Here is a 72089-nt window from a genome sequence, read left to right as displayed (position 1 = left end):
TATATCATTTTGAAAAGTACATATTTGAAAAGAACATTAAAAGAAAAAATTGATAAAGCAGTAATTGAAGTAAAAGTTAAAGAAGTTGAATGAAAGGAGTTGTATATGAAACATAGAGAGATCAGTAATAGGTAGATAACAGACCTCATCTTCTGAAAAACGACCACCACAGTAAATTCTTTCGAAAAGTTCTCCCCCAGCAGCATATTCCATCACCATACCCAAGTGGGTCGTGGTTAAAATGACCTGCAAATATTAAACCTCCAACCCTTCATTTCTTATATTGATTCATTTTTCAATCTGATCTCACACCGATGAGAACAAAGTTTGGAAGTAATTAAAAAGAAAAAGAAAAAGAAACTAATTACTTGCCTCCTTGAAACGAATGACATTTGGATGTCGAAGGGATCGATGGTTTATAATCTCTCTTTCCACATTCTCATCGACCTGGCTCTGACACCCGGTTAGATCAAAGAAAGAAAAGGAAAAAAGGGTTGATTAATTTGAAAGGTGAAGGACACAAAGTGAGAAGAGAATCAACCTGCGGACCACGTTCTATGAACTTGATGGCTACAAGCTCTTTGGTCTCTTCATGCCGACAAAGTTTTGCAACACCAAAACTTCCAGCTCCCAAATCCTTAATAATTTGGTACTTCTCCATTTTTAATTCAACAACTAAAATCAATGCCTCTTAACCCAGAGGTTGAACCTCACAACTTGGGGATCTCATCTGAAGTCAACTAATAAACTGAGAAAGAGAGAACATGAAAGCATTTGTAATTAGTGGTATATAACTTGAAAGCCCCACTTCTCACTTCTTTCTTTTTTATAATTATATTGCGTTTTTAATAATAATAATAATAATAAAATATTAATATAATTTTTTTTTAAAAAAAAAAAAAACTCTCTTAAAAAATGTAATCTTTATGTTATTGTTATTGTTAGTCTTTATTCTATATTAATATTAATTTCCTCTCCGTCTCATCTATGTTTTCATTCTTTGAATTGAATTGATAAAAAGGGGAAAAAAGAAAAAACTCTCTTAAAAAATGTTATCCAAAATTTCAGCCATTTCACGACACAAATCCAAAAAGAGTTCGATTTTTCTTTTTCTTTTTTCTTTTTTCTTTTTTCTTTTTTATCAGCGATTTCTAAAATTTGTATTTTTCTATAACGAGTGGTTTACTACGCCTGCATTTGCACTTTCTGAATCAATACCACATTTAGTCTTCTAACAGATATTAAAATTGAAGACACCCATCAATCTATGCAACACAGTAATTGGTGTATGAGTATGATCTAATTTTTTCAAAGAAATAATAGTAGAACTTTTATCTTTTCTTATTTATTAATATTGAATGTCATTTTTTCTCTAAATCTCCGCTGATTCACCAAGTGTTTTGAACAGTAAATCTACCTAAGGTGTGTTATCATCTTTCAATGCAATATAGGTTGTCAAAAATTAAAAAAATAAAAAATACTAAAACATATATATAATGAAATAATTAAATTGAAATTTTTTATATAGTAATTAAAAACTACATTTAATTGTTTGAACGACGACTAAACTAAAAATATATTGATTAAAATAATGTTTGACATATTTTTTATTTTAAAGCTTACATGTTTTCAGAATATAAATGTGATGTCACTATAGATATTAGAATTTATTATATGAGAATTGAGAGGGTGACATATTGATTATCTCTAAAGAATTTCAAGAATTTTTGTCTAGATAGTTTTCAAATTTTAGACACATTAACTGGACTCGAAAAATAGTCTAGAAAACAAAATATTATTAGTCTCATATGATTATTGATTAAAATAAATACATTATTTAACTACAATCTATTTAATTGTTAAATTAATTCAATTATATGTGTTTCTTAGTTATTGGTTTAATTCGCTCAATGATTTATTTATTTATTCACAATTCTTTTATGTGTATGTTTTTCTATCCGTACACTTTTTAATTTCTAATAATCCAAGCAAATAAATTTATGATTTATTTTAAATATAACTTTCTTTTAAAAATAACGCATTGCTTTTATTAATTAGTAATGCAATAATACTTAGAGTAATTTGGAATATTTATTTAGGGGTTTTTTTTTTCAAAAAAAAAATATAACTAATCGATAAAATATTTATATTATATAGAATAATTTTAAAAAAGAAAAAATCCTATAGGGCCATAATATGAAATACCAAAACTACCCTAGTCAACACCCGATTAATTGGCCATACAAGTGCTACTAATTTTTTTCTGAATGATCGTGTACTACAGTCTAAACAATGGTTTAGATCATGATACATGATTGTGTAGTTCATTTCAAACGATGGGGAAATAGGCTTCAAATTTAAACAATCAGATGATAAACACTAAACGATGGTGAGAAAGCTTTAGACATAAACGATCTTAAAATATAATCTTCTTCTAAATGATCGAGTACTACATTTTAAACAATGGTTTAGATCATGATACGTGATCGTGTAGTTCATTCTAAATGATGGAGAAAAAGACTTCAAATTTAAGTGCTTGGATAATAAACTATTAATGGCGAGAAAGCTTCAGACATAAACAATCATATAATATAATCTTCTTCTAAACAATCATGTACTACATCCTAAACGATGGTTTAGATCATGATACACGATCGTGTAGTATATTTTAAACGTTCGAAAAAAATGCTTTAAATTTAAACAATTAGATAATAAACTCTAAACAATGGTGAGAAAACTTCAGACATAAATAATTGCAAAGAAGAAGAAGTGAAAAAGTACATAACTCGTCCCACAATATTCAAAACCAACAAGGACATATATGAAATTTATGAAAAATAATCGGGTTTCATGGAAGTTTCTTATTTTGTTATATGGACCATAAATATTTAGGGGTTTTGTTACATTTATTTAAATTAACCATTTATTTATGAATACCAAGCAACTCTTTTAATACACACATGCACATATATATAGATAGATCATTTATAAATAATAACTTTCATAATTAGGTACTTGAGAGTTAATCAAATTCTTCATTTTAACGTGGTTTTCCCCCTTTATTACAATACAAGAAAATGGAGCTATCTCGACACAGAAAATAGCGTCGGGATAAAAACGTTAGAAAACAAAGCTTTCCTCGATACAATAGAAAAATGGTCTTTTATATCGACGTAGACTTCAAGATGTCAGGACAACATAACACTTCCTCGACGCCATACATGAAGACGTTGGAGAGATGTTTCATTTAAATAATAATATACATTTTTCCCGACACCATGCAAGTAAACATCGGAGATGCCCCAAGTACGGCCAATGTGGAAGTGTATTGCATTGGGGAAAGTGTACATTATTATTTTAATGGAACGTTTTCCTGACGTCTTCGTGCATGGCATCAGTAATTGTTCCTCTTATGTCGACATTGGCGTTAACCATGTCAGTAAAGGTTGAACCTTTAAATAATTATTGCAATCTTTCCCCCGATGCAAAAAACTGACACGTCGAGATTAGTTAACCTTTGGCCGTTATAGGGGTTGACAAAGTTGGGAGAGAGTGTAACGTTTGAAAAATTTAGAAAACCCTTTCCCAACGCCATTAGTGAAACGTCGGTATTGAGTCCAAGTGATCCTGATGTGTTCACTTATGACGTCGAGACACACGTCGGGATTAAGGGGTTCCTCCGATGTTTTTGTGCTGCGTCGGGAGAACCCCTGTTTATAAAGTTCTATGTTCATAGAACACAAAATTCACACGAAAGAGAAAAGAGAAAGACGAAAGAGAAAATAGAGAGAGAAAGAGTCGTCCACGTCCACAGTCCACTGTCTCCCTCTGCCGTCTCCTTGCCTGGCACCCACCGTCCTCCTTTTCTTGTCCTATTACTTTGCCATCTTTACATTATGGTCAAGAGTTGTATTTATATTTTTTTCTAAATAAATGTATATTGATATCTTTGATATTATAGATTAGATTGTATGTATATTGTATATTGTGTGCATAGATTGTATGTAACGCCCCAAAATCCGAGGAACTTAGTTTTATTAGCTTAAGGGTAAATTTGTAATTTTGGGTGTTATTTAATGTGGAAGTACTTTACCTTTTAGAGATTTGATCCCATTGGATATTTTGAAAAATATCGAATTGTCTAAATGTTTGGAATTAATGATTGTTTTGGTTGGCCTTAGATTTTTATGTTTTGGATACTTAGTTAATGAGGTTTAAGGATAAAACAATTATTTGTGAAGGCAAATTAATTTTTTTTTAAAGGGTATTTGAATTTAAAGGGAGACTTAAGTGATCTAATTGGTTAAATTAGAGAAAAAGAAGAGGAGAATAATATCAAGTTTATTATTATTATTTTCCCTTAAAAAGGGGCCTTTGGGACCCGTGCAAGCCATCATCACACTTTTGAAGAAAGAAAAAAAAAAAGAAAAGCAAAAACTCCCTTCTTGAAAAACCCTAGGCTGCCGCCGCCGTCGACCGCCGCGCCTCCGTCGTCCGTCTCCGCGTCGCTAGTCGTTCGTTCCCCGCAGATCGAAAACCCGAGCCATGCAGTTGATCGTGCAGCCGACCGTCGCCGCTCCGTCGACCGCGCCTTAAGTCGCCCGACCATCGCCGCTCCGTCTCCGCGTCTCCTTCCCGTTCGGAAGCCGTCGCCGAGCGGTCGGGCTCCGTCTCTGCCGTCGCCTGCACCTGAAGACGCGACCCGCGCTTTCTCAAGTCTGTTACTGTCCGAAGTCGACCCGACCCACGCCTTTCCCTCACGACCCGAGCCGCCCTTTCGCGTCGAGCCACACACGGGCCGCGCCTGCCCTATAGCCTAGCCGCACGCCGAGTGAGCCACGCACGCCCTGTCGAGCCGTGCGCCTCCTGCTGCAAGCTGCGTCCGCACCTGCGCCAGTATCCATGAGCCGATTAAATCTTTCAGCCGAGCCGCCAATTGATTTTTGCCTCTCCAGCCGAGCCAATTGAGCCGTCCAACTCCCTTTTAGTCCTGTTTTGACTCACATTTTTCGGTAAGCCTCGATAGATTGATTTTGATTTTAACCTATCCAACTAAGATTATTTTGACCCTAACTAAATTGGTTGTTGGATTAAATTGACTTAGTTAATTGGAAGCCGAGCTGGGAACTTGTCCAACTAAGTCCAAACCGAGCCCGACCTTGATCTTGGGTAAGTCACCTCAAGTGAGTTTTGGACCAATTTCCCTTGAGGGTAAATTACTAAATTGTGGATTCTTGATCCTTTAGGACTTTCGCCGTTTGGGGGAGCGTGTTGTTACTACTAGGACTTGTTGAGTAATCTCCAGGTAAAAGATTCTCCTACTAGACCTTCGATTTACATGAAAGAAACTGCATGTTTGAATTTATGGTTACGTATTGATGGTGGCTAAGTACCTATCTTGGGATTGTAGAGAGAGAGAGAGGGATAGATTTTCCATTTTGACTGTTGATTAAGTTCATGGTTAGCATAAATAGTATGTCAATGCTACTGTCTTCGTTCTAGAGGCATAGTAATAGTTGAGGATGACGGATATGATGTGTTAGGGTTGGTACGTTATGGTTGATATGTTATGGCATGAATTGATGGAACTATGTTATGCATGACAAGTTATGATGTGATTGATGAGATGTCGTGTACATGCGATGTGCAGGGTGTATGTTAGCTTCTTATTAGAGTTGTACCCACATGGGTGTCCTTCGGGATCACCACCTTCATGACACAGACATGATGGAGAGACCCGACGGGTCGCTCCCACTTATGACTGCGTAGTCTGACGGGATTACCAGTCTGATATTGACATTGACATAGACATGACGTGAGTGATCCGACGGGACCGCTCACAGCCCGAGCGTCTTAGGTATTCCCTTGGGAATTACCAAGGACTAGTTTGTCCCTACAGGGGCACATGTTGCACGTGTTCAGGGACATGCCAGTTCAGGGGTACCACTTTCAGGACTCTAATAAGGAGTTGACAGGCACCTAGTGGGACTAGTAGGGGGTCCCTTACTGAGTATTTTTATGCTCACTCTTCCATTTCCATTTTTTCAGGCAGAGGCAGAGGTAGGAACAAGGGCAAGCTGGTGAGTGACTAGAAGTGATCGTGGTGGGCCATAGGGACACGCTTGCTTCTGCTTGTGTCAAAGTTGGATTTTAGTATTGCATTTCGATTTTCGTTTATTTTACGGGTTATTTTATTTTGTTAAAAGTAGATAGGGCCCGAGTTAGGACTTTGTTTTACACTTATTTCACATTTTCTTTGTTAAATATTTTTAGGTTATTTGAAAACTGGAGGTTTTGACTTATTCTATTTTCGAAACTTTGCAAACTTATATGTTCATTTAATTAGTAATGACTTCGACTTAGTATAAGGAGTTGGGTCGTTACATTGTAGATTGTAAATTGTATATTGTATATTATTGTATGTATAGATTGTATATTGTATATATGATTGAATTTAAATTTTATGATTGATATTCAATTTGTTGCATGAATAAATAAATGTATGATTGTATTAAATTATATGTATAAATTGTATATTAAAATTGTTGGTAGTTTTTTAATTAAAATTGTATATATAAATGGAATTTTGAAAATTGTAATAGGTTATGGTTTAAATTATTGAAATTGTGATTGTTATAAAAAGATTTACATTGTAACAACCCAACTCTTTATACTAAGCTGAGGTCATTACTATTAAAAATAAATAAAAAAATTTCTTAAGAAAATGGAAGATAACACTAAACTTGTATTGAAAATCTCAAATATTCATTTATAAATCACAAGTAAAAGTATGTAGAAATAAAATTTAATTTTAAAGAAAAATAATCAGAGAAATAACTCATGAGTTTTATAAATGCAATAAAAAAATACTAAAAATCACAACTATAAAAAAAAAAAAAAAAAAAAAAAAGTGGAAGCAACAAAAGTTTTCCTATGGTAAGTCACTGTCACTTTTTATAATTTGCTAGTTTTCCTCTACCTCTACCTCTATCTCTATCTGAAAAATTAAACATAGAAAGAGTGAGTAAAAACATATACTCAATAAGGGGTCCACTACTAGTCTCGCTAGGTGTCTGCTAACTTTCTATTAGAGTGATGTAAATAAGTATCCATAAATTGACGTGCTCTCGAACACACGCAATCTAATGATCCCGTAGAAACACATTTGATTTTCGGTGAACCCAAAGGAACACCTTGGATAAAACTGATCTTCGGTGAACCCGAAGGAACACCTAAGAGAAACTAGTCTTCAATCAACCCGAAGGAACACCTAAGATAATCGGGTTATAAGTAACCCTGTCGAACCACTCATAAACATAACATATCATACTAGAATGATGGTCCCATCGAATCACACAGTCATAAAAAGGTGGTGATCTTGAGGAACACCCATATGGGTACGACCCTAATAGACAAAATTAACAGAACACTCATCCATAGCATGTAGCATATCATAAACATTAATCATAACGCCCTTAATCATGTGATTAATATATCATGCATCATCATCAATGTAAATCAGTCATAATCATCAATATAATATCAGTCATTAAGTCATCAACATCAATACATTATGCATCGTAAATGCATAATGGAGAAATTCCATGTAAGCTGTTAACTACAGTTCAAAGGTCTAGTAGAAAAATCTCTTACCTAGAGATTAGCATAATCAAAATTATTCCTAATAGTCACGATAAGGCTTTCCATGAATAAGTCCTAAATAGCAAGGGAAACCCAATAATTAAAAATAATAAATTTAACGGTTGCTTAAAGACCAAAAAGTTTATTTAATTCAACTTACCCAAAGTTGAGGTTGAATCCAATTTATCCTTTATTTGGGAAAATTTCATAACTTAATTCTTTAAGTTTAGCTAATTGTACCTTTAAGGAAAAACTCCAACTTAAAACAAAAATCAACTTATTCAGAGTTCAAAATTAACATTTTATGGGTATTACCCAAAACCCATTAAAACTCACCACAAAAAGTTCAAAATAGGTGAAAAGAGGGCATGAAGCTGTTGGGCGACTCGGTTAAAGGAAGGAGAACCAAAAGTGGCTCCACTCACAATTGGAGGAGACTGACTTGGGTGGCTTAGTGACTTGCACTTGTGGCTCTAATCATAGAGGAATAAGGCTCACACATGAAAGAGAAATATTGGCTTGCGACGCTTGTGGAGAACGATCGAACGGAAGTGGAGACGTTGGAGCACATAGAAGGAGAGAACGGAATAGCTGGGAGACGATCGAAGGACCTTACGTGCGTCGGAGATAGCCTGAACAGACAAACTCTTGACAAAGGAAGGCAGAGCAACTTGGAACAGCTCGCACTTCGACGATGCTTGCGACGAAGAATGAGAATCGATGGGGAAGAGCTTCACGATGACTGACGAAAAGAAAGATGGTCGGTAGTGTGACAGAAGTGATCGGAGATGGGCGGTGGAAGGTGTGGCGATGATGGATCTAGGGTTTCACAATGAATAAGGTGAATAGTGACCTTCACGTAAATCGAGATGGACTTATTTTTAAAAATAATAATAATGTTTCTTTTTCCCTCTCTAAAATAAAAATCAATCTTCTCTCTTCATTGAATACCCAATCAAATCATCTTTTCTTTTTCTAAAAATAAAATAAAATAAACCTCATTCTCTCTCTTCATTAAATCTTCTCATTACATCATCTCTGTTATTTCCCAAAATCCATATAATAACCTTCATAATTGTGTTATTGTTTAATATAATTATTTTCTCTTTCTTTAAATAATCATATTATCATCAATATAATTATTTTCTCTTTCTATGCAAGAGATGTATGAACTCAAATTGGGACTTATTAGAGGGTGTGGAGAGACATTTATTAACGATTGGAATATCTACCTCTTACACAAATTGGGTGTATCATGGAGAGCCAGTAAACTTGCATAGAGGTATAGAAAGATTTGATGAATGAACTAGCAGTGACCCCTTCCATGAAGGAACTAGCAGTAACCCAAATGTTGGCTATGTTGCACGTGCTGGATAAGAAATTTTAGAACGAATCACAAATTGCCACATCATTTACTAAAATAGTTGTATTTGGGATTAACTAAAAATTGACATGTGTCCCAAATTAAATTTAAAGACAAATTGGAAAATTCTAATGATGTCACGTGTCTTTATTATGGTAATTGGATCAAATTAATTATTTTGGTTCAATTAAATATTATTTACTTGGCTAAAATTCAATTGAGCCAAAAAATAAGCTTAATTTAGCCCAAAATAAAATATGAGCCAAATCCATGTGATTGAGCCCATGGGTATGGTCCATGGACCAGACTAGACTCCCAGACCAGACTCAAGTCCATAAAAGGCCACCAGGGAACTCTATAAATAGAGGAGTTCTCTTTGTGAGGAGGAGAATTTTGAACTTTAGAAGCTCCAAAAGGCAAATTTTTGACTTCAGAAGGTCTAGAGAGAATTCTCCTAAGAGATAGAAGACTCCTCAACTCCTAAAGTCGAACACCATTGAAGATTGAAGCTCCTTTGAAGATACAAGCTTTCTTCCAAGTCTCCAACTTCAAGAACACCCTCGAAGATTGAAGCTTCTTTGAAGATACAAGCTTTCTTCAAAGAATCCAACTTCAAGAACATCACGTGCTTCGCTTCCTCAAATCAAGAGTAAGCATCCAGCCGAGAGAGAATCAGAGGATCAAATTCTAGAGATCGAACCACATCGCATCAAATCAACGTAAATACAACATCAACACAAGTTCAACTCCACGAACCAAATTTCTCCAGAAATCTCGTGTGAACAACATGATTTACAAACTCTGATTGAACACGAAGAAGAAACGGTATTTGAAGGTTTAGAGAATGAGATGTTGTTTTATAGTGGTGTAGAACAAGAGACAACGAACATATTTCAGGAATTATTAAACCAAGCACGTTGTCACACCCTGCCTGGCACAAGCCCTTGCTTAGTGTGCGAGACGTGGTGAACTTTAGCATTATTGACACATCAAGACGCCAAAGACACTCAGACTTGAGTTCCTTAACCTTTGCTTAACTGCCTCATGACCTTTCTTAATTTGAACTAATACTGAACAAGAATCTTTAGGCGATAAGAATTCATAACATAGATAAGGCAAACCAACTAAACTTCATTAAACTTTGACCAAGTACTGACAACAACTTTACATACAATAATATAAATATAACAAAATAAACTTAAGCTAAAATGCCTTGGTAACATTCTCGCCTAGCAAACCCCTCCACCTTCCTTACTTGGCCTTAACGCCTACTTCATGGAAGATGCATTTTAAAACATAAGTCTACAAGACTCAATAAGGTTTTATGAAAACCATTTCGTAAAATATCATTCGTAAACAACAATTCGTCAAACATATCAAATCACCTAAATTCATCATAATAATTTCTTATTTAAACATATCATTTCACATAATACTCATTAGTTGTCAACATTCCTTTCGACAAGGATCCCAAATCCTCTATGCTAGGTCACACAACTTCACATTTAGACTACTGTAACAACGACATCCGAGGATATACAGATTCGTCCTTGTTGTCCAGACCACTAAGTTTAATACACTCCTTTCAATGTATTAACTAGCATATCATCACCATGTAGCCCCGTACACCCTATTGTGGCCCTTACTCTTTATGTCCACATAAAAGTTAGCTCAATTAAAAGGAAGCAACCAATGGTTTGGAAAACCATTTACAATCATTTCTGTTTAAGACATTTGCAATGGAAATCATTAGTTCAAATTAAACATAAATAAGAACTTGAAATCATTTAAACACTTTAAAAGAAAACACTCATAAAACAACTTTACAAATAAACTCCAATGGCCTCACTCCTTCTTCTTCTTGCGTATCTATTTAGGTATCACTTCAACTCTTCAAATTCTTTCTTTAAATTTCAAGAATGACAATAACCAATATGTTGACCATAAACCTCTATTTATACTACTTCTTGACCGAGCTTAGTCACTCTTAAACTCTTGTCCTTTTGCTAGCTACTACACATAGTGGTGCACGTGTAAGCTTAAGAGTTATTCTAAACATGCTTAATCCTAATATCTACATGTGGCCTATAACTTAAGGAAATTTCTTCCTTACTTTTTCTCACCTAGTCCTCCTTCTCACATAGTTCCTTAATCACATAGAAATACTTAGACTTCAAAAATCTTCCTCGCGAACTACCTTGGTTCTCCCCATCTTCTCGCTTACTCTTACTTCAAAACACCTAGTTCAAAACACTTAGCCAAATTTTACTTATTTGCTCTTAATTTAAGTGTGGGTCTTACACACGTCGTGAGCTATACCCCGGTTGTTTAGAAATTTCATCCTTGACATGTTGTTAAAGATATTAAAACATGTATTTCCAATGTGTAGTACTAATATCCCTAGCTCATTCTGCGAAGCCAAACGAAAATTGTGTAAATTGGGCTTGGGATACGAGACTATTCATGCTTGTAAGTACGACTTTGTATTTTACTTGAAGAAGTTTGGGGATTTGTAACATTGTCCAACTTATGGTGAATCTTGGTACAAGGATAGTCCTAACTAAAGAAAAACATTTCGCACAAGGTATTGTGATACTTTCCATTGATATCAAGATTACAACGATTGTTTGTATCGCGAGCGCTCATTTGACATGAGATGACATAAGGATAAACAAGTCAAAATGGAGGATGTGTTGAGACATCTAGCTGATGCAGAGAGATAAAAGCATTTTGATTATAAATTTTCTAAGTTTACTTCAGATCCACGGATCGTTTGTTTGGGATTAGCTTTTGATGGATTCAATCCATTTGGGCATATAAGTACCTCGTATAGTATGTGGCATGTGGTTTTAATTCCTTACAATTTGTCACCTTGAAAATGCATGAAAGAGTCCAACTTCTTCATGTCATTACTAATACGCGATCCAAGATCTCCTAGTAAGAAAATTTTTGTTTACCTCTAACCATTGATTAAAGAACTGAAAGAGTTATGGAGTCTTAGTGTTCGAACGTATGATTCTCTTACTAATCAGTTTTTTTAGTTGTATGCAACTTTTTTGTGGACGATTAATGCCTTTCCGACTTATGGTGACTTATCTGGGTGGAGTACGAAAGGGTTTAGGTATGCCTCATATGCATAGGAGATAGATCCTCATTCGGGATAAGAGGAAAAATAGCTTTTATGGCACACTGGCGTTATCTTCTAGATAACCATGTCTGGTGTAGAAGTAAGCTACATGGTGAAAGTGTAGAGCGTAGGCCTCCTCCACTTGTACTTAATGGACATGATATTTTGGAACAACTAGATCCGTTTGAGTTTTTAGTGATGAGTAAACATCTATCACTTAAAGATAAGAAAAAAAGAGAGTTATCAATTAGACGAAAAAAGTATCTTTTTCGAACTTCTTTACTAGTCAAGTCCACTAATATGTCATAAATTGGATATATTGCATATTGAAAAGAATGTTTGTGACAACTTAGTCGGTACATTGTTAAATATTAAAGGAAAAACAAAGGATACCACGAATGCTAAGGGTACCACGAATGTTTGGTTGGACCTTCAAGATTTGAAAACAAGAAAAGATTTTTGAAAATAAGAAAAGATTTACACTTGATAGAAGTCAGTAACAGAATAGTGAAGCCCCATGCAAGCTACACGTTAACTAGCAGCGAGTGAGTTGCGTTTTACAAGTACTTGAAATCAATTAAGTTTCCTGATGGATTCGTTTCTAATATTTCACAATGTGTTAATGACAAAGATGAGAAAATATCAGGTCTTAAGACCCACGATTGTCACATTTTGCTTCATCAACTTCTACCTATTGCCGTTCGAACATACTTACCGAAGAATGTGTACATCGCAATTATTGAACTGTGTAGTTTTTTTGTGACTTTTGTACAAGAATGATAGAGTAAATGATTTGGATTGATTGCAAGCAAATAACATCATCATACTGTGTAGTTTTTTCTATGACTTTTGCGCAAGAACAATAAGAGTAAGTGATTTGGATTGATTATAAGCAGAACATCATCATTTTACTTTGCAAATTAGAAAGAATATTTGCACCTGCTTTCTTCTAGTAATGGTACAGTTTGCTGTTCACTTACCGTACAAAGAAAAAGTCACTGGTCTAGTTAATTATAGTTAGATGTATCCCATTGAGAGAAGTCTACGCATGCTCAAACAATTTGTTCGAAACAAAACACGTCCTGAGGGGTCTAATGTCGAAGCATATGTGATGAATGAATTAGGTACTTTTTGTTTGAGATATCTAAGTGGGATTGAAACTCGATTTTCTCAAGATGAATGAAATAATGATAGCATTCTAGATGACAAGGTACTTGGTGAGTTTGAAGTGTTCATGCAGAAGGTACGACCATTAGGCATGGCAAGTTCATGATCTATATCACATGAAGAGAAGCGCCTTGTACATTGGTACATCTTGAACAATGTAGATGAAATTGCGGAGTATTGCAAGTACATACTTTCAACTCTATACTTCACTAGCGCTTTAAGTTTTTGTTAAGTTATAGTCGTCGTAAATACTCACAACTATGTACTTTAGGAAACACTTGAGGTTGATATGTCGTCAAGCTCAAAGCGCTGTCGACTTATTCAAACGATATCAACGAGCATTTCCTGATTGGTTCAGAGATCAGGTATGTAGAGTACATGAATTCATTGAGAATTGATATAGGTGTATTTCAAAATTATATTCATTAACACAACAATTTCAGGTCATCGAAACACGTAAGAGAGAAAACCTTTCTATGTTTTCTTCTCACTTGCGATGGGACCTTCACTTGATGTTCAATCTTATAGTTGATGCATTGTCGGTGGGGTACGATTTCACATAATAAATCTTGATTTTCGACACACAACACAAAACAGTGGAGTCATGGTAGTCAGTAAAAACAGTGGCAGTGGAGCACCGAAAATAATTTTTACGGTGTATTAGATGAAGTTATTTTCATTCAATATCTGATGGAAAGACGTTTTTGGCTATTCAAGTGTAGATGGTTTAACATGGATAAGAATAAAAACTGTAGGTCATACGTGGAATTAGGGTACAAATCAATCAATACGTTCCATTTTTGGTTTCTTGAGGAACAAGTCATTCCCGCAATCTAGCACATCAAGTCTTTTTCATCGATGACCTAAAAAATGGTGCCAATTAGAAAGTTGGTCAACTTGTCCAAAATAAACGTATATGGGGCGTGCCCGAAATGGATGATGTTGAGGATCAGTAACTGAATGTACTCGAGATCGTTGTCGGACAGTGTGTGGATGAACATACTGAGGAAGATACCCTGTGCAAACTCAATGTTGTTCCCACAGTGATGGAAAGATCAATTGTGTATCATGTTGTTGAGGACTTCATAAACGATGATGATGAAGAATTATTCGTTCAAAGCGGATCAAGCGATGACGAATAATAATGACGAATCACGTATTCACATATAATTCGTTTTTTATACATTCAGTTTCAAGTGCTCTAAATTGTTTAATTAATTTTGGTTTATTTGTCAATATGTACTATGTCATTCCCTATCGGTTTCCAAGAGACTGATGCACTTTTTGATTTCAATGCCGACGAGTTCAATAATGCAAGAGGCACATCCTTGGTGGGCGACACGTCAGGTTAGTCCCTGTTACATAAACAAATAATTTCATAAACCTGGAGTTCAGTTTTTTATATTCTTTTGTTTTCGTAGATGCCTCTCAACGTAGTATTCGCACTTCTAGGAGACAACATTACTCCAGGAACTTGGAGTTAGATAGATAAGTTCAGCAACATGGAAAGATTCCCACATCTCTCGCTCTAGGATAGAATAAGTCGATCTCGCCACATGTCGTTCACCTCATCTGTACCATAAGCATGTTAACACGAGATACATTTCCAATTGGCTTTCTTGAGTGGGCTGACGTTACTCGGATACACATGTAAGTTTATGTGGTACTTTTATCTTATTTTGTACATTTAATTTACAAGTTTGACTTAATTAAATTTTTTTTACACATAATCAAATGCTGTAACTCCAATCCCAGTCCACCCGTGAAGGTTCTCAACCACTCTTTGTGGACGAGATATGCAAGAGTTATGGGTAGACGATCGGGATACTCAAGAGGTCTTAGTTGGGGTCTAGGCCAAAGTCTCGAATCACTGCTGGTAGTTCTTCGTATTCATCATATGAGCAAGGGATGCATACCAGAGAGATTACCGAGCTAAAAGCTCGTCTTGACAAAGTGATAGAGTTGCATGAGAGAGCAATGGAAGAAAGTACCCAAAAACACGAAGAAAATGCCCGATAAATGGAAGAAATGAAGAAGATGATTGAAGGACCTTAATTCCATTGAAGTCTATATTTTTCAACTTTTAAGTTCTTTAATTTCTTATTGGTGATATATATCTAAATTTAACTTCCTATCATTGTAGGTTGGGAGGAATGGGGAAACTGGCGTCCGCGACGCTTAGTAAATTTGATTTTTAGTTTTTAGTTTGTATTTTTCATGTAATTTTTGAACTTACTATACTTTTTTAATATATGAATAAATTTTAATTTAATTCGATTTTGGTATATTAATTATATTTTATTCATTTTATGTTAGTTGTTTTCAGAATTTAATTGAAATCGAATCATAATTCTATAACCAAAAAAATTAAATAATAGTCAATTAAAAAAATTAATTTAAAAGGTTTTCCCGACGCAACAGATGCGTCGACAAAAGACCCTTAAATCGAAGCCGCATCAGCCAAATGTCCTTCGTCGCCGCGTCAGGCATTCATTAATGCCAACATACATGTGGACGTTGGCAATAACATTATGCTAAAGCATTGACCGGACTTCAAGTATGGTTTTACACCGATGTTTCGAGACAATCGACAAAGCCTTCGTCTACATAAGTATATTATTGACGTCATCCAGTTTTGCATCGGCTTTGCCTATTCTGACACAATATCGCTGACACCCTTCTCGACGCATTTTCTTGTTTTAGTCGATGCATACATGCTTGGGATATCCCCTTCTCCTTGTAGTGTTAATTACAAATAATTAATTATGTTGAACAACCATTTAGATAGGTGCTTGGTTTTCTCTTTTTACATTTTTATTAATTAGGGGTTTTTTAAAAAATAGAACAAAACGCAAAAAATATTTACACTATATAGAATAATTTTGAAAAAGAAAAAACATGCGAAATAACAAAATACCCCGTGATTATTTCGCCACACACATGCGAAAACCGATCTTGTACTCAATATCTAAACAATCTTGGTATAATACTTGATAATGTAAAAAAAGAATAAAAAGAAAAAAGAAGGACAAAATATTTGATAATGAAAAAAGAATAATAAGAAAAAAGGACACAATACTTGATGATGAAAAAAGAATAAGGAAAAAAATATTGTCTTTACGAAAAAGATGTCAAAAGATGACGTCAAAGATGAAAGATGACGTCGAAGATGAAAGATGACGTCGAAGATGAAAGATGACAAAGAAGGAATAAATTCTGGAGGAGGAGGTAAAGAAAGTCTGGAAGGACAAATTTGAAATTTATGAAAAAATTAGCTCAAGTTATACGAGCTTCATGGACTTTTTTATTTTGTTATACGAGCTGTATCTATAAATGTAAATTAACCTTTTTATTAGGTCTTTTCTTAATATTTTCATGTCTATTAATTAACTTTTGGAATTCCTCATATTAAATAGACTTTGACCTTTTAAACATGTTAAATTGCTTTTGCATCCACACTTACCAAAAACTTCATTTTGATGTTATTGAAGTGTGGTAATTTAAATAATTAGTCACTTTTTCATTCCAATAATGATTGAAAAATCAAAGTGTGGCAAAAAAAACAAGAAAAATGGATAGAATTTCATAACATGTGTTATTTTTTTTAACTAAGTTATGTGCAAAACTTAGATTTATTGAAATTGAAAAATTAAAAAAAAAAATTGTTCTTCCCTTTCCAGATTTCATCCAACAATTTTCTTAAAATAGTGTTATTATAAAAAAAAATCTCTTAAAAGTTAAAAAAAATACTTGAATGCAAGTTCAAACACATTATATGTAACGACCCAACTCTTTATACTAAGCTAAGATCCTTAATACTAAAATAAATAAAGATTTTCTTATCAAAAATGAAAGAGAACACTAAACTTTCAATGAAAACTTCAAATACTCATTTATAAATCGTAAATAAAACATATAGAAATAAAAGCTATAATATAATATCCTAGTTCGGACCCTATCTAACTTAAAAAAATAACATAAAAGTAATTCATAAGTTCGATAGATATGAATAAAATACTAAAAAGATAGAAGAGGGAAGCAACATAAATTTTCCCCTATGGTAATTCATGGTCACTTCTTGTCATTTGACAGCTTTCCTCTACCTCTACATCTGCCTGTAAAATTAAACATAGAAATAGTGAATATAAACATATACTCAGTAAGAGACCCACTACTAGTCCCGCTAGGTATCAATTAACTTCCCATTAAGATCCTATAAGGAAGTACCCTAAAACTATCGTGCTCCCGAACACACACAATCTAGTGATCCCGTAGGAACACATTTGGTCTTCGATGAACCCAAAGGAGCACCTTAGAGAATTGAGCTGTAAGTGACCTCGTCGGATCATTCATAATACATATCATGATAGACTGGTGGTCCCATCGAACCACAAAGTCATAAAAAGGCGGTGATCCCTAGGGACGATACAACCATAATAGATAAAGTTAACAGAACACCCATCCATAGCATGTAGCACAACATCAGTATCATAACACGACATGAATATTAATCATAAAGTCCTTAATCATGTGATTAATATAGCATGCATCATCATATATCAGCTATACATATCAGTCATCCATATCAATCGTCAATGTCAACACATTATGCATTTTAGCTACATCAATACATAATGAAAAATTACATGCAAGCTCTTAAATTAAGTTTGAAGTTCTAGTAGTAGAATCACTTATCTTGAGATTAGCTAAATTAATAATTCCTTGGTTGACAGTCAATTCCTCTAGTTTACTCAGTCCTAAAAATAAAATTGAACAACAATTGAATAATTTAATAAAATTTAGCAGTGGCTACATCCAAATTCTTTTTCCAATATGACTTACCAACAATGAGGTTGAAACCAATTCAACCTTTAAGGCAAAATTTCTTAGATAACTACTTCAAAATTTAGTCAAAAGATCCTTCAAGAAAATAATCAAACTTTAAGGAAGTAATCCAACTTAATCCAAAGTTAATATTACTTTAACTCCAATTTAGACCTAATCAATAGTTTATTTAGAGTCCAAAGTTTAACCTTTCGTGGAAAATTAATTGTTCCGATAGTCACCAATAATCTCCAATTTATTCCCTTAAAGAAAAACCCAAAAGATCCAAGATTAATATTATTTAGATTAATATTATTTGAACTCAAAGGGTAAATAAGGAAAATTATAACAAAACCCAACAATCACGACACTACTACATATTTGGCCTTCTTCGATGTGCAAAGCACGTTAAAAAATATCTACCTTGATGGTCTTTGCCCATCATGTAGGCAGACATCAAGAAAGCCCGACCATCAAGAAAAACTAGTTTTCTTGATGGTTAAAACATGTCATCAAAAGTTCTTTCTTGATGGTATTGATATTTTCTCTATTTATGGGTATTTACATTGACGAGACAAACCAAATAACTCATAATTAACAAATTTCTTTAAACTATCATATCAATAACAACTTCTTTTATCTAATGTCCCCCTCAAAGTTGGACTATATAGATGAACAATATTGGATAATAGAAAAATAGGAAGGATATGCCAGTGGTCTTGTAAAAATGACTTCTCTTTTATTTACTTATATCTTGTTCCTTTCACTGTCTCATAGCAAACTTACTTGTACAAGTGTTTAATAAAGTCTTTGAAATTAAAAAACACTAGTTTATAGGGGAAGGAAATTTGGTTTGTAATTGCTTGAAGCTCGTCGGTAACAAAATAAAGATTGAAATCATCACTTTATAGTTTCCTAAAACTGATGGATCTTACACAACACAAAAACAACAAGGTTGAAGGCAGGGCACCTTAGTATTTACTCTACTGCCTTGCCATCTCAAGTCAAGAAGTTTTCTTGCGAACCAAAATCCTGTTGGAAGAACTAAGACAATGTCATTTTAGTTTTAAAAGGGGGCAAGTAGGTTGAAACAGTGAAGAAGAGTACCTTGGGGAGAATGGTGAAAACAAATGGAATATTCAATGTAATTTTCAATTAAGCGACAGAAGAATTGATATATAGGAAATTTTTCGATCGACAGCGAGCGGTTAAGCGACAGAAGAATAAAAATATCATGAACATTCTAGTTGATGGTAGCGGAGTTGAGCGGCAAAAGAATTAAAAAATAAAAACTTTTCGTTGACGGTGGGGGGTTGAACAGTAGAAGAATTGTAAAATCAACAAAGTTTTCGATTGACGATGGTGGATTGAACGACAATTGAATAGAAAAATTGAGAAAAGTTTTGAAAACTTCTGCTTACCAACGACAACTGTGAGAAAAATTTCAAAATTAGGTTTTTTATAAATTCAATTAAGCCCATCAAAATATAAATGATATAATTTAATTAATTAATATAGTAATTTAAATTATTCATGACTATTGATTTTAATTAATTATTTAAATATAAATATATTGTTTAGAACTAACACCATCATCACTAATATTTTATGTACATGCAACTTACTATCCTATCAACAAAGAAATCCCAATCTATCTTAAGTGTTCTAGTAGTAACATCTAACAAGCAAATTTACTCTTCGTCAAGCCTTAGAGTAGTCTCAAATCAAGAATCCAAACATAAAACATAAACGAACTTAAGTTCAAACTTTACGATCTCAAACCAAAAGACAAAATATAAAGATCCTTTTGCCTATAGTAAATATAGAGATTCAATAAAATAAAAGAAAAGAAAGAAAGTAATAACAAAATCTATGTATTCTTATGATTATGATTCTAATGTCTAAACTAAAATATGATTATGATTATAATGTCTAAACTATCAAATATAGGTATAAAGTTCTAACTCTTTTAAAGTAATACAAAATCTATGTATTTTAGTTTAACAACACACATAAACTGATCACTCTACTTTAACAACACACATAACAAAATCTATGTATTTTAAAGTAATTCACCTATATTAAATATTTGAAATTTAATAGCATACATAAAGTAATAACAAAATTTGTCACTTGCTTGAAGGAGAGGGAATGCACAACAACAATTCAAATTTCTTGAGTTAACATTTTTCAAATTTAAAAGAATCTCGTCTTCAAACCCACAAATAATTCTTTTCCCTTTTTTGAAGAATGCTCTTTTCTCTTTGTATTCAACCTAAAAATTTTGCATTCTTTGGCCTAATCCCTTTAATATTTATAATATTAAACTATAAAAATCAATCAACATTTCATTCACAAAAATCAATCCCTTAAATGTAGATCAAAACTATCTTTACTATAGAAGCCAAACAAACATCTCTACCATAGAAGCCAAACAAATTTAAACAGTAAATTACCCAATATTAGGTATTAAACAAACAGTAAATTAAACATCTCTAAGTTAAATACAAATACTAAACAACTCCATCGATGTAACAAACTCAAAGTTCATGGGTGAAGAGACTTACCGACGAATAGTGGTGGCGGCGGTGACGTTACAGCGGGTGAGGCGGTAGGGCGTTACAACAGGTCAGGTGCGGCATTACAGTCGATGCGGCGGCGACATTACAGTTGGTGAGGCGGCGGCGCGTTACAGCGGGTGCGGTAGCGGCGTTACAGCGTGTGGGCGGCGGCGGTAGAGCGTGTGGGCGGTGGCGATACAGTGTGTGGGCGGCGTTGCAGCTTTTGGGCATGTGGGCGGCGGCAGCGTTGCGGTTTCAACGGTGGATCTGGTGCGGCTTCAACCGCGGCGATGGGTTACGGTGGTCTGCGTCCAGCGGCGACGATGGGTTACGGTGGGTCAGCGTACAGCGACGATGGTGAGATTGGATGGAGGCTTGAGATATTGAGATGGAGTCTTGAGATTGATTTGGAAGAGAAAGGGGGGAAAAGAAAGGGGGAAAATGAAAATTAGGGTTAGGAGGGAAATTTTATAAATTAATTTATATTAATAAATTGTTTTATTAAAATAATTTTTAACAAATTAATTTTAATAAATTAATTATTACTACGAATGCCTACACTTTTTATTTTTATTTTAATGGATTAAATAACTCATAGATACAACAATAAATTAAATAATTTTAAATTTAATTAATGACTACACCATTTGTGTCTTTTGTATTTAATGGGTTTTCTTAAATAAATTTTAAATGTAAATGGATTTCTTAATTTAATATTAGAAAAAGATTTGTTCAAGTTATGTACCTAAACCATTTGACTTTACTTTAAAAAAATAGAAATTAATAAGAAAAATGATAAAATTAGAGTAGTGTTAATTTAATTTTGGAATAGAGTGAATGAGATAAAAATGATGAATATCGTGTTTTAGTCCGTTAATGAGGGACCTAATTTTGTGGTTAGTGGGAAATATTTTTTCTTGATGGGCATTGTCAATCAAGCTATCGTTTTCTTGATGGGTCTGCCCATGATCTTATCGCAAACCCAAAATTATAATTCTTTTTCTTGATGGGCAAGGTTTCTTGATGGACCTTGCCCATCGTTTTCTTTTATGTCCATCAAGAAACCCGACCCATCAAGAAAATTCTAAACCCATGAAGAAATCCAAAACAAATATATTAATTTTTTTCAATGATGGCCATTGCAAATCAAGAAAATTCATCCCTTGATGGATCTTGTCCATCAAGACAACCTAGCTATCTGGATGGGCATTGCCCGTCAACTAATATATTATCCATGATGTTTATCAACTAATATATTATCCATGATGTTTATTGTCCATCAAGAAATAGTTTTCTTTTTGTGGACCATCAACGAAACTAAGGAAACTTTGTCCATCAAGGAAATTAATAATCCATATTTTTTTACGAATTTTCGTATTTCTTTAACAAAATATGCAAACTTTTCTTGACGTACATGACCGTCAAGCTAAACATTGTATCAAGAAAAATAAGAAAAATATTTTTCTTGATGGTCCTTTGCCATGACCATCAAGAAATCAAATTTTGCGTGCATCAAGAAAGATCAAATTTGTAGTAGTGCCAACTCACAGAATCCTGTAACAGACGGCGGTTGGGAGCGGCAGCTGGACGGAAAAGACGCGAAGGCTTGCGAAAAAATGATAGGTGGTCAATCGGTCTTCAAAAGGACAGAGAAGAATGAAGGCTTGACGGACAGAGAAACTGGCTTGCGTTGGTTAGGCGTGCGACGCATGAAGGGAAACTCGAACGAAGACGGGTAGAGAGCGACAGAACGGCTTGGACGTTGACTAACGATGGCTTGCGGCTTTGAAGCATGTTGGACCTAAATGGAAAAAGACGAGTTGGTGACCACAGACAAGAAGGAAGGTACCAGCACACAGTGGAGTCTTCGGCTCGCTATTCTCCGATGGAGCACGGTGGACGACACAAAGCAAGGTTCAATGGTGTTCACTTGGGGTGGCAGTCGATGCGGTAGAGGAAGATTAACGATGACCAACGACGACGGCTAGGGTTTACCAAGAGAGGAAGAAGATGATGAATCCCATTGCATGCAAATCAAGAGATTAAATAACTAAATAATAATAATAAATCAAGAGATTAAAGAACTAAATTATTATTATTATTATTATTATTATTATTATTATTATTTCTTTTTTGTTCTATTTTGTTTTCTATAATCAATCAAATCTCTCTCTTTCCTCCTCTAATCTAATCCGATCCAATCAACTTTTTCTTTTTCCATAAATAATAATAAATCATTTTCTCTTTCTTATTTAATATTCTATCAAATCATCTTTTTATCCTCTTACCAAAAGTAATATACTTACCTAATTATATTATCTCCATGATATAATTATTCTTAATTTTTATAACTTAATTAATTATATATTCACATATATCCATGATTTCACCAATTTGATGCAATATTCCAAATTTCACTAATTAATTAAATATTCTTTTAAATACATATTTAATTAATCTTAATTTCTAGGAAATCAACCAATTCTCACCAAATATTTCAAAATAATACCCCAATAACTCCAATATAATTAAATCAAACTTAAGATAATTAAATTTAAAATTACCTTATTTTTGTGGTGTTACATTATAACAAATGTAACAACTATAAAGTTTTAAATGCAAAGAGGTTCTCTATTTTTATTTTTTATTTGTTGTGGCATAAACTTTTGAACAATTGTAACTTTTGTTGACAACCTTCTTAGAAAGACTTCAAACTTTATTAATTACAACTTCTGTCATCATCTTATAGAAAATGGACTAAATAATTAAATCAAAATAATGCACCTCATTTTTTTTTTTTTTGAATAAACTAAAAGTTTAAGAAAGTGAAGTTGTGTATGTCACACCCCCTTCCAAACCATTTAATTCTCTTTGCTCAAGAGAATCCGTAAAGCCAATAGATATTGTTCTCCTTCTTACTATAGCTGGTGACCCTACTAGAACTAGAACTGCAACTAAACTTAAACTTGATAAAAACATAAAACATACATACATTGCAGAAGCCTGAAAACAAACTTTATACAACAAAGTAATGTGGCCCAACTTGGAACAACAAAGTTTAACAAATCTTATATGTATAGCCATAAACAAATCCAAAAATATAAACCACTTTAAAGACCGACTCTTAAAACTCACAACTTACTTAGAGTGCAACTAATTACTAAAATATAGACAATATGCATTAGCTAAACACAAGACGTACTAGTATGATACTTTATATACTCTAGCAGATAGGTGGAGATAGTCAAACTCCATGTCTACAATCTCTGCCTAGAAAGTAAGCAAACATTTTGAAAAAGGTGAGCTAAAACTCAGTGAGTGACTAGCTTTTAAAGCAAAACATGGTTTACATGTAATGACCCAAACTTTTAAACTAAGTTAAGGTCATCACTCAAAAGACAAATAACAATTTGCACATTTTTTTGAAAAGAGGAAAACTAAATTTTTTTATAAAACTATCAAATAAATGTTCGAAAGACATAAAATCGTCAAAAAAAATAAAAATAATCTTAAAACGTGACCCCTGGGTACTAACAATTTAAAGAAAACAAAAATAAATAAATGAGATAAATCTTTAAATATAATGTTTAAAAATCAAAATAATGAAGAAAAAAATTGATAGTTAGACGCAGAAGCAGAACTAAGTCTGCATATGGCATGTCATGGACCCTTCTTATCTCTTGCCAATCCTCTACCTTTTTTTGAAATATTAAACAGATAAAAGAGAGTACATAAAATATACCCAGTAAGAACCTACTACTGGCCCTGCTAGATCTATTAACTTTCCGTTACGGACAAAATCATAACATTGTGTGTGTCCAAATGGAGCACACCTAGGCGAGCGAGACCTTACGGACACCCCTAATTGTGCATGTGATTCTGTAGGGACACTCTTAGTCGTGTGAGTGATTGCAGGTACACACTCCATAGACATGTTTGTGATACGTAGGTAGACACATCTAGTCGTGCGAGTGGTCTCGTTGGAACACCCCTAGTCATACAAGTAATCCCGTATATACGCAATATAACTGACCCCTAACTGAGTATGTAAACCGTAGGTACATCGCTGATCGTACGAGTTATCATGTAAGAACACCCCTAATCATGCAAGTGACCTCATAGATTCGAACACAATACAAATAAAAAACTTAACAGAAAAAGTTAACATGTAACATTCAACATAAATATAACATGAATCATTAGTCATAACAGTCCATGAAACATGAAGTCCATAAAACATGCTTAATCGTCATGTAATATCAATCAACATCTACACAACGTCGCATTTTCAGTTACTATCAATGTAGAATCCATATACATGTGTAGTCTCTTAAATTCAATTCAAAGATCCAGTAGTAGAATCTTTTACCTCGAGATACATGTGCTCGATTTAAATGGTTTAGAAACTTACTTAGTCATGTTTTCTCATAATTCTTTTTCTAAACTTGAAACTCACGCTTTGCAATTAAATTTCATAATTCTAGCACATTCAAGTGTTCAAACTTAAAGCATGCTTTAAAACACAATTTCTTAAATCAAGCTCAGAAATTCATTTTGAAACTATTTTAGTCACTCAAAACTTTTGGTTAGGTTCTTGGCTTATAGATTTGTCCTATCTCCTACCCTAAAAATGACAAGAAAAACTCAAAGTTAAAACTTGACTTCAATGGTGACAAAAATCTTTGAACTTCTTCATTTTTCATTCTTTCTTCTCAAGGAAATTCTTTTCGACTCAAAGAAAAGGAAGCTTTAACTTACTTGGATCTAAATCTCACGTTCTACCTCTGCTTCCTTAGCTTGATCTTGCTAAATTTATGCTAACTTCAAATTATATTATAAAAGAGGTTATATTATAAAATTTTATGATGTAACGTCTTTTATAGAAATTGATATGTGATTTTATTAAATGTTGTTAATTATGTTATTCATTTAATAAATTTAATATAATTTATATAAACAATATTTAGATTTTCCTAGGTATGGAAAGAAAATTTTGTACACTCTAGTCTCTTTAACTAATTTGAAAGATGGTGATTTTTTTAATATCATAGTATGTTAACTTTAAATTGAAATAAACTACTATTTTAATCATGAATTCAATTATTGAAAAATTATAATTTTTTTTATCAAATTATATTTGAGGAATAAAAAATCATAAAGTTTTGAATTTTAATTTTTATTTGATCACTAAGTTTTTTCAGCATTGTAATTTTTAAGTTTAAAGATAATTTGTGCCAATTAAGTTGACCAATAAAAAATGTTATTAAACTAAAATGAAGATTTCTACACTTATAGCCTGAATAAATATACTTAATTATATATATATATATATATATATATATATATATATATATATATATATATATATATATATATATATATATATATATATATATATATATATATATATATATATATATATATATATATATAATAGTATGAAAAGAAGACGAATGTGAAGTTTATTTGATATATATAAAGTATTGTATATATATACCAGTATTATCCCCTAAAACAAAGAAAACATTAATTTTAAACAAAAAGAAAAAAAAACGAAAGAAAAGAGATAATTTTAAAAAGAAAACCCAATAATAATAAAAATTTAGAAAAAAACAAAAAGAAAAAAAATGAGAAAACGTATTTTAATATTATTATAATTATCTTGTTTGAAATGACTCAGAAAAATGTTTTTCAAAAATTAATTTTTATTTAAATACTTTTGATAAAACTTATTAAAACAAAAACAAAAATTATTTTAAATCTTTCTTTAATTAGTATCTGTACATACAAGTTTATTTGGTTTGTTACATATACTAAAAATGTTTTTATTAAAATTTTCAAGGTTGATCGATGGTGACCGAAGGTTCGACAGTGTTTACCGGAGTTAGTTGTTGAAAGTTTATAGGTGGAGTCATTGGAGATGATGGTCAGAGATTGGCCAACGACAATCAATGAAGATGGTATCTAAAAGTTGGTCGACAAACTTTCTATCCCCTAAAACAAGTATCCCTTTGGGTTGAAGAATACTAAGAGCATGCGAGTTATTTTAAATCTTAATTCTAATCCTCAAATAAAATTGAACATCGCCCCAAGACGAGAAATAAACTATTCCTAATCCCAAATAAACTATTCCTAATCCTAAACTTACACTAAATTTCAAAAAAAGTTAGCACATTGATTTACCTTTTAAGTAATTTTAATTTTTATTCTATGGGAAAAGTTTTCATCGATTATAATGATAATAAAAAATTTGTGAAAGTTGAAAACTATCTTAATTTGTTTCTTTTAAAATAACCCAGGAATGAAGCGTGTGAAAACGGAGAGACAGTATAAAAGATGAGAGCAAATTATGAAACTCTAGAGACCAGATTAAAATGAAACTCAAAGCTGTTAAAAAATTAGAATGAAATAACTTGAAACTTGAAATACTGGTTGATGAAACTATGCCTAAAACCTATGAACCCAAATGGTTTGTTTCCCAGTACCATAACAAACTCAGCGGAATAGAATAGATAAGATAACAAACTCAGAAGAATAGGATATTCAAATTCATTGCAATGTAAAAGTGTCATAACTATGCTCACTCAAACTCCTGAACTATGAACCAAAGGCCATATAACTAGAATTTGCAAGAATAAATACGACAAAATAAATTCAAAACATCTTCCACCATGATCATCTTTGCTTTTCTCATAAACCATTACAACAACAGTGACATCTAAGGAAACACAAAAATAAGTCCAACTACATTGAATTATTTAGTAACACAATAACAAGTGACAAAAAGAGAAATAAACTATAGCTTAGACTTGCAGACCATCAACCAACAATAAATAAACACATTTAGAACTTAAAGGTCTGCTGATATATAATATGATATGCTTACTGTGGAGAGCAATAATTATTTAACACTACTGTACACATAACAACAACCAACCTCAATAATATAATCACACAACTCTATGTTATGTTCTATTTCTAAGTACGTAAGTATTCTCCACTAGCATGAACTTCTTTTACTCTTTTATCATACTCATCATCTTCTTCTTCTTCTACATCCTCTTCTTCCAACTCTCCGTCACCTTCTTCATCATCCTCTTCAGTTCCCCATTTGAAGCCCTTGACGGTTGTTGATGATGGGGGCGGGTTTCTCGCCTCTCCCACGATCTTCATGATTTCTTCAACACTTTGAAGAGAGAAACTAGGGTTATCCCTCTGGTAATAGATGGCTTGGGCTGCTTCTGTCAGCTCCCTTGGCAAGTTCTTTAGGAACCATGGATGACTTTTTATCTCTTTTAGTGAAATTCTCTGTGTCATATTATGTTGAGTGTAAGAATTACATCGAAGATAAGGAATATAACCCAACATCTTAATGAATGTAAAAGTTGGAAAGAAAGGAGGTGACTTAACTACGTTTTACAAACTAAAGGTTTCTCACTCTATATTTCCTTTTTCAACCAAGTGGCATAAGTTTTCATTTTAGAAGGAAACTAAATAAGGGTGTATGTAGGAAGTACTTTTAGGTACATCATAAAAGTCTATAACTGAACTCTATCTATCAATGAAGCTTAAAAGTATGTAATAAAAGTCTAAAAGCCGTTTTCTGTATAGTGATAGATTTCTAATAAGCTATGTGAAATCTATCAATGAAATGTAATATAGATTTCAAAAGATATTAAGCCTACAAGTCATAGACTTGAAATACAGATAGTCTTTCGATCATCCAATGAAGATCATATGATACAGTATCAGTGGTGACTCTAGTTGATACCACCCTATTAATGATATACTTCATCAGTGATAAATTTTGGGTGATAAAAGTCTATCATTGATGGATTTTTCTATCGTTGATAGAAGCCTACAAATATAAATCTATGAGAAAGAAATCTCTTACTGTTAATGGCAAAATCTATCAATGATAGACTCCAAAAATTGGATCTACTTTTTTTTTTTTTTTTTGCATAATATTATATATGCTAGTACTTTGGGTCTATGTACTATATTTGCAACTCTCCCTAGAAATAAAGAGAACAAGGGTGGAATCTCTTCCAAATAAAGAGAATCCAAGAGGAAAATTTTCATATTTAGGTGTTGAACTAAGAGTAGGATTCAGAGATATCTGCCAAGCTCTATGGCAAGGTGGTCCCAAAAAGGATTTCAATGAATAAATACCCAAGTTCTATTGCAAGGTGGTCTCAAAGAGGGTTTCAATGAAGAAATACCCAAGTACTGGGCTACCTACCTACCAAGCCATCAGTGAGAAACCACTCCGGAAGAGCAGGATTTAGTTGGAGCTTATTAGGGACAGTAAGATAATTTGTATGGGTGTCAAAGTTTGAGGATGAACTAAAGTGTCTCGTTCTCTCTCTACGTTGAAGACTAAAAACTAGTTGCAAGAAATATTTCTTGGTCGGTTTCCTAAAAGACCGATTTGATATTAATTACCCACTGAACTAGGAAATGCAAAAGTTCTCAGATATTTCAAGAAATATCACAAAATTAAGAGAGAGAGAGAGAGAGTTTCATGTGCCTTTGAACAAGCTAACTAAAGCTTGAATTTATCCAAGTTTCCCAGTATAGTGATGGGTCTTCATCTATTCATTATTTATCTCTAAATCATGAAACTACAAAATCACTTCAAATAAAGAAAACAAAACTAAATAGTGAAGATAATTTTATATTTCGGCATTAGATTTCAATAGAATTGCTTTTGGTTGGGCCTATTAAGGCCAATCATTTTAAAAGTTTTAAGTTCAGAATATCAAACAAAACTAACAAAGTGAAGATAGTTTTGTATTAGAACTCCAAATAAGGAAATGACCAAAACATATTAGTTTATCGTAGAAAATACCCTTGATGGATTTGAGACAAAGATGCGAGAGAGTAGGTCTCGGCAATCTTGGGATATGTGAACATAGTCTGGTATTTTATACTGTACTGCCATTATTCGCTGCAGTGCAAAAAAAAAAAGTGAGACGTTGACTTTATTGAAATTACTATACGATAACGCAAGTAATGGACCTGAATAGTTTTTCGAAAGTTTCTAGGATCATCCTGGTCTTCAAAAGGGTATGCACCGACCAACATAACATAGAGAGTAACTCCACATGACCATACATCTGCCATCTAAAACACATTGGAAGAGGGGACAAGCCATTTCAGAGTCAGAGTTTGAATAAAGGGAATCTACGTTTGAATTGTTCTAATGATACCAATAACCACATTAATTTTATAGCCACTTAAAGGAACAAACTGCAAGTCTTTCTACATGCACAATGACAGCCAAGATGAACAATGAAACTTTTAGTGCTTAATCTAAATCAAGCTTCATTATAGAAAAACAGAACTCTAGAACATAAAACTAAATTGATTTTCCAATGAAGGGAAGGCATTTCTTGATACATACCAACATGAAAACATTTGTTGATAATTTCAAAAGCCCTACAGTTGATTCTCTATTAGTTCTGGTTCAAAAAAAATTGGAGAGAAAAAAAATATGCAGTAGAATTTGCAATAGATGTGGAGTGATATTCTCTGTCATTTTACATAATCTAGTTGCAGTTGATAACAGATGTGCATAGGCACCTTTCCATCATATTCTCGTCGAGATAAAACCTCTGGTGCTATGTATGCCGGGGTACCAACGGTTGATTTTGGTCTTGAATGCAACAGAGATGACTACAGAAAAAATGGACAATACAACAGCATAAGTACTACAGAGAAAATATGAAAGAAAGAAAATCTTAACTTGAGATGTTCAAACAAAAATTTCAAATTCAAATACCTTGGAGTAGCCAAAATCACAGATCTTCAAGCGTGGGGCTGCACTTCCATCTAAAAGGGTATTCTCTAACTTCAAATCTCTATGACATATTTGCTGCAAAGCATTGTGTCAAATAAAATATGGTATAACATTTGTAAACAAGAAACCAAACCATGTTTAGTATGTCTTTTATTCTACCATTGAATGGCAATAATTGACTCCAGAAATTAGCTGCTGGAAGAAATATCTTGCCTGTAAAACATAAGATCAAAGAGTTAAACAATTTCACAAAGCTAGACTGCACCGAGAACATCGTCGTGTATTAGACAGAGGGGTGGAGAAAGTAGATAATAGACCTCATCTTCACTAAAACGTCCAGCATTGCAAATTCTTTCGAAAAGCTCGCCCCCAGCAGCATATTCCATCACTATAGCCAAATGCGTTGGAGTTAAAACAACCTGCAAATCTTAAAACCAACTTCAACTTGAAATTCATTTTTTATTTCCTCTGTTTCCTAATCTAAAAATTGATGCATTTTACTAACAGCTACATCACTCTCTCACTAAGGAGAATCGAACTTTTTACATATAAAACAACAAAGCCAAACTCATTTTGCTGAACAAGTATGACGACACTTCGGCAACTAAATGATATTACATTAAACAAATCCTAAAAGAAAAAGTAGAAAGAAACTTGCCTCCTTGAAACGAATTATATTTGGATGCCGAAGCGATCGATGGTTTATAATCTCTCTTGCTACATTCTCATCTATCTGTGTGAATACAATAAAGAATCTCAAAATCCCCAAATTTAAGAACCCACAAAAGAAAAAAAAAAAAAAAAAAAGCCAAAACGAAAGAGTAGAATCAAGAACAGAATTAACCTTATGTCCACGTTCTATATACTTCATGGCGACAAGCTCTTTGGTTTCTTTATGCCTCAAAAGTCTAGCAACACCAAAATTTCCAGCACCCAAATCTTTAACAACTTCATACTTATCCATTTCTGCAAATAATCAAGCACACCCACGAACCCACGAGAAGTAAACACAACAAAAATCAACAACAATAGGAAGAGAGGCTTTCAATACTCATTAGGTTCAAAATAAGAAATTGGGTTTTGGCGATCAGATCTGAAATCGACTGATGAGCTCTAAAATTTATAGAAAGCGTAAAGAGTAGAAAGAAAAGCACGTGGAATTGGGCTTACAAACTCAGACAAAGCGATTCAATAGAGAGTATGGGAATCCACGAGGACTAGCTAGAATCCAATCACTGCCTCTTCGATTGAAATCCCACTTTCTTTTTTCTCAATTTTTTGTGGGGTATTTTCCTTTTTCTCTTTTAATATGAGAAGTGGGTGTTTGGATCTGTAAAAACGCCGTTTGATGAGGAAAGACGATGTGGGTACCTTTGAATTTTTGACTAATTTTTTTGGGATTTTGTTTATGTGAGGTTTTACACTTGTTCTAATTCCAATGTTCTCTTCCCTCTCATCACTGATTCATGGTTTGACGAGTGACGCCACTTTGCAATGAATTAGAACTCATTTTTTAAAAGAGGGTTTTTGCAAAAAAGCAGCCGTGGAAAATGGTTCCCATTAACAAAAGGAATCTCTGAGTGTGATGGCAAGTGGATGCTTAGCTTCACTGCTTGATTTCATTTCAAGTTTTTACTTTTGTTTTTTGCCCCTTTTTCTTTTGAGTATTATCAGTTTAGTCCTTTGGGACTGTTGCCAAAAAGTCAATAAAGTGAACCTTACTTGGCTTGTAGCGTATAAATTTTAAAGGATAATGCATACTTTTTTATTTCATTTCTTTATTATTATCCTTTTTCGTTAATAGTTTTATTAGTTTATCAGGCAGACCTAATTACTGATTTTTATTTTCATTCTTGACTCAACCTATTGAGACCTCTAGCTAGAGTCATCAATAAATTCACGACTTTTCAATCCTCCCATGTTATGTTTGTATTTTGGAATATACTTTCATTGAATAGAATAATCTAGTGTAAATTAAAATAAATTGTATAAGTCTAAATATACACGAAGGAAAGTCTAATAATTAAATAGGCTACATTTTTGGTATGATGCATTAACACCATCCTACACAATTTACCATCTTGAGTTTGAGAAGTAACAAAGTGAAGTGACTAGGTGACAAAGTTTTGGTGAAAACATTAGAGTTGATTGCTCTTTAGTGGATATGGATGGTAAGAAAGTAGTTGATAACAAACAAAGTGGCAATTGTTTTCAATATGTTTGGTGTGTTTATGGAATACATGATTGTGAGCAATTTGTATGATTGTCACAATAAGATATTATAGCAAACATTTGAGAGACACACGTTGTAACGACCAAACTCCTTATACTAAACTGAAGTTATTACTATTTTAAAAATTAAATAAAATTTATAAATTTTAAAATAGAAAAATAAAACAAAACCTCAAATTTCTCATTTAAAAGCATAAACAAATGTATATGGAAATAAGTCTAAAGTAAAATCCTAATTCAGGCCCTATCTAGTTTTAAAGAAACAAAATAACAATAAAAGAATAAAATAAAAGTGCAAATACTGGAATCCGAACAATGACATAAAGCGGAAGCAAGATGATTCTTATGGCTCGCCACGGTCACTTCTTGTTAGTTATCAGCTTGTCTTTGCCCTTACCTCTACCTCTGCTTGAAAAATTAAACAAGAAAGAGTGAGTATGAAAATATACTCAGTAAGGGACCCACTACTAGTCCTGCTAGGTGTCTGTTGATTTCCTATTAGAGTTCTGTAGAGTGGTACCCCTGAACTGGCACGTTTCCGAACACGTGCAATCTGTGATCCCGTAAGAACATATCTAGTCTTCAGTAACCCAAAGGAACACCTAGGACAAGCTGGTCTGTAGTGTACCCGAAGGAAACACTAAGACAGTCGGGCTGTGAGTGACCCCGTCGAATCACTCATAATCATATCTATGTCTATGTCAATGTCATACTGGACTAGTGATCCCGTCAGACCACACAGTCATAAAAAGATGATGATCCCGAAGGACACCCATGTGGGTACGACTCTAATAGAAAAGCTAACAACATACCCTATCCGTAGCATGTAATATGTCACAACATTTTCATAAACAAAGCATATTATAACAATCATAGCATACTTAACCGAAATTGTAACGCCCCAAAATTTGAGGTAATTTAATTTTAATTATTTTATGTTTAATTTTGAATTTTGAGTGTTACTTAAATTTTTTTTCTTCAAGTAATTGGTTTAGGGGAAGTAGAAATTTTAGATATTTTAGAGAAATATTTAATTGTTTAATTTATGTGGGTTGATTTAATTATTTTTAGGTGTACTATTGGATTTAACAATTTAATAATTGTATTATAAAAATAATATAATTATTTATGAAAAAATATTTGAAGGAGTTAAAGGTGGTTGAAGAGAGAGACGGTTTGTTTTGGGTGGATTAAAATAGGAAAAGGAAGGGAAATAATGTTTTTTATTTATTTAAATAGGGTATTGGGATGTGAGCATTTAATGCTCCATCATCTTCTTCACAAAGGAAGAGAACAGAAGAAAACCTTAACCCTAATCCACCCCGCCACCGTCGCTCCGTCGTTGTCACTCGCCGTTGCCAATGAACGCCGTAGCATAAGCAGCCGTCGATTCGATCCGTGTGCCGTTCTCCATTGCCGTTCTCCACTGTCGTTCTCCAAGAGAACAACGTTCGTCTGTTGTTCGACCGTCGCTTCTTCCATCGCCGTCCGCCGTTCGCAGCATCCGAGCCGAAGCGACACCGTCCGAGCCGCCTTCGTCATCGACGATAGCTGACCATGAGCAGTTCTGTCGTCGTTGAGTTCGTCTCTGTTCGTCGTCGGAGCTCCGCCTTGCCGCGTTGGAGAACGTCGTAAACTTGAGCTGCGCCAGCCGCCGCGTGAAGCCAAGCCATGCACGAGGGGCCACCAGCCGCCGCGTAAAGTCGAGCCAGGTTTCCTCTAAGTTGTGCACGCCTGCTGAGCCGAGCTGCGCCAGTCGCATTTTCGAGCCAACCGCACTCCAGTCGAGCTGCCCTGGGCACGCCTAGAGCCGTCTGCCTCAACCGTCCGAGTCGTCTCCCTCCCAACCGAGTTGCCAAGCTTTTTGGCGAGCCACAAGCCTGTTTTGGGTCCTTTTTCACCTGTTTTGGTAAGTTTTGATTGGATTCTGGAATACTCAACTAAGTTTAAAATATTTTGATCTGAAATAATTTAATTTTGGGTTAAATTAAATTATTTCTCTTAAAGAACCATTTGGACCAGTTGAAGTTGAAGTGTGGGATTTCTCTAGTTAAGGGCTAACTTGTTGCAACCTTGACCTTAGGTAAGTTATTTCAACTAAATTCTTGAGCCCTTGGTCGTTTAGATGGTTAAGTTATTTAAATTTGGTGCTTTCTGTTTATTAGGACCTTGTTGCTTGGGAAGCGTGTTATTTTGCTGTAGATTCCGACTGAGCTAATCTCTAGGTAAGAGATTCTACTACTAGAAGAGTGTATTTATAGTTATGCCTGGATGGTAGCTAAATTGCATAACGCCATGATATTGATGATGATCGATGCTGTGTTGATTATTAATGTTGAGAATTTATGTTAGGTTTATGGCTAGTAGTATATTGATGAGGATGACTGCGTCTTGTTCATGTTTACGATATTGGTTAAATATGCTATGATTGTTATGATACGCCATGTTTACAATGATGCTATGACATACTACATGCTATGGATATGATGTATGTTAGCTTTAGCTATTAGAGTCATACCCGCATGGGTGTCCTTCGGGATCACCATCTTTTTAGGACTGCGTAGTCCGACGGGACCACCAGTCTAGCATTTACATTGCATAGACATGATTCGAGTGATTCGATAGGATCGTTCACAGTCCGATTGTCTTAGTGTTTCCTTCGGGTACACTAAAGACCAGTTTGTCCTAGGTGTTCCTTTGGGTTCACCGAAGACCATATATGTTCCTACGAAATCACAGATTGTACATGTTTGGGAATGTGCCAGTTCAGGGGTACAACTTTTCAGGACTCTAATAGGAAGTTAACAGGCACCTAGCAGAATTAGTAGTGGGTCCCTTACTGAGTATATTTTTATACTCACTCTTTCTATTTCATTTTTTCAAGCAGAGGCAGAGGTAAGAGCAAAGGCAAGCTGGCGAATGACCAGAAGTGACCGTGGCGAGCCATAGGGACCCGTTTGCTTCCGCTTTATGTCATTGTTCGAATTCCAGTATTTGCATTTTATTTTATTATTTTATTTCTATTTTAATTATTTAAAACTAGATAGGGCCCGAGTTAGGATTTTGCCTTGAGTGATTTTTATATATTTATTTATGATTTTAAATAACAATTGCGATTTTGTTTTATTTTCTGTCTAATTTAAATAAATTTTATTTCTGTTATTTTAAAGTAAAGTCCTCAACTTAGTATAAGGAATTGGGTCTTTACAGAAATACTCTAACCATAAATATAACACAGTCGTTCTCCTCAACATACCACTAGTCATATCATAACATCAGTCACCAGCGTCAACTATCATTACAATGTCAGTCATTATCAGTAACATCTAGTTATGCAATTTAGCTATCGTTTATGCATAACCACATACACATGTGATTCTCTTAATTTCAGTCGAAAGTCTAGTAGTAGAGTCTCTTACCTGGAGATTAGCTCACAGCAAAATTATCCTAACAGTCACGATCAAGCTCCCAAACAGTCAAGCTCTAAGCATAAATGAACCCAATGACTAAAGTTAATAAATTAATTACTAATTTCCTAGGGTTCAATTCCAGTTATCTCAACTTACCCAAAGTTGAAGAAAATTCCAAATTTATTCTTGGTTTGGGAAAAATCTTCGATTCAATCACCAAATTGACCTATCCTGAAAATAATTCAATTAAATCCATAATTAAATTATTTAAGGTCTAAAATTGATATTTGTTGGGAAACAACCAAAATCCAAACAAAAATTGCCAAAAATAGGTTAGGTGCCTCAAACGGCTAGGAAAATAGGAGTGGCTCCGCTAAGGCTTTGAAAATGGCTCGGGTAGGGAGGCTGGCGCAGGCGTGCGGCTCGGCTAAGGCACGCGGCTCGGATTCCACGCGGATAGCTGGCGCAAGCTCGAGCGAAGGTACGGGTCGGGTTCGGTTCACGGAGAAGGTGGCGCAGTTCGGGTTTGGATTTGTGGCTGATGGCGGCGACGAACGGACGACTCCTTAACCCACGGCGGCTTGGCTCAAAGCAAACGATGGACGAATCGCGGCTGAAGACGGAATGATTTGCGGCTAGGCTTTGGCTTGGTTGCTTCGGACGACCGGCTAACCAAGGCGACGGGGCGGCGGAGCTGAACAACGGCTAGGGTTACGGGTTGCAGCGACCGACGGGTGGAAATAATGGCAGCGACGTAGTGGAGGAACTAGGCGGTGGCAGCTAGGGTTTAAAAAAATTAGGGTTTCCTTTTGTTTTTCTCAATGAAGAAGATGAACAGTGATTCACACATCCCAAGGCCTATTTAATAAAAATAATTTCTTTTATTTTTATTTTTCTCTTTTCCTCTTTCCCAAAAATCTTCACACACCCTCTCTTCATTTAAATCCCACCAAATCTCCTCTTTAAACTCAAATTTCCCTCTCTTTCCAAACCAATCATCTTTATCTTAAAAAAAAAAAGTAAATATCTCTACTTAATTATATTATCCACATAATATAATTATTTTACCTTCAAAATTTAGTTAATTGTACAATTAAATGTATAATTACTCAAATTTTCTCAAATACAACTAATTAAAGTCATAAACTCCAAACGCTACAACAATTAGAAATTTTCCTAATATCTAAGAAATCCAATCTTCACAAATCAAATAAATCAACAAAGTAGCACCCAAATTACAAAAATTTAAACTTAAGATAATTAAAATAAATTACTTTAAATTTTGGGGCGTTACACACGTATCGGTTCAAAACCAACTGTAACGCCCCAGTAGATTAGAGTTCCATTGTTCATCTCAAGAGTATTTTATTTTTCTAAAGTGGTTATGAAATGAGATTTATTTTGACTTACACTTAATTAAGGTTAAAATTTTTCTTGGTTGGTTATTTAATTGTTGAGGTTTAAGGGTGAAATAAATTAATTAATTGTGAAGCAACAAATTAATTAATGCCTTGGAAAGGGTCAATGGTGGCTTTAATGAAGAGAGAGAGAGGAGAGTTGCCATTGGACTAAAGTAGAAAAGAAATTAATAATAAAAGAAGAAAAGAAAGTAAATTGGTGTGGGTTTTATTTTATCTTTTATTATTCTTTTATTCTTTTAAAAAGGGGGCATTGGGAGGCGTGAAACTCATCACCTTCCCAAGAAAACCCTAGCCCCACTTTGCTCCCACCACAGCCGCCGCCACTCTCCGCCGCCGCCGCCGCCGCGAACCCGAGCCGCCAAGCATCTCCCCTCTCTGTTCAGCAGCGCAGCCGAGCCTACAGTCGAAACCGAGCCGCCGCCGAGCTTCCAGCCGCGTCGGAAAAATCGAGCAAGCCGATCTGTGTAGCCGAAGCTCGCCACGCCACGTCGATCTGAGAAGTTCAGCCAGCCGCGCCGCTCCGATCGAGCCGAAGGGAGCCGCTTCGATCCGCGCACAGCCGTCTCCCGCAGCCGCCACTCGAAGCCGATTCGCCGCGCGTGCCTCCAGCCGACGAACGAACCCGGAGCCGCTCCACGCCCGCGCGTCCGAAGCCGAAACCGAAGCCGCGCCGTGTCCAGCCCTCTCCGCGTGTGAGCCGCGTCCGCGTGGGAAGCCGCGCCGCGCGTTTCCGCGAAGCCGAGCCGCATCTCCTCCCTGTTGCAAGCTGAGCCGCACGCGTAGCCTCCTGTACCGAGCCGAGCCGCGCCTGCGCCAAGCCGAGCCGATCCCTGTCTTCTTCCAGCCGAGCCGCCAAGACCAAATTGGCTCCATCCACCTAGATTTTGGTAATTTAATTAATTATTGTGGCATTTCCCAGTAAGACTCCATGCTTCGGACGTCAATTAAATTAAATTGGGACTAAAATTTAGTTATTTTCCTTAAGGGACGTCTTGGACCAAGTAAGTGCTGCAGCGCGGGAATTCTTCAGCAGGGGGGCTCGAGCACTGCAACCTCTCTAGGGTAAGTTATTTCAAATGAGTCTTGAACCGATAGTCGTTGGCGACCTAATTACGAATTTTGGCATATCAAACAGTTAGGACTTCGTCGCTTGGAAAGCGTACTGCCTCGCGGTTAGGACTCGACAAGTAGATCTCCAGGTAAGAGATTCTACTACTAGCTTCATGTTTAGAAGTATGAGACCATGTATGCCCCGATTTTTCATGTTAAGGATTAGACTGTACGTTGTCTGAGATAAACGTTAGTATGATGTAAATGACGATATAGTTATGCTATAATCTATTATGTGTGGCAAGAGCTGTTATGGTTACGACGAATGTCGGGACGGAGAGTGTAGAGATGATTTATGTGACATGTTATATGCTGATGCCATGTGTATGTATACTGCAATTGGGGTACCTGTTAGCTTAATCTGTTAGAGTCGTACCTGCATGGGTGTCCTTCGGGATCACCACCTATTGAGGACTGTGTGGTCCGACGGGACACCAGTCTAGCATGGATATAGATATGACTCGAGTGACTCGACGGGGTCCTCGCATCCCGACTGTCCTAGGTGTCCCCCGGGGCACCGAAGACCAGAGCTACGTTCCTACGGGAGCGCATGATTGCACGTGTTCGGGAACGTGCCAGAGATTGGGTACCAGTTATCAGGACTCTAACAGGAAGTTAACAGGCACCTAGTGGGACTAGTAGTGGGTCCCTTACTGAGTATTTTTATACTCACTCTCTTCGTTTTATGTTTTCAGGTAGAGGACGAGGCAAGGGCAAGGGCAAGCTGGCGAGCGACCCGAAGTGAGACCGTGGAGGGCCATAGGGACTACCGCTTCCGCTTATTCTTATTTCAGATTTTCGCATTTGAATTTGAGTACTTTTCATCACTTACCATCTTTTATGTAGATAGGGCCCGAGTAGGATTTCAGAACGCTTTTACATTTTTGCATGACTACCTTGTTTAAATTTTATAAATAAAATTTCTTAAACCGTATGCGTTTTGAAATTTTTTTTATGACTTAAACCACTTGTTCTATATTTGGTAATGACTTCGATTCAGTATAAGGAGTTGGGTCGTTACACCAACCAAGCCATAGTAACTCAAATAAAGTTGCATCAACAATTACACAATATTCACATTTTGTACTATAAACATAAACAATAGTTTGTTTCTTGGTTCACCAAGAAATCATAGAACTACCTAAGTAGGGACATCAATCAATAGGATTATTGATTCAACTCAAATAGCATCAAAATATTCGTATTATACTAATAAACATGACCTAGAAGAAAATTGAAGTCCACGATCAAGAGTGCCCATGACATAACGAAGAATATGGAGTATAACATTAAATTAAAGTGTGTAATTTGAGGAGCAACCATGAACAAATTGAAAAGATGAACAACTTAGACAATATATAGGAAACGGTCAAATAAATAAAATCAAAGTTGCCAATAAGTTATCGGTACAAGGTAGGGATTCATAGAAGAACAATATCTAAAAGAGTCAAACAAACACTATTAGAAGGAGTCAAACATACATTTAGATGACGGAGGTAGTAATATCATATCAAACCAAAAGATTAGAGACATATTTTGTTAATTTTATTTTAAATATAATATTATTATTAATGTGGCTCCACTGCATTATATGTTATTTATCTCTTTCGGTTCTATTTTTTATTAGGCCCATTAGGTTAAAAGATAATGTCTTAATTAAACACCATGATGTAGATTGATTCTTTCACTGCTTCATTATATAGTTTATTCTTCCTAACAAGAAACCTAAATTAAGTTCTAAAGGAAGGCCAAGGATCACAACATATTGTTCTTAACTAAATTTAATTTGTAAAATCATCTAGTTCAAAATTCTTGACACTTATTGTTATATACAATGTTAGAGTTTTATTGTATAATCATGAAACTAAAGTTTACATGTGGTATCAAAGTCTTGATTGAGAACTTGTGATTTTACATAGATGATTAATAATTTGTTTCTATGCATGTTTTCTTAAATTTAAATTAAGATTATTTAATTATCAATTATCATTTTAATTAAAGATTATATTCTTTAATTATCAGTTGTCAATTTGAATTAGATTGAAAGTCAGAAGGAAGGAAAGAAATTTAAATTATATCGTTTAGATTGAATGAGAGTTTTGATAAAATTATTTGCAATATTAATATTTTTGCAAATTTTGCTATTAAAATCACTTGAGAATTATGTTATTCGATATCTATATGTTTGGTAACAAAAAATTATGTTTTATTGTCCTTTTGTGTTATGTTTAAATCACAAATGATTTAAAACATGTATTTGTTTGTGATTATTTGATATCGATAGTATAAATAATTGGTTAGTCAACAAAGTGGCCAAATTTTTAAGTGTTCTATATTTATCAAATTAAAGTTACGTTAGTTCAATTATCAATGTTTGCGATTGTTTTGTTGCAATATATCTATGTTATATAATTTGTTAGTCATCAAAGTGGCCAAATTAACAAGTCTTATAGATATATTCCATCTATATTATTTTGGAAATTAAGTAAATAATTATTTTTTTATTAATTTAATATGATATTTATATTATGAATAATTTGTTAGTCACCAAAGTGGCTAAATTAGCAAGTTCAATAGATATCAAATTAAAGTTGATTCAATTACTCATGTTCATTTGATGCTAATGAATGAGACAATATTATGAAACATTAATAATTTGTCATGAGTGTATTGATCTTCGTTATTATAAAACATTTAATTTGCCCAAAGGTAATTAATAGTTTTATAATTTTGAATCTTATTGTGGTTAATTGAGGTGTTTGGTTAGATATTATTAGTATATTCAAAGATAACAATGTATCGAATTTGGACATTCAAATTACCAATTATATGAAATTAAATCTAGCATCAGTTAAGTATAAATATTGTACATTGTTGTGCCTTCCAAAGAACTTCAATGTATAAGTTAATGATTGTTTCATATTATTTGAATTTGTGTTGTATCTTTATGTTTATTTTTCAAAGCAATAATGTATAAGCATATTTATTTTGTAATTACATCATTTGCTCCCGTTTCTATTCATTCGCATGCTACATCTATAATCAAGTTTAATTGACTCAATTTCTCTAATTAGTGCATGTAAACAAATCTGATTCCATTTTGGAGTTTTGGAACTTGATTATTTGGCACTCTTAAGCGAGAAACCTGTTGCACTTTCTTCAGCTGCTAGTAGTGATGATGATAGATCTTTTATAAAGCTTGGGAAAAATCAAATAGCTAGATTAAGCCTAATGTTTATGCAAATGATTGTAGTAAACCATATCAAGTTCGCAATTACAATATTGAAAATGCTAAAGATTTATAAATTTATGGAAAGTATGAAGAGAAAGCACATTGTTTTGACTCATCTGCTAAATTCCTCAAAAGTCATGGTATATGTACTCAATACACAATACTTGGAACACCACAACAAAATGATGTTGTAGAAAGGTGTAATTGTACATTAATGAATATGGTTAGAATCATGTTAAGTAATTTGTCTTTACCTATGTCCTTGTGGATGTATCCATTATGAACTGCTCAATATTTATTAAACATGATTCCGATTAAGTTAGTTCTAAAGACATCATCTGAATTGTGGACAGTGAGGAAACCTAGTCTAAGGCACCTGCATGTTTGGGTTTGTCAAGCAGAAGTAAGAATTTATAATCCACATGAAAGGAAACTGGATTCAAGAACAACCGGTGGTTTCTTCATTGGTTTTCCAAAAAAATCAAAATGGTATAGATTTTATTGTCCTAACCATAGTATGTGAATAGTTGAAACTGGAAATGTAAGGTTCATTGAAAATAACATAATTAGTGGGAGTTTGGAACCACGTAAAGTGAAAATTCAAGAAGTTAGGGTAGAAATTCCTTCATCTATAACATCTTCTTAAGTTGTTGTTCTTGTAGTTGTTGACTATGTTAGCAATCCACAAGAAGAACAAATTAATGGCCAAACATCACACAATGATGTTATAACAAATGAACCTATAACTAAGAGACAACCACAAGAAATAGAGTTAAGAAGATCTATAAAACAAAGAAGATCAACTATTTCTTATGACTATTTGGTTTATTTGCACGAGTCAGAATTTGACTTAAGTATTAATAATGATCCAGTCTTGTTTTCACAAGCCATTAAAGAAGATAATTCTGTCAAATGGTTAGATGCCAAGAAAGAAGAGTTAAAATCAATTAATGATAGTGAAGTCTAGGACCTTGTAGAATTGCCTAAAGGAAAGTAAAAAAAAGTTGAGTGTAAATGGGTCTTTAAGACCAAACTTGACTCAAATGGCAGTATCGAACAACACAAGGCTAGACTTGTTAACAAAGGTTATACACAGAAAGATGACATTGACTACAAAGAGACCTTTTCTCCTGTTTCGAGGAGACCTTTTCTCCTATCACGAAAAGACCTTTTCTCCTGTCTTGGACTCATTAAGAATTATTATGGCTTTAGTCATTATGATTTAGAGCTTCATCAAATTGATGTAAAAACTACCTTTCTAAATGGGAATTTAAATGAAGAAATGTTCATGGATCAACTAGAAGGTTTTATGGTTGAAGGAAAGGAGCATATGGTGTGTAAATTAAAGAGGTCAATATATGGATTTAAACAAAACTTCCAGACAGTGGTATCTTAAGTGCAATGATACCATCACATCTTTTGGTTTTGAAGAAAACATCATTGATCGATGTATATACCTAAAAATTAGTGGGAGTAAGTTTAACTATAATCCTTGTTCTATATATATATTTACAAGAGATCTGATCATCTTGAGGTAATTGGATATTTAGATTTAGACTTTATCGAATGTGTGGATACACGAAAATTTACTTTTGGCTATATGTTTCTATTAGCTGAAGGAGCAATTTCTCGAAAAAGTGCGAAGCAGTGTATTGTTGCTGCATCCACTATAAATGTTGAGTTTGTAACATGCTTCGAGGCTACAATTCATGTTTTATGGCTGCAGAACTTTATCTCAGGACTTGGAATTGTTGATAGTATTGCCAAGCCATTTAGAATTTATTGTGATAATTTTGCAGCAATTTTCTTCTAAAAAAAATGACAAGTATTCTAAAGGTGCTAAATGTATGGAATTAAAATACTTTGTTGTCAAAGAAGTTCAGAAACAAAGAGTGTCAATCAAACACATTAGTACTAAACTTATGATTGCATATCTACTAACTAAAGGATTGCTACCATAGACATTTAATGATTATGTTAAACGTGTGGGCATTAGTAGATATCATTATTGAAATCAAGATTATGTATTTGACATTTTAAGCTCATTCATTTATTGTTTCTAATTTTATCTTATGGTTTTTTTTCTTATGATTAGTATATACATAAATGAATTATGTAAACCAAACAGGACATCATCTTTGATAAAGACACTTATTGTTGGATCATTATTGATTATATTTATTATAGATCATGTTAATAGAAGAACTATTTCAATGATACATGGAGAGGAGTATGTTAAATGCAATGATGTATGACCGCCATGATTCTTTAGTAGTTTCTTTGACTTGACATGATATGTTATGAAGTTTAATTTTTCGCATTATGTCTAGTGGGAGAATGTTAGATTTATTTTAAATATAATAATATTATTATTAATGTGGCCCAATTGCATTGTATGCTATTTATCTCTTTCAGGCCTATTATTTTATTGGGCTCATTAGGTTAAAAGATAATGCCCTAATTAAACACCATTATGAGTGATGTCTATAAATAGAACCTTATGGATTAGTTATCTCATTGTCTCATTAAGTAGTTTATTTTTTCCATCAAGAAACCTAAATTAAGTTATAAAGAAAGGTCAAGTGAGAGAAACACAATTTCTTAAGAAGATTATTCATGGATTAAGGTATGTTATTTTTTAATTAAATTTAATTTTTAAAATCATCTAGTTCAAAGATCTTGACACTTATTGTTGTTATATACAATGTTAGGGTTTTATTGTATAATTATGAAACTAAAGTTTACATATTTTGCTTGAGATAAATAAGCGAGTGATTCTAAATTTTTCATTTCAAAAAATCAGATATCTTATGAGGTTTATCACCAGTAATCATACCATTAACATATAGAGAAGAGAAGAACATTAACTTGAAAAGTATGACGTGTAAACATACTGTGTTGGAAGTAAGTCCAAGTCGAGCTATGGGGTACGAGTGGCTATGATAGTTATGTGAAAACCTTCTGCTTCTAAAGTAATTAAATGAAATGTAAATTTGGAGGATCCCATATTTGTTTTTAGGAGCACCTTAGTTAAAATACTAATTACTTTGTTATGAGTTATGAATATTTTTACGTTCGATAGTTGGTGTTCAAAATGTTTCCAAACTTATATAAAGCCTAAGATAATAGTATGAAATGTGATAAAAGGCTTTTAAGGGATTAATTATTTTAAATTTTCGTCATTCATGAATGCATTCAAATGTTTTTAGTATTTGTAAACATTTATGTGTTGGGGTATTTGATAGAACAGTCAATGTCTTTTGAATCTTCACTAATTCATCACTTATTAGATTTTATTGGATTTTAAGTAAACTAAATCATCATGTTGGATACAGTTTGGTCTTATGATCATTCAAGAGGTCCTGGGGACGACCTTTAATAGGTTTTATCTCTTAAAACTAACATCTTTTTTAAAAATCATCTAAATCAACTTAGATTTTTTTAAAGTATTAAATTTTTTCATGGGATTTTCTACATTGTAACAAATTTTCAAATCTTAGACAAATTTTTTTATTGCAATAAATGGTTAATTGTCTGTGTTTCTTTTCATGAATGGATTTATCATTTAATGAAAAATATCAATAACTAAATTATAGAAAAAGACATAACTATTGAATAAATTTTTTTGGAACCAATCACATATTGTTACGTCATTTACTAAAATAATTGAATTTGGGATTAACTAAAAATTGGCATTATCCCAAATTAAAATTAAACATAAATTGGTCAATTCTAATGATGTCAAATGTCTTTATTACGACCATTGAATAAAATTAATTATTTTGGTCTAATTAAATATTATTAACTTGAACTAAAATTCAATTCACCTAAAAAATAAACTTAATTTAGCCTAAAGATTAAATATGACCCAAACCCATGTGGTTGAGCTCGTGGATTTGGTTCATGGACCAATTAGACCCAAGTTCATAAAAGCCCACTATAGCACTTTATAAATAGAGGAGTTCTCTTCATTTATGGGGTTGGAAATTTTTTACTCCAAAAGGTCTATAGATAATTCTCTCAAGAACCAGAAGACTTCCTAACTCCTAAAGTCGACCACCCTCGAAGATTAAAGCTCCTTTGAAGATACAAGCTTTCTTCCAAGACTCCAATTTCAAGAACGTCATGTGCTCTTCTTCCTCAAATCAAGAATAAGCATCCAATCGAAAGAAAATCAGAGGATCAAATTCTAGAGATCGAACCACATCTCATCAAATCAACTTAAGCACAACATCAACACAAGTTCAACTCTACGAATCAAATTTCTTTGGAAATCTCGTGTGATCAAATTGACACGTCCAATGGGACCTGTCTACCTCTCATCTCTCTCTCGTCATCTAAATCTACAAGCAAATTAATGGAACTATGGAAAGTTGCATCCAAAGCTATTGTCGCAAACGACATGCACTTACACTAAACTTATCGTCCTGAGTCATTCAAAGAGTAGCATGCAAAAACAAGAATAAAGTTCTGTCCTCAAAAAGAAAAGTTGGGAACAATTGATGGGATTTCCTAAAGGCGGGATCATCATTAGAGGGAATCCTTTATTCAACAACTCTACGTCTGCTTCTGATCTATCATAGAAAGAATCACAACCTTGAAGTAGTGCCTGTCATGATGGCTAATGTCATAATCAAGAGGAAAATTAATCTCCTGACGAAAGTTGTTGAGGAACAAGACCACGAAATCACACCTTTGAGAGAGCAAATGAAGACTCGTGAAACTACTGAGTCAAGTCAAACTCCTGCTACCAAAACTGGTGACAAAGGGAAGAATGTAGTGCAAGAAAACCAACAACAACAACAATAAGCTTTTGTTGCTTCCCTCTCCGTTCAACAACTATAGGATATGATCATGAATTCCATTAGAACTCAATATGGAGGACCGTCACAAGCCTTTTTCATGTACTTTAAGCCATACACCAAAAGCATCAACAACTTGAGAATGCTGCTTACGTACCAACCTCCAAAATTTCAGCAGTTCGATGGAAAGGGCAATCTGAAACAGCACATCGTCCACTTCATCGAAATATACAAGAACGCAAAATCAAGAGGAGACCAACTTGTTAGGCAGTTCGTTCGAAGCTTGAAAGGAAATGTTTTCGAGTGGTATACCGATCTAGAGCAGGAAGTCATTGACAGTTGGAAAAAACTGGAAAAGGAGTTCCTCAATCGCTTCTACAACACTAGGCATGTCATCAGCGTGGTGGAGTTGACAAACACCAAACAACGGACTTCCGCTCAAACTTCAGCTTTCATAAAGTTAAGTATCTCCACATTGAAGAAAGATCGACCTTCAACATTTGGTTTTGATCATCTAAGGATGAAAAGCGATCAACATGAAAGATAAATGAAAATATTGAAGGCAAAACCATCTCATAAAGAAAATAATGACGGTAAGATTCACAGTCGTGTCTCATCATGCATGGAGAGGAAGTTGTCTGTTGACATAAATACAAAAGGTTCCTTGGCGGTGAAGCCAAGACTTATTATATTCACTATCCTACAAACAAAGGAGATGAACAAATCCTTGATGAAAATATGAGCTACTAAAAATGCAAAGCTCCTTGTCATAAGAGCCTAAATTGCATGGTGTCCCTAGTCCACAAGAACTTTAAAAGATGAATGGCAAAAAAAAAAAAAAAAAAAAAAGAACTCAGTTGAACTATGTTATGACTTGATCTCTATATTATAAAGGGTACACAGACAGCTTAAGAGAAGCTTTAAGTTTAGTCCAATAAGAAAAACCCAATTGAACTACGTTATGCTTGATCCCTATATTATAAAGGGTACGTAGGCAACTTAAGAAAAACTTTAAGTTTAGTCCAGTAAAAAAAAACTCAAGTTGAACTACGTTATGACTTGATTCCTATATTATAAAGGGTACGTGGGTAGCTTAAGGGAAACTTTAAGTTCAGTCCAGTAAAAATAAACTTAGTTGAGAAGAATGGAAAACAAGAGTAGTGTCATGACCATATAAAACATGACAATAGCAATTAATGGTGTTTATTCTCATTAAAGAATATCAACTTAAAGTTGAAGATGTCCTCCTAGAGCCAAAATATAACAAATCAGAGAGGTGTTGCACCGAGAGTAAAATGCTGCAAAGTTAGATGCTTATAAGGAGCATCACTCATCTGAAGTTCAACACTCCATTGTCAAGTTTAGAAGTTCCTAAAAATCAAATTCTGAGGTTTTGTTAATGTTTCTTGAAATTCAAATTCACACAAGTTTAGAAGTTCCTCAGAATCAAATTCAGAGGTTTTGTTAATGTTCTTGAAATTCAAGTTCACACAAGTTTAGAATTTCCTCATAATTGATTCTGAGGCTTTGTTAATGTTTTTTGAAATTCAAGTTCAAAGATTTCATCAATGCTCATTCAAATGCAAAGTTGGAGACTTCACCAATGCCTTTTTATCTCCAACTTTGAGGATTGCACTGTTACTTTTCCATGTCCAAGTTCGAAGGTTTCATCGATGCATCCTCATATTCAAGCTAGAAGGCTTCGTCAACGCTTCCACATATTCAAGCTCGAAAGCTTTATTGACGCTTTCTCATACGTAAACTCAAAAGTTTTGGTCTTTTCAAGCCAAAAAAAACCTTTATCATTGCTTCTTCAAGCTCAAGTTTGAAGACTTTAGGCTTCATCAATGCAGATGCGGCTCTGCCCTCCTCACCAAAATGTCGATGCAACAAACTCTGCCTTATCTCAAATATGTTACAGTCGAGAAGATTGTCATCTCAAATATGATGCAGCTGAGAAAATCATCATCTCAAATATGTTGCAATCGAGAAGATCGTCATCTCAAATATTTTGTAGTAGAGAAGATCTTCATCTCCAATATGTTTTAGCCAAGAAAGTCTTCATCTCAAATATATTGCAATTGAGAGAAGACTGTCATCTCAAATATGTTGTAGCTGATAATGTCGTAATCTCCAATATGTTGTAGCTGAGAAAGTCATCATCTTCAATATGCTACATTGAGAGGATCATCATCTCCAATATCGACCATCGAGGGGATCATTCATCTCCAATGTGTTGCAGCTCGGAGCATGATGATGATAGTACATCTCAACCTCCAACTTTCCAAATGATGATGGTGCAACTCCGAGAGGATGACGATGGTGCAACTCTACCTCCATCTCTCCAAGATGAAAACGATAGTGCAGTTTTGCCTCTGCCTCTCTAAAAGGATGATAGTGCAGCTCTAAGAAGATCACAATGGGAAAGCTCTATATCTACCTCTTTAATAAGATGACGACGGTGTAGCTCCACCTCTGCCTATCCAAGAAGACGACGACGGTGCAACTTTGCCTCACATATCCAAGAAGACGACAATGGTGCAGCTCCACCTTCGCCTCTCTAAAATGACGCACTACAAGAAATTTGGCCTTTAATGTCGGTTTAAAACCGACATTAAAGGCCTTTAATGTCACTTGGCGACCGACATCTTTGCGAGCGTTATTAAAGGGCTTTAATGTCGGTTGGGCTTCAATGTCGGTTTATAACCGACATTAAAGACATCTTTAATGTCGGTTATAAACCGACATTAAAGGCCTTCAATGTCGGTTATAAACCGACATCTTTGAAGGTGTTATTGAAGGCCTTTAATGTCGGTTTATCTTTAATGTCGGTGGATAACCGACATTAAAGATGTCTTTAATTTTTTTTTAACCGACATTAAAGCTGTCTTTAATGTCGTTTTTTCAAATTTATTTTTATTAAATCCTTGCATTATTGTCCATTTTGTATGACACCAAATAGTTAAAAATGAAATCTTTTACTTGTACATATACAAAATGAAATCTTAATAATGTGTACATTTATATACAACTTGGCTCCAAATACAAAGAAGTTATGAAGCTTAATTATTATACATTGATCATCCTTTGGAAAAAAAGAAAGAAAGAAAGAAAAAGAATATATTGAGAGAGCAATAACTAAAATTGCAACTAATAGCAAACTAGAACGCTTCACAAATGACCATCTTCAAGATCTTGTCACAAAGATAAGGGTCTGGCTAATTGTACTCACTTGCAACCATTTCTTCTATTGCAGTCATTTGTTTAGTGATATCTCCCTGTAAAAGACATCAAGATGGTTGAATTGATAAGTAACAATTTTATGACCTAGTTATAATTGCAAGTCTCGCAACCGAAACCCATGATATACATCATATACAACATGTAATTAGATAAGGAAGCAACAACTGACCATTTGCATGACTCACACCAAGTGCATGAAGCATCTCTAAGTTTGTAGGGTCAACGTCCAATGCTTGCTTCACTACAGCGATAGCCTGCATATATCAATATATATTATATTTCTTTGTACAAACAATAATTAGAAATCAGAAATTAAACATGAGATGGTACAGCACAATACCAGAAGTATAATTGCCATGAAAAGGAGTCACCTAAAGCATTAACTTTTGTCTTTGGATAAAAATCTGTTCTCTCTCACACACTCATCTAAAACTTAACTATGGTTAGACTTAGACACTTAGTATAGGGAAATATTTTGTTCTCCTGTGTGTCGTCCTTTTAATTTATATGTATTTAGAGATTGTGGGTATCTTAGACAGGTAAGATTTGGGATGATTTTGAGGGATGAGTTGACATCAAGAATTGTCCTTTCCAACCAAACCAATCAATAAGGCTTTATATATATAATTCCCTCTTCATCTTAATTTCTCGTCTTCAGCAATGGATCAAAATCATAATACCTCAAGTAGAGTGGATGAAGGGTATGAAGACTTGTTGCCGGTGATGGCACAGAAGCTCGACGTCGAGGTGTTTGTGTCTGAGCTTTGCAGCGGTTTTCGGCTGCTTGCTGATGCAACGAAAGGGCTGATTACTGCAGAGAGTTATATAGGATTTATAGTTATGTGTAGGATCTCAGCAACTAAATCCTGTACATAACCTTATCGAATAACAATGTAAGCATCAAGCAATCGAACAATAAGGAACACCATTTTTTAACAGAGAAATTGGCCTGCTAGCTAAATGCTGTAATTATCTACAGCTAAAAGTATAGAACTGTAGTTTTATAGCACAAGATGCATTAATAGTTGGTAATTATATCTTACATTCGTAGTCAAAAAAGTGTAGTAGATAATTATATCCCATCCATTCCTTCTCCACTGCTCTTCTTTTCTCATCCTGTGGCAACTTCAAAGTGTGAGACTAATACAGAATGAAACAACAATCACAACCATTCTGTGTAATTTAATTTAATCAGAGTTAACATCAAACAATATGATGAACCTTAAGGAACATTTCCAAGGGAACATCAAATACTGCATCTACTTCACCAGCATTTGGAGTTGGATTGAATGCTTCCTTGCTAGATAACAGGCCAAGGACAGGAACTACAGTCATACCCTTCTGCACAGAGAATACACATCACATGTGAAATGGTGGGAAATTCATAAATTACACGAGACAACAACCACCAAAAAGGGTTCGAATTAGCAGCAAAATGCAAAATATGGCTTAAAAGCAATTCCTGGTTAAACCAAAAGAACATGTCTACACCTTCAATTTCAATCAAAAGGTGTCTTCCCTCAACCAAATGCTTTATCTAATAAGCCAAGTTCAATAGTTCCCCGGACAATGTTAAATGAATACTGGATGGGAATGTGATTCTATCAATAAACTGGACAGAGGAAACTTTGTTTGTAGGGCCTATTTGATAACCATTTAAATCTCATGCGGTAACCATTTCATGTTTGGTTTTTAGTTTTTGAAAGTTAAGCATATTTTCTCTCGTTTTCATGCAACGGTTTGCATTTTTCATAAGTACAAAGTTAAATTTTCAGCCAAATTCCAATTCCAAAAGCAAGAATGAATTTGACTTGGTGTTTTGAATCATTGGTAAAAAGTTTACAACAAAACAAAAAACTTGTAAGTGGAAGAGGTGTTTAGAGGTTTAATTTCCAAAATCCAAAATGAATAACCAAATGGTAACCATAGGGCTTAGCTTTTGAAAATTAATTTTATGAACACTAATATAATTACACCTATGAGTTCCCTTGTTTTGTTATCCAAGTCTAAGCCTAGTTTTGATGTATTGATCAGGCGACAAATTAGTGGCAATAAGCAAAATTAACAAAGAAGTTCTGATCCCAACAAGCTTTTATATATACTTGTTCACCAAGACAAAGTACAGATTGTACACTGAATAAGCTACATGGACAAACAGAATCTAAACTCAATATTGAAAACAAAAAGACATGTAAACCTTATTAACAAATGGTTGAAGAACAGCGATGATGTTAACAAGAGCAGGGGCTAATCCAATTTCCTCCTCTGCCTCCCTCAATGCCGTCGCAACATCGTCTGCATCACTCAGGTCCCTTTTTCCGCCAGGGAGTGCAACTTCCCCTGCACCCTGAATGTCAATTATCTAATCGTCGTCCTAATCTACTGCCATTCAAAACAACTTCAATTTCACAAAAATGAATTCGCGTTTGGGATTGAGACTTACCAGAGTGGGAAGAAAGCGTAGAGGCTCGCTTTGTGAGGATGACGCGGAGCTCGCCAATGTCGGTTAGGAAGAGGCAGATGAGAACAGCAGCACGGTTGGTGAGTTGAGTTGCTGCCGGAGTTGGTTTTCGGCTGCTTGCTGATGCAACGAAAGGGCTTAATGGAAGGGATAAATAATAATTGAAGTAGAAAAAAAAAGACCTTAATCGGAGTAGCTTTTCTGATGGAATCATTATCAATGGTAACCCTGGAAAACAAAACCCATTTAAGAAAAGAAACAGAGTAAACAAAACCCATAATGAAAATCGAAGATTAAAGAGAAAAAGAAACCTGTGAGGGTTCATACGATTGACGAGCTTCTTGAACTCGTCGTCGAGAGGGAGAGAAAGGGACCAACAATCCATAAGAAGAGAGTGACGGAACTATCGAAGAAGAAGAGAAAATAGAGAGCGATGGTGATTCGACCCTAAACCCTAAAGTTGGATATGAATAGTTCATAAAATTATAAAAAAACAAATCAATCAACCGCAACATTCCCATTGAACGAAACGGGAAAACAGAAACTCAAAGGAAGGAAACCCAAATGAAAATCGAAAATCAAAATCGAAGATGAAGAATGGAAAATGTAAAATACGAATTTACCTCTACAGAAAGTGGATGAGCATGCCTTTGGATGAATATGGGAAGGATTCAGAAAAAGAAAAGAAGATGAGAAAAACAATGAGAAAAAGTCGGAGAAGGAACGGGCATCGGAGAAGAAAAAGTCGCCGAAGAAGAAATGGACGAATTCATTTGGAGAAGAAAAGGGATTGCGCGAGTAGGAGAGGGTCGAAAGAGTAAAGTAAGAGAGAGACTATTATTTTTTCACAAAATAAAATTATTAAAAAAAAATTAAATGGACCTTTAATGTCGGTTTTCAAAATGGCGGACCTTTAATGTCGGTTTAAAACCGACATTAAAGCTTAGTCTTTAATGTCGGTGGAAAACCGACATTAAACATCCGCGTTTTCAAAACCGACATTAATGTTCATTTTCCATTTTTCCCAACCGACATTAAAGCCTATATTTGTTCTAGTGACGATAGCTTTGGTTCTGCTTCTTCAAAGATGACGTCGACAATGCAGCTCTGCCTCCTTCTCTCTAAAATGACGATGATGGTGCAACCCTACCTTTACCTCTCTAAGATGAAGATGGTGCAGTTTTGCCTCTTTGAAATGACGACAGAGTAGAAAGAATGTGTCCGATCATTCCTACTAGAAAGGTGGATCTGACTACAAATGCCTGATGGTCTCCTAGTAAAAGTTGAATCGAAGATGGCTAAGTAAAACAAAGGTGTTCGATCGTTCCTACTATGAGTTGGATCCGATGGTAAATGCCCGATTATCTCTAGTAAAAATCGAATCGTTGATGGCGAAGCGGAACGAAGGTGTCCGATCGTTCCTACTAGCACTTGGATTCGATGGCAAATGCATGATCGTCCCTTGTAGAAATTGGATCATTAACGGTAAGCATAACGAAGATGTCCAATTATTTCTACTAGGAGTTGGATCCGACGACAAATGTCCCATCGCCCCTAGTAGAAATCGGATCGCTGACGGTAAAGGAGAACGAAGATGTCTGATCATTCTTACTACAAGATGGATTCGACAACAAATGCCTAATCGCCCCTAGTAGAAATCGGATCGCTGACGGTAAAGCAGAACAAAGATGCTCAATCGTTCTTACTAAGAGTTAGATTCGAAGATAAAAGCCCGATCGCTCCTAATAGAAATCGAATCGCTAATGCCAAAGTAGAATGAAGATGTCCGATCGTTCCTACTAGGAGTTGGATCTGACGACAAAAGCCCGATTGCCCCTAGTAAAAATCGGATCGCTGACGATGAGCAGAACAAAGATGTTCAATCGTTCCTACTAGGAGTTGGATTCGACAACAAAAGCTCGATTGCCCTTAGTAGAAATCAGATTGCTAATAGCGAAGCGGAACGAAGATGCTTGATCGTTTCTACTAGGAATTGGATCTGATGGCAAAAGCCTGATCATCCTTAGTAGAAATCAGATCGCTGACGATGAAGCAGAACAAAGATGCCTGATCGTTCTTACTAGGAGTTGGATCCGATAGTAAAAGCCTGATTGTCCCTAGTAGAAATCGATTGTTGACGATGAAGCAGAATGAAGATGTTTGATCGTTCCTACTAGGAGTTGGATCCAATGGTAATGCCTGATCGCCCTTAGTAGAAATCAAACCGCTGATGGCAGCAAACGATTGCAAAAAAAAGAAAAGGAAAATAAAAGAAAAAAGAGAATAAAAAAATCTCACCTTTTAAAAATATGTTAGAAAGCAAAAAGAGGCACGACAACTCTAGTACCTATAAAAAAGGGGACATAAAGTAAAAAAAAAAAAAGAAGAAGAAAAGAAGAAAAGAAGAAAAAAAAGAGAGGGAGAAGAGAAGTTTTTCTCTCTCTCGTACTTTTGTTTAGCTTGATAAGGAAAAAATGACTAAAGTATGAGGCTATTTATAAGGCCAACAAGTCCAATTCTTAATAGAATTTGGAATAATTTTAAATATTTTTTAAATAATAAAATAAAATTAAAATTCAATTATCTTATGTTATTTTATTTTGAAATAAAATCTCGAATTTCACTTTTGAGATATCTGAAAATATTTTAATTTTTAAATTTTTTAAAAATAACATTAAAAAATTCAATTATCTTATGTTATTTTATTTTGTGATAAATCTCGAATTCCACTTTTCAAGATAATTTGACAAATTTATTTCAAAACTTAGATTTTTACTGCAATTTTAAAATTAAAATTTGTGTTCAAAATTCAAGTCAAATTAACTTGCATATATGACCTCCCGTTTTATCTCAAATTTAAATTAGAGTCATAAATCTAACTTTATCCAAAGATGGAGGTCTCCTATTTATCTCAAAATTAAAAATGGCCATTTTAAAATTAAAATCGATTATTCTAAATTCTTGTGAACATATACAAATTAAGGTATGGTAGAAACCTCATCCTTATCTCAAAACTAAAATTTGGTTAGTTCCCAAATTTTATCCCAAAAAATCAAACTTAAACTTTTATCCTCGAATCAAAGTAATTTGTGGATAAAACCTTGAACTTTTCTCAAATTAAGGTTCGGTCATATTACAATCCTTATTTCAAATTTAAATCAAACTCATGTACTAAATTCATAGTTTGATTAACTTGATATGTCGAATTGAGTAAAAAGAAAAAAATGCTTGTATTTTGACTTTAAATTTATCTTTTTCAAGATTCATCCACCCACATAGATGCATAAATCTCGAAAAGGGGACATTTGTTGAATAAGAAATTTTGGAACCAATGACAAATTGGTACGTAATTTAGTAAAATAATGGAATTTGGGATTAACTAAAAATTGCCATATGTCCCAAATTAAAATTAAGGACAAATTGGCCAATTCTAATGATGGCACACACTACAAGAAAAATCACCTATTATAACAATTGGTTGCATCCCAAACTGAAGGAGGAAAATAATAACTGTCATAAAATGTCAAAAAGCGCGTTTTTGGCGGAAAAAGACGAAATTTTTCAGATTTGAAGAATTTATGACAGTTTTTAAATGTCATTAAATATAAATTTTCAAATTATATGTATTTATTTTAAATTACATAAAAAGAAAGAAAAAGAAGAGAGAGTGAATTGGAGTTTTTTTTTTTTTTATTAAAGTGCCCCCTCTTATTACTGCTCCATCACCATCTACTTCCTCTGCTAGGGCACAACAATAACATTGCAGCATCCCAAATTTCGTGCTCCTTCCTCTTTTCCTTCTAAACCTTCTCCCTTATCGATTCAAGCTCTCCCTCGCCGATTTTCCTCTCCAAAAATCATCAGCAACAATGGAGGGACGGATGTTATGGTTGGTTTTGTTACTCTTTTCTCTCTTTTTAGTTTTTTTTTGTGTGGAGAGGAGAAGACAACGCCCTTTTCTCTCATTCTCTCTCTATCTCTCTCTAAAAAACCCACTTACACAACCCATTCTCTTCACCCATCCACCCATTTTCTTCACCCATCTACCCATCACCCGATATTCACAACCGCGGCCCCCACCACTCGAACGTTAAACACTGGCTTTGGAACTAAGTGCTCGAGAGGATCCTGAGGTGGCTCAGATTGAGGCTGTGAAGCAGATCAGTTTGGGGTCATGTGATCCTGATAACACTCCAGTTGAAGTTATTGCCTTCAGATATTGGGTAAGTCTGCTCTGTTCATCACGAGCTAATTTAATACAGTTGACTTTTACATTTTGTTTTCGATGTGATACTTCTTACATACATATATCATAATGGTAATGCATTGGCCTAATTTCTTTAATTGACAGTGAATTTTATAATTATCTCTTTGCCAGAAAGCCATATTAAATATAGTTTTATAGTTGCTCATTGAGAAGCTTAAAATCAATGACTTAGAATATTGGAAATCTGGCTGCTTAGAGCCATTGGATGGAGTGTGGTGAATGCTTCATCTTCATCCATGAGATTGTTGTCTGCAATTGTCTTAAGCTGTTCAAAACTTCTTGTTACTTCGTATGGTTTATGTTATATTATCTATTCATTTATAATAGTTGTGTTAAAGTGTTGATATGGTATATTTACCTTCACTTATTAGCTTAAATTTTTGGGTCAACCAATGACTTAATATGGCATCAAAGGAGGAGGTTTTGTGTTCAAATTCATGCAATGTTATTTCTTCCCTAATTAATCTTGTTTTTTGGATAAGAATTTTCCTCATAAATATTGATTTCCACTTGTTGGGTTTTCTTTCCAAGCCCACAAATGAGGGGGAGTGTTAAAGCATTGATATAATAAATTTGTCTTCATATATCAACTTTAGTTTTTGAGTCAATCGATAATTTAACAAATTATTTGTTTGTTTGATTAGTCAAGATGTACGAATGCTCTATATATCAGGGGAACATTGTGGATGACATTAAAAGCAGATAGTGTATATGTAAATAGTGTCTTTTCTTTGACCCGTGTGGCAAAGGGTCTGTTGCAATCTGTGAAATTTTATTCCTTTTTTTTTTTTTCCTTTTGCAGTTTCAATTTATATGTGTCTTTAAAATAACTTTGATATTGTACTATATTCACGTACAATTTCATCATGTTGTATGTACCTTTCCATAGGATGGTCGTGTTTCCTTTATTGGTTTGGGAGGAAGTGTTGAGAGATAAAGTGCGTAAGTATAACTATTGATTGAACAACCAGTAGAGTTATGAATTCAAATTCAAACTGTGTGGAGTGTTCTAGAAATTAGGGATAGGGTTGCATGTTTTGCTAGACTTTTGATGCATCAAAAGACATCGAGCCATTTTTTCTGATTTAGGTTTGTCTAATTGCTTTTTATTCCTCTATTCATTGATCGATAAACCATTTTTTCTTTCTAACTTTCGTAGTTGCATTTTTTTGCTATGTATTTGGGGCAAATTTCTCTCAATTCCAATTTTGTTCCCTTCCTGTATGATCATGATATGGTGAAACTTGCTTTATTGCTATAACTTATAGGCTTGTTTTATTTTTTCATTATTGCTATAAGCTTTTTCATCAATCATTAGTATGTTGTTCTTTTTAAGTTTTTTTTTTAATTTTCTAAATAATTCTTTATTGTCAATCACAGTTATATCTTGTCAAGTTATGTTGAAGCTAATTAAGTTCCTTTATGCTGATCATAGCTTTGGAAATCTTATATTAAAAGGCCAATGGTAATTGTTGGACCAAGTCTTGGTGTTGCTGTTGCTATTCATTTTGTTGTCAATTATCCAGAAGTTGTATGTATCTACCAACTGGAATTTATGACTACAAATTTAAAGTTATATCCTTATGTAAAATCATTCCAAAGAGTCTTCCATCGAATAGGATAGTTTATTGGTAGGAATTAAAGACATCTATAGGAAACATAGACACTTAAGTTTTGTTAAGGTGTCCATAATTGATGTCATGAGGTATTTTGTGGGTTCTGTTGGGTGTTAAAAGCCATAATGGTGTTGTAAAATGCTTGTAGAGCTCTTTGCTAGAATAGTTTATTGGTAGGAATTAAAGACATCTAAGTTGTTTTTGTGTTATAGATTTGGGAAATTGTGTTGGGTGGCACAATAAAAATCCAATTTAGCAATATTAACACTAACATTTTCAATTTTGCAAATATAGCAACTTTTTAATTTTGGTTGATATTTCTTATTTTATTCTTTTTATTATTCCAAAATTGCCCTTCTTTCGTGTTTTCTTTTCCTCTTTCGTTTTTCTTTATTGTTCTCCTTCATTTTTGGTTTTCTTCTTCTCTTCTCTATCGTTCTTCTTCACCATTTCTCCTATTCACCTACTTCTCTTCTCCTCGTCTTCTTCTGCCTCTTTTCCATTGTTCTTCTCCATCGTCATTCTCTTCTCTTTTCAGTTTCGATCTTTTAGATTTCTCCCTCTTCGTCGGCTTCTCTCTTTTTTTTTTTTTATCATCTTCTCCTCGTCTTCTTCTTCTATTCTCCTCATTTTTTCTTCAGGGAAAACAAGAATTATGTGTGTATTTCTTCCCCTTTTTTTGAAGCTCTAATATTATTTATGTAAATTGCTCATATATTATTTATTAAAATTAGGGCTACGATTAATTCTTTCTCATCTCTTTTATTTTTTCATAATATCTTTTATCGAAAGAAACTTTGTAGATCAGTTTGGTTTTATTTAGTTACGTTCAGTTCTATTTTTTTAAAATTGTATCAGTTTTTTATATCAACGGTATGATATATTTATATTATATGTATTAGTTGACTGATATACTTACTACGTGTTTTTTATTTTTCCAAAATTGTTGCAGTTCATTGTAGTTATGGTTAAATTAGCAGTAATTGTTTTTCAAAGTGGTCAATGGGATGAGCAACATTACTACGTGGATTACAAAACAAATTGTGTTTTGGTTGATGGAGCGATATCATCATTTGATTCTTTTGTGAACTTGATTCATACTGAAATTCAGGTTGAGTCATGTATTGAACTTTCAGTTTTAATTTGTTGACTATAGGCGGTAATGATGTTCAACATGTTATTAAGATTGTAAACATACCAGAACAACTGTATCGACAGTGTATCATGCCTAGTGCATCATGTGTGTTTAATTAATTGAGTGTATCAACAGTGTGTATCAACAACATATCAAGTGTTTCAAACTAATAATATGTATCAAAGAAGTTTTGCAAGTGATTAAGTGTATTACATCTATCAAATGTATTAGCAAACAAACAAGTGTATCAACGATATATAAAGTGTATCATTCTTAGCGCATCAAGTGTATTTAATTGATTAAGTGTATCAATAGTTGAGCAAGTGCATCAACAACATATCAAGTGTTTCAAACTAATAATATGTATCAACGAAGTTTAGCAAGTGATTAAGTGTATTAAATCTATCAAGTGTATCAGCAAACAATAACAAGTGTATCAACGATATATAACATGTATCAATGATATATAAAGTGTATCATTCTTAGTGCATCAAAGTGTATTTAATTGATTGAGTATATCAACAGTTGAGCAACTGTATCAACAACATATCAAGTGTATCAAACTAATAATATGTATCAATAAAGTTTAGCAAGTGATTAAGTGTATTAAATCTATCGAGTGTATCAAGAAACAATAACAAGTGTATTAACGATATATAAAGTGTATCATTCTTAGTGCTTCAAGTGTATTTAATTGATTGAGTGTTTTAAACTAATAGTATGTATCAGTGAAGTATTAGAGAGTAAAAAAAAGTGTACAAGCAGTACATCAAATCAGCTGTATCGACGGTATATATTGGTGTATCAACGATATATATTGGTGTATCAGCCGTATATATTGGTGTATCAACCGTATATATTGGTGTATCAGTAATGACTGAAGGATAACTTCGTAATTTTAAAATGGGGGTTGGGCTTCAATTTTGCTATTTTTGCAAATGTAAAAATGATGTGCTATGGGCCTAATTTATGATACTATAATTGTCATATTTGCAAGAGCCCCTATAGATTTATTAAGATGAAAATGATGTTATTCTTTACCGAGCTGGTAAATGTGGCAAGTGTTATCTAAAACTAGGTACATGGGAGTGGTAAGTGGATTTCTAATTTGATATTCTATTTTATAGTAGAAGGCATGGTGCTGATAGTGATGCTGAGTCGTTAAAACCTTATTAACAAGACCATTTCAGAACTTGAATCCGAACTAAGCCGTCTTGGAAGGCCTGTTGCAAATGATGCTGGGGTATGTTCCTTGAAATTTCAATGGCTACCTCTATTGGTTCTAAACCCATCTATAGGGTTCATTTTTATTGTTTTAGGATTTTACTTGTTTTATAATATGTTTTATTTTGGACTTTGTGTGAAGTTTTGTAATTCATTTAGTTAAGTTTGTGTGCTGTATTGTTGAATCGATTTTGTTTCCTTTTATTTTCTTACTAGGTTTTGCCAGAATCCATTGGAGCAGCGAAGCCATATTTGCGGCAATTCATTGATGTATAGGCATTTTTGTAGGTTTGGTAGGAAAATTTCTGGTTTAAATGTAGTTATTTAAATAGCTTGTTCGTAACAAACCATATATGTACCAACACTTAAAACGATACTATAAAATGTATGTTTCTTTATATTAAAGCGTTCACCGTTTCTTTCCATATGTGATTGTATTGGTCGGTGTAATGGTATGTGTAATAGTAGAGCAACATGAAATACAGGATTCAATAAAAAATAGTGCAAGAAAAACAATGACTAAAAACAAAATTATGACATTCAAATGTAAAAAAAAAACTGTCATCGAAAACGTTTTATTAACAGTTAATTAATATCATGGAAAGTGAAATGATGACAGTTAATAAGTGTCATAAAAGATAATTAATGATATTTAATATCTGTCATACAATATTAACAATGACAGTTATTCGCTGTCATAAAATATAAACAATGATAGTTATTAACTGTCATCGAAAATAAATAATGACAGTTATAATCTGTCATAAGATATTGAATTCGTGACATTTATTCTATGTCATGAAAAACCACATTTCGTGACAGTTTGGAGAACTGTCATAAAATACTTTCCATGACTGCCGCATTAATGACTGCAAAAAAACTGTCACAAAAGCTTTGTCATCGTAGGCCATTTTTCTACCAGTGACATGTCTTTATTATGACCATTGAATAAAATTAATTATTTTGGTTCAATTAAATATTATGAAATTGGGCTAAAATTCATTTGAGTCAAAAAATAAATTAACTATATGGTTGAGCACATGGATTTGGTCCATGGACCAACTAGGACTAAGTCCATAAAAGGTCACCGGAAAACTCTATAAATAGAGGAGTTTTCTTCATTTGTGGGGTTGAAATTTTTTTACTTCAAAAGGTTTAGAGAGAATTCTTCCAAGAAGCAGAAGACACTCTTAACTCCTGAAGTCGACCACCCTCAAAGACTGAACTTCTTTGAAGATACAGTCTTTCTTCCAAAACTCAAACTTTAAGAATGTCACATACTTCGCTTCCTTAGATCAAGAATCAAACTTTAAGAACGTCACGTGCTTCGCTTCTTCAAATCAAGCGTAAGCATCCAATCGGGATAGAATCAGAAGATCAAATTCTAGAGACCGAACCACATTAGATCAAATCAACTCAACAACATCAACACAAGTTCAGCTTCAAGAATCAAATTTCTTCGAAAATCTCTTGCGAACAATAACTTTTTGAATGACTACGAATAAGTCTATAAATAAGGTTATTTTATACTTGGTTGAGGAGAAATCATTTCTATAATCCTTTGTCTTCTTCAAAAAGAATTTCCCTCAATTATCCACAATCTTGACATTCAATAGATACAGAAAGTTACATTGATTGATCTTCTAGACAGGGTGCTACTCTTAGAAGAAACATGATATGTTTTATATTATGGGAGACAATTTCTCTCAAATAAACTCAAGCACTAGTGTGAGTAAATTTCAAAACTTAGGTATTAGGATGAGTAAATTTGTCTTAAAGGAGACAATGTAGATTCGTTGGACTCATATCTATAATACATATATGATTTTCTATTATGATAATATTGATAACATTTTTTATCTAAGAAAATTTGAAAACCGAGATTTATGCCCAAATTTTCAAATTTTGAATCTTAACTAATTTTTTCTAGATCTTAAATATTTTTTATACAACTTCCAAGATCTTTTATTCTAATTTATTTGTTCCATAATTAATTTAGATCTGAAATTTTATTTACAAAAATAATTTTATATAATTGGGCAAAATTATAATAGAAAATTTGACAAGAGTTAGTTGTTGGTAAGAGATTTGGTCGATCTTTGTGCATCCGTATAAAATTATACCGAGAAAGTCCAAAATTATCAATTTTTTATGCTTTCTCAATACAATTTTGCCTAGGATCCATAAGTTTTTTCTAATATAAAATATCTACGTAGTTTACCAATTACATTTTTAATATTTGATAGAGTAATTTTAAAATTTTAAATAGATAAAAAGTTAGTTAATAATTGACATAAAATTTGAGAAGATTTGAAAAATTTAGAATCTCCATCTAATATCTATAAAATAATCGATAAGTTGGAATATTTTAATATTTTAGGAAAATATCAATAGTCAGATCCATCCCAAATAGACAAAAAAAAAAAAAAAAAAAAGAAATTAAAAAAGGATGCTATTTTTAGGAAACAAAACCAACAATTTTTCCACTTGTAGATCACGAAGGCTCCAAGCTTAATAACATATTTGTTTTTGTTGATTTTGTATTTCTTTTAAAACTAACAGAGATTCATTTGTTTAGTTTTTTCAACAAAATAATATATACAGTGATTTAAAATTTTATAAAGAAAAATAAAGAGGAGTGATATATATAACGTAAAATGTGAATGACCACAACACCAAAAGTAAAAAAAACTCATGTTTTAGAAAGACATCTAAAACTCTGGAAATGTATAAAGGGAGATGTATAAAGGCTTCTTAAGAAGTCCAAAAATGTCCATAGGTCTGAACATCTCACATAACACAAAACAATAAACATGATAATCCAAATGTCCAGTCCATGAAAATCTTAGATTCCAATGAAAATTATAAGGAACCTTAACAATGTTCATTTGAGTAATTAAATAGCATCGATTAAGTTAAAAGTAAAGATTTGTCCTTAAATTTTTTGGATTGTTTTTTTTTTTTTATAGGAATTATTGGTTCTTGAGCTTATTAAAAATAAATTTAGAAATGTGTCAAACAATTCAATTACTTAATGTTCAATAAATGTTTGAATTTTCAATTTTATGTAGACTTAGTAATTAAGAAAATCCAAAATAAATAGAATTACTAGGTATAAAATAGAAAGTTTAACTAAAAATTTAAATATTATATCTTAATTGTTAGTCAATGACGAATTAGGTACTTTTAAAACTGAGGAAAAACATAAAATTGAAAATTGAAAAACTTCGTTAGAAATTTTTAAAGGTGAACTACAAATAACCACACATCAGAAACAATGTTTAGGGAATAAGTTTGTATAAATATACCCAAAACAAAACAAGAAAAAGAAAATTGAAATAATTTGTAAAGTTTCGCTCTTCTTTTACCCTAAAATTGAGTTTTATTGATTTGAAGCAGCTTCGTATGTTGGCTACCAGATTTCCGTCGCTTAATCTCTCTCACTCTTTAGCATATCTACTCTCTTTAATTTCACTTCTCTTCCTAATTTCTTAGTATTTCTTTTCTTTTAATTGTAGTAAAAAGAAAAGAGAAAATAAAAGAAAAGAAAAAGGTATGAGAGAAACAATTGAACTACTCATTCAATTGAAGCAGTGCCCAGAGACATGATTAGAATTTCCTAATAAATTTTCCATATCACCTCACTAAAATACCTCCAAGAATTATATTATTAATAAAGTTTTTACCTATATTGATTCATCTCCTAAAGAAAAAGCTTCTTCAGATTTGGACAATAATTATGAGAGACATGGAGAAGGCAGAAATGGAAATAGAAATATACATAAATGCTCAAACTTTAAATTTATGAATTGTCCCCACTATTTCAGTATTGTTTATAGGGATTTGAAAATATAAATTTGAAAAATGTATCAGGTCTTTTGTTGCCCATTCAAATTTTGATTTCCCATTTCTGTAAAATATATTTTTCTATATTTTGTAAACACTTTCTTATATTTAAAAATATATATTCTTAATATTAAGGAAAATTGTAGTATCATATTTTGAGAATATGGTACAGCAAATGTAGCACATTGTCTTATTTTACAAATATGTTAAAATTTTCACTTTCTAATTAAAATACTTTTTTATATTAAATTTGTTATCATTCCTAAACTACCCTTCAATAACTTATTTCTTCTCCTCTTTGAATGTCCTAATCATTCTATATTTCTTCTCCCACTTTGTAAGGTTCTAGTCAATTCTTTCTCTTATACGAAAAACAATTTGTTTCTTCTTTTATTTCTTATCTTCCTTTTTAAAGCCCTAATCATCATTTATTAAACGGAAAAAATGATTTGTTCTTTCTTGTTCTTTCTCATCGGTAGATTATGATTGACATCCAAATTAAATTGGTAAGGGGGTTTTCATCATCATCATAATCTTTTCGTTAATTCTTCTTCTTCTTTTGTGAATTGCTCATATGAAGATTTTTTAAGTTCTATTTATTGTTTTGTTTTTTTTCCTTGGTTTTGTAGTGAGTGTACTGCTATTAGGCATCCACAAATTGATCTATTTTATATTGTATTATTCTTGCTTTTAGGATATTAATGTTACATTAATTGCAATATAAAATATAATGGTTGTTGATCGAAGTAATTTAACTCCATTTGTGATTGTTCTCTACTTTCTTTGATGTGTATTTTGAAGTTAGAATTTGATTTTAATTGATTCTTTTTTTATTTTTATACGTTGGTTCTATTTTGGTTTTAATTTGTATTAGTTTTTTTTTGTATATTAGTGTAGTGATGTGCTTATAGTATATGTATTAGTTGGTTGATATAATTACTACGTGATTTTCATTTTTCAAATTTTATGTAGTTTTTTGTAATAATATTAAGTATATGAACAGTATAACTCAATGTATCATTATCAAGTATATGAACAATATACTAGTAAAGTATATAAGCATATTGGTAAAGTAACTTATTATCAACTATATCAATCAAGTTTACAAGTGTATATGAATATCAATAGTGTATCAAGTGTATCTGTGAGACCCTGATCGCGTTCTGGACTATGCAATGAGATTACAAGCGACAAAAATTGCCTAGTTTCAAAAACTGTTAATCTTCTTTAAACAACTCGATGTCGACTATGTCTTTACCATCGATCCACCATCTGATCCTCCAATAACCACTTCAGCACCTTTTGATCCAGAATCATTCACAAGACCTTTGGTCATTACCACCGACCAAGTGAAGAAGGTATCCATAGCCGATCCCGAGAAGTATGTAAAGGATAACAAGACAGTTCGCGGGCATCTGTTGAACCACATGTTAGATCCAATGTTCGACCTATCCGTGGCTCAAAAATCTGCATGCCAAGGATATTTGGAGCACCTTGGAATCTTGCCATGGTGGAGATGATGCTGGGCAAAAAAAAAAAAAAAAAAAAACGTTGTTGGAAAGTGGCTACAATTCCAGGTGACAAATGACAAGTTGGTCGTGGAACAGATATATGAGTATGAAAGCCTGGTGGAAAAAGTTCTATCTGAAGGCATGAAGATTTTGTGAAATACTCAAAGAAAATGTTCTACTCGAGAAATTTTCTCGCTTATGGAATGATTACCGAAAATCACCTGAAGCACAAAAAGAAGGATTTGAAACTTCAGGAACTGATCAGTCACATGCGTACAGAAGAAGCCAACAGACTGAAAGATAAGCTAGCCTCTACAAATTTAAGTTCAGTTAATGCTAACTTAGTTGAATCTTCTGCTGTTAACAAAGTCATGTCAAAGCAAGATAAAAGGCATTATGGGAAAACCTCATAAAAGAGATAGTTCAAAGCTTGTGGGGGAAAAATCAATAAGGAGAAGCTAATCTGTTATGTCTACGAAAAGGTAGGACATAAATCTTAACAATGCAATCAAAAGAACGATAGACCAAACCAGAAGCCTACACCTCAAGCCAATCTTGCTGAACAAGGAGGTCAACCTGATAGAAAACAAGATTGACTAGATTCTCAATACTAGAGCCTCAAGACACTTTTACACTAATTGAAAACTTCTTTACGACTACGAGGATACTGTAGATGAAGAATTCATATTCATTGGAAACTTAGCTACTGTAGGAGTAACCGAAAAAGAGAAGGTTATTTTGAAATTAACTTTTGAAAAAACTTTATCTTTGAGTAATGTTTTGTATGTACCTTTCCTATGTAGGATATTGGTGTCTAGAAGTCTGTTGAATCGTACAGGTTTTAAGAATATATTGGAAGGTGACAAGGTTATTCTCACCAAAAAACGAAGAATTTTTTTGGTAAGGATTATCTGTTTAATGGTTTGTTCGTACTTAATACCGTTTTCGTGAATGCAAATGCATCTAGTTTCGCGTACATTGTTGAATCTATATATTTGTGGCATGGTAGACTAGAACACGTGAACTTTGCATCAATTAGGAAGCTTAAAGATTTAAGACTGATTAATGCATCTGAATCGTATGAAATTAGTAAATGCCCTATTTGTGTAGAAAGTAAATTCTTTAACAAACCTTTCAAACCAGTTGTGACTAAAAGTACCAAACTGTTAGAATTAATTCACTCTGATCTAGTTGATTTCAAAAACACTACAAGTAGAGGTGGTAAAAACTATTATATATCTTTTGTTGATGACTTCTCTAGATTTACGAAAGATCTATTTGATAAAAAAAAAAAAAGATGAAGCTAGTAGTATGTTTTTGAAATTCAGGTAGGTAAAAAGATAAAAAGTTAAGATCAAATAGAGGTGGTGAGTACTTTGCTAAAACTGTTAACGAATTTAGTGATTCAAATGGTATTATTCACGAATTACTGCTCCTTACACACCAACACAAAATGGCATAGTAGAACGAAAAAATATAATTCTTAAAGAAATGATGAATGTCATGTTATTAAGTTCTAGTGTATCTGATAATATGTGAAGGGGAAGCCCTGTTGTCTGCGTGTTTTGTTCTTAACAGGTTTCCCCACATAAAACTGGACAAAACTCCCTACGAACTTTAGAAAGGATACACATCAAATCTCTCCTACTTGAAGGTCTTGGGATGCTTGGCTAAGGTACCATTTCTTGCATTGAAGAAATCTATGGTAGGGTCTAAATATCTTTGACTGTATATTTATCGGTTATGCTCAAAATAGTGCTACATATAGGTTTATGTATTTAAATGATAAAACCATAAATGAATCTAGGGATGCAAAATTCTTTGAGCATGTGTTTCCATTAAAGAAATCTTTTTCTATTTCTTGCCTAACTAGAAATATACATGATCTTGAAAATCCTTCGGCTGTTAGTGAAACACTTGACTTTGAAATTGTTGATACTTCAAATGTAAGATGTGAATTAGAACCTAGAAGAAGTAAAAGATAGAGAACTGAGAAAATTTTTGAACCAGATTTCATAAGCACCTTTATAGTTGAATGGAGTGATGAAATTGACTGTAATTTCATGAGTTTATATTTAATAGATGAGAATCCTAAAACTTACCAAGAGGCCTTAAACTCTGTAGAGTTAAGTGTGTGAAAGAAGGCTATTAAGAGTGAACTAGATTCATTGACCATGAACCAAACATGAGAATTAGTAGACCTTCCTAGGGGACGTAAGCCAATTAAGTGTAAATGGATCTTCAAAAGAAAAACAAGACTAAATGGGTCAATAGAAAGATATAAGGCTAGATTAGTGGTGGTAGGGTATACTCAAAAGCAAAATATTAACTACTTTGACACATAATCCTCTATAACTAAGATAACCACAATTAGGGTCTTGATTGCACTAGCTGCCATACATAGTTTTCTTATTCACCAAATGGACGTAAAAACTGCTTTTCTAAATGGTGATTTAGAAGAAGAAATTTATATGAGACAACTAGAAGGGTTCAAAATTGCTGGTCAAGAAAATAAAGTATATGAACTTAAAAAATCTCTCTATAGTCTTAAGCAAGCTCCTAAACAGTGGTATGAAAAATTTAATAATATTTTGATAAACAATGGATTTAAAGTAAATTCCTCAAATACATGTGTTTATTCAAAGTTGTTTAGAGGTGATTTCATATTAATATGTTTATATGTTGATGTTAATCTTTGGAACAAACATGGAATTGATAAATGATACCAAGTTGTTCCTATCACCACACTTTAAAATGAAAGATCTAGGAGAAGCAAACATAATTCTTGGTGTTAAAAATCAGAAAAAAATGAAAATGGTTTGTCCCTGTGTCAATCTCATTATGTTGAAAAAATATTAAAGAAATTTGATTCTTTTAATGTTTCTCCAGTAAGAACTCCCTATGATGGTAGTAAACATCTTAAGAAGAATAAAGGAGATAATGTGTCTCAACCTGAATATACAAAGATCATAGGTTGTGTTATGTATTTAATGAACTACACTAGACCTGATATTACATATGCTGTCAGTAGATTAAGTAGATATACATATAATCCTAATAGATACTACTGCGATGCTCTATGTCATCTTTTGAGATATCTTAATGGGATAATAAATTATTGTTAGCACTTTAACAAATCTCATGCCGTATTAAAAGAATATTGTGATGCAAACTGGGTTACAGACAATGAAGAGGTTAACTCTACTAGTGGGTATGTATTTTTGCTCGGGGGTGGAGCAATATCTTGAAAGTCTGCAAGATAGACTTGCATAGCTAGATCCACTATGGAATCCGAGTTTATAACATTAGGGTTGACAGGACAAGAGGCTGAGGGGATTAAAAGCCTACTAGGAGAAGTACCATTATGGGGGGCATTTATGCATGAGTCCATACACTGTGATTCATAGGCTGCCATAGGTATTGCCAAGAACAATGTTTATAATGGCAAAATAAGACATATACGTCTTAGGCATGAAGCTGTAAAACAACTACTAAAGGAAAGAACTATTTCCTTAGAGTTTTTTCGGTCTGAGAAGAACCTGGCTGATCCTTTAACCAAAGAACTAACAAGAAAAGTGGTTATAGATTCCTTAGTGAACATGAGCCTAAAGCCCTTCAGTGATCCATAACACTTAATATTGGGTGGTCTATTGCGATAGACTTGATGGTCAATAGCCCATTGTGTGAACAATTCTTAAATGAATTTGATGGATGATACTAAAATCTTTGAAATGGTCCATAATTTATGTGGATAATAATGAAGTCTCCATAACTCTTTTTAAGTGGTTTGTTTTGACAAACTTGATGGAGTATATAACGTGATAGTGAAAGAGAGGTCGCCTTCTATGGAAGAATTTAAAGGTCTCTTTCTAGAGCTTTCACGATGACCTGAGGTTCATTTTATGTGCATGGCCATAAAAGCACAAATCTATATTGCAGAAACAAAATCAAAACCAGGGATAAAGCGTGTTGGTAAGGGTCTCAACTAGTGTTATTGAAAGTTCAAGATACAATTTACTCTCTAACAAGGTTGTTGCCTTACTTTACTATGTATCAATTCAAATCAATTGCTCAAAACTAAATTGAACCCAATTCTTCATTTGTTTCATCAGTCTAAAAAAGGCTTCTTCTTCCATCCCTTCTTCCATCCTAATTCTCTCCATCTTCCCCCACTTACATTTACCAATATTTATCATTCATAAAATCTGAAATTTTGTAATACTTTAATTTATAAATATTTTGGTTCATTAAGTTATATTTGAAAAAGCTAGTAAATAAATATGTGATAAATTTTTGAAGAAGTTAAAAGAAAATTTCCACCTTCGAGAAGAGAAAAAACACGATAGTTTTACTTATTTTCTTTCTTTTCTTTTGGTTTAGTTTTTTGAGTTGTGTCATTGTGCGAGGAACCTAATTTTATTGTAAGAAAGATGAAGGAATGGGATAGAGATGGAAGCGAATTGGGTGTTGAATAAATGTAAGGAATGGACAGTTGACGCCATAACTCCAAATTATGAAGTTCAAAAATCTGTTTCTTCCACACATATAGAACGTGGACGCCATGCCAATGCCATCACCATTTCATTCTTCCATCCAAACCAAATATCTTCTCTTTGTTACTTGCATTCACAGTTTGATACATCATCCTTTACATGAATTTTCTTATATTACTTTCCTACTTCTTTCATTTATTGTGTGTCACGTTAACATAACTTTAAAAATAAGGTGGGATCAAATGGTATCAATATAAAACAACGATTTACTAGTGTTTATGGAAGAAAAAACTTCACATTGTTGCTCTAGTAAGTGTTTTGGCTCTTTCTTACCCCTTTTTTTTTCCTTCCCTCCTTTCGTTATTGGGATTAATTTCAAGCAGCTCCTCCATTTAAACCTTCCAAAATTAATCCCGTTCATGTGGTGGTTGAACTACATTAGTTATATGCACCTTTTGAACCTTCATTGGATTCCTATAGTTATGCTGGATAAAATAATCAATGTCGATGTTTGATTAAAACCTAGTTGGATTATATACTCTTCAATCTTGTTGAAATTTTGCAAAATATTGATGTTAGATACTTTCAAATAAAATATCTTCCTTTTTCGGTGTTTAGAGGCAAGATATTTTTGGACTATATAATTTACTGATCGAATAGTATGAACTCTATGTTTGGTCATTTTGAAGCACCAAATAATAGATTTAAGTTGTTCCAACGTTAAGAAAACATATGTTTCTGTTTTTATAATTTATACTCCTTGTTTTCAAACATTAAGGAACGATTTTCTTTTTCTTTTTTTTTTTTCCTATTTATGCCATTGTTTTCTTAAATAATTGCATATGATAGTAGTGCGGTCATTGTTTGTTTGGTAAGTGGGAATGTAGACAATTTCCCCTTTCTTTTCTTGGTTTTGGTTCCAATCCCATGTAATAATTTTTTTTCTTATATCTTAATTAGGTAATATATACATTTACCATTTACAAATTACTTTTGTTTTGAAATTTAAATTTTAAAATTTTAATTTACTTATTTATTAAATTTGCAAGACAATTATATGCAGAATAGGAAAGAGGAAGAATGGGCAAGGAGTAAACATGCTTTTGTATGGTACAAATTTTTAAGGACCGTTTGGAAACAAATTGGGTTATATCGGGGTTAGGGTTATGATAAACTTAGTGCTATGATAAATTTAGGGTTATAATAAGATGTGTTTGGGGGAAGGGTTATGAAGAAAGTGTTATGTTTGGAGAAAGAGAAATTGTATTGAGTGGCACAATAAAAATCTAATTTAGCAATATTAACACTAATCTTTTTAATTTTGCAAATATAACAACTTTTTAATTTTGGTTGATATTTTTTATTTTATTTTTTTCATTATTCCAAAATTGCCCTTCTCTGCTGTTTTCTCTTCCTCTTTCGTTTTTCTTTATTGTTCTCCTTCATTTTTCGTTTTCTTCTTCTCTTCTCTGTCGTTCTTCTTCACTATTTCTCCTATTCACCTACTTCTCTTCTCCTCGTCTTCATCTGCCTCTTTTCCACCATCCTTCTCTTCTCTCTTCAGTTTCATTCTTTTAGGTTTCTCCCTCTTCGTCAGCTTC

At 33.4% G+C, this 72089-nt stretch overlaps 3 protein-coding genes and 2 long non-coding RNA genes across 7 annotated transcripts in view; 1 reads left to right on the top strand and 4 right to left on the bottom strand.

The window, feature by feature from the left end:
• The window catches only part of LOC103503181 (serine/threonine-protein kinase SRK2H-like), an 8405-nt gene extending 7647 nt beyond the window's left edge, over window positions 1-758 (bottom strand). Inside the window, exons 1-3 of the mRNA XM_051089205.1 lie at window positions 542-758; window positions 373-447; window positions 145-246 (exon numbers count right to left, since the gene is read on the bottom strand). Of these exons, the coding sequence (XP_050945162.1) occupies window positions 145-246; window positions 373-447; window positions 542-661 (297 nt within the window). The 5' untranslated portion in view covers window positions 662-758. The remainder of the gene's footprint in view (window positions 1-144; window positions 247-372; window positions 448-541) is intronic.
• Window positions 759-27332: 26574 nt separating this feature from the next.
• On the bottom strand, window positions 27333-32072 carry LOC103486042 (serine/threonine-protein kinase SRK2H-like). 3 transcript variants are annotated; one of them, XM_008443856.3, is made up of 10 exons: window positions 31656-32072; window positions 31330-31451; window positions 31144-31218; window positions 30803-30904; window positions 30645-30698; window positions 30468-30560; window positions 30269-30361; window positions 29705-29809; window positions 29535-29633; window positions 27333-27991 (listed from the first exon to the last, which is right to left on the bottom strand). In XM_008443856.3, exons 2-10 carry the CDS (start codon window positions 31447-31449, stop codon window positions 27662-27664), a joined length of 1071 nt encoding a protein of 356 aa, XP_008442078.2. In that variant the 5' UTR covers window positions 31450-31451; window positions 31656-32072; the 3' UTR covers window positions 27333-27661. The 3 variants fall into 3 exon arrangements, with proteins under 3 accessions (XP_008442078.2, XP_008442079.2, XP_008442077.2); XM_008443857.3 differs by having other exon boundaries at window positions 31660-31998; XM_008443855.2 differs by having other exon boundaries at window positions 31330-32040.
• Window positions 32073-49654: 17582 nt separating this feature from the next.
• LOC127150750 (uncharacterized) lies at window positions 49655-50305 on the bottom strand. The gene is made up of 2 exons (XR_007823307.1): window positions 50105-50305; window positions 49655-49970 (listed from the first exon to the last, which is right to left on the bottom strand). It is a non-coding gene; the product is annotated as an uncharacterized LOC127150750 (long non-coding RNA).
• A 662-nt stretch (window positions 50306-50967) lies between these two features.
• Window positions 50968-52781, bottom strand: LOC127150700 (nudix hydrolase 15, mitochondrial-like). Its single transcript, XM_051089204.1, has 5 exons — window positions 52724-52781; window positions 52379-52624; window positions 52133-52275; window positions 51157-51276; window positions 50968-51051 (listed from the first exon to the last, which is right to left on the bottom strand). The coding sequence occupies exons 1-5, from the start codon at window positions 52779-52781 to the stop codon at window positions 50968-50970; spliced, it is 651 nt and encodes a 216-aa protein (XP_050945161.1).
• Window positions 52782-60545: 7764 nt separating this feature from the next.
• Window positions 60546-61043, top strand: LOC127150749 (uncharacterized). The gene is made up of 2 exons (XR_007823306.1): window positions 60546-60657; window positions 60855-61043. It is a non-coding gene; the product is annotated as an uncharacterized LOC127150749 (long non-coding RNA).
• The last annotated feature ends 11046 nt before the right edge of the window (window positions 61044-72089 follow it).

Source organism: Cucumis melo, chromosome 8 (genome assembly GCF_025177605.1).
Source record: "Cucumis melo cultivar AY chromosome 8, USDA_Cmelo_AY_1.0, whole genome shotgun sequence".
NCBI classification, from domain to species: Eukaryota; Viridiplantae; Streptophyta; class Magnoliopsida; order Cucurbitales; family Cucurbitaceae; genus Cucumis; species Cucumis melo.
This window is presented reverse-complemented; position numbering and strand designations above follow the sequence as displayed.

Excerpts from the sequence above, each read along its gene's own strand:
- LOC103486042 (XM_008443856.3), bottom strand. The coding sequence starts at position 31,449 with ATGGATAAGTATGAAGTTGTTAAAGATTTGGGTGCTGGAAATTTTGGT. Across the intron at positions 30,699-30,802 it reads GACGTTTTAGTGAAGATGAG|GCAAGATATTTCTTCCAGCA; the intron begins GTCTATTATCTA and ends TATGTTTTACAG. Across the intron at positions 29,810-30,268 it reads GACGAGAATATGATGGAAAG|ATGGCAGATGTATGGTCATG; the intron begins GTGCCTATGCAC and ends AATGTGTTTTAG.
- LOC127150700 (XM_051089204.1), bottom strand. The coding sequence starts at position 52,781 with ATGGATTGTTGGTCCCTTTCTCTCCCTCTCGACGACGAGTTCAAGAAG. Across the intron at positions 52,625-52,723 it reads GTTCAAGAAGCTCGTCAATC|GGTTACCATTGATAATGATT; the intron begins GTATGAACCCTC and ends TTTGTTTTCCAG. Across the intron at positions 52,276-52,378 it reads TACGCTTTCTTCCCACTCTG|GGGAAGTTGCACTCCCTGGC; the intron begins GTAAGTCTCAAT and ends TTCAGGGTGCAG.